The sequence below is a fragment of the Chiloscyllium punctatum genome, chromosome 30, assembly GCF_047496795.1.
Source record: "Chiloscyllium punctatum isolate Juve2018m chromosome 30, sChiPun1.3, whole genome shotgun sequence".
Taxonomy (NCBI): domain Eukaryota; kingdom Metazoa; phylum Chordata; class Chondrichthyes; order Orectolobiformes; family Hemiscylliidae; genus Chiloscyllium; species Chiloscyllium punctatum.
This window is the reverse complement of record NC_092768.1, coordinates 45,328,030-45,398,876: the sequence shown is the minus strand read 5'-3', so window position 1 is coordinate 45,398,876 and position 70,847 is coordinate 45,328,030.

The window sequence follows — 70,847 nt, the reverse complement described above, 5'->3', positions numbered from 1 at the left end:
AGACAGGAAGGCGCTCGGCAGACCAGCCCGTCGACAGAAATGGATCAGGTCCCGGACCAGGTGGACGTTGTCGTGTATCCTCCGGCCCGGGACCGTGTAGGACTGGTCCGGGTGAATCATGTGGGCCAGCACGGAAGCCAGGCGAGAAGACAACACCCTGGCGAAGATTTTGTAGTCCGTGCCGAGGAGGGAGACCGGACGCCAGTTCTTCAGAGAACGAAGGTCCCCCTTCTTCGGCAGCAGGACGATGACCGCCCTGCGCCAAGAAAGGGGCAGCTGTCCGGCATTTAGACACTCCCCCAGGACCCGTGCGTAGTCGTTCCCCAGGACGTCCCAGAACGCCCTGAAGAACTCCACAGTCAGCCCGTCCAGCCCCGGGGTTTTGCCCCTCGAGAGCCGGTCGAGGGCGCCGGTCAGCTCCTCTAAAGTGACGGGAGCGTCGAGCCTTCCGGCGTCCTCCGGGCCGAGCTGCGGCAGGTCCTCCCACAGAACTCTGCGAGCGTCCTCGCTGGACGGATCCGGAGAGAACAGAGCCGTGTAATAGTTTCGGACGTGGGCCCTGACGCCCTCCGGATCCGAGACGAGGGACCCGTCGTCGGCCAGCAGCACAAGGAGCTGCTGACGGGTGCCGCGCCTTTTTTCCAGCGAGTAGAAGAAGGGGGAGCCGCGGTCCAGGTCCCGCAGGAGCTGGATCCGCGACCTCACGTACGCGCCCCGAGCCCCGACGAGCTGCAGGTCCCGGAGCGCGGCCTTCTTCTCTTCGTACACCCCGCGCAGGGCCGGGTCCGCGTCGGGCTGACCGAGGCGTGACTCCAGGTCGAGCATCTCCCTCTCCAACTCCGCGATCCTGGATTTCCGCCTCTTGGTCGACCCCCTCGCGTACTCCTGACAGAAGACGCGGACGTGAGCCTTGCCCACGTCCCACCATAGCCTCAGGGAGGGGAAGCTTCCCCGCTTCCTTCTCCAGCCGGCCCAGAAACGACGAAACGAGTCCCGGAACCGCTCGTCCTCCAGCAGCAGGTTGTTAAAGTGCCAGTACGCGGAGCCGAGCTTGGCGCCGAACGGAAGGAGTTCCGCCCACACCAGGTGATGGTCCGTGCACGACACCTGCCGCGTGGAGGCCTTCGGAAAACAGGAGGCGTACGCCCGCGAAACGTACAGGCGGTCGATTCTGGACGCTCCGACCCCAGGCCTCACGAAGGTGAAGGCGACGGAGTCGGGATGGAGATTCCGCCAGACGTCCACCAGGTCGAAGGACTTGACCAAGTCCCCCAACCTCTTCCCCGACGCGCAGCCAGTGCGGGCACCGCCGTGGTCCCTGCCCTCGAGGACGCAGTTAAAATCTCCCCCGAGGACGACGCACTGGTTCTCGTCGATGGAAGCCAGATGAGCGGACAGTTCTTGAAAGAAGCTCGCTTGCCTCGGCCCGGCCAGGGGAGCGTATACGTTCACCAAGTGAAGCACCGCGCCCCCCAGCCGAACCGTCAGGTGAAGCAAACGGCCTGGCACCGGCTCCCTGACCCCCAAGATCTCGGGCTGAAAATGCGGGGCCAACAGGATAGCCACCCCGCCAGATCTGCGGGTGAGGTGACTCATGTAGACCCCCCCTCGCCACTCCAGGAGCCAAGTGGCTTCGTCTCCCGGGGTAGTGTGGGTTTCTTGCAGGAAGCACACCGCATACCTCCCGTCCCGAAGGACCGAGAGGGTCTGGAATCTGCGCTGTGACTCCCTGCTGCCGTTGATGTTGAGGCTGGCTATAGTAGTCTCCATGTCGGAAGCGTTGTGCTACCACCACCAGTACACAAAAACAAATACAGTTACTGGGAGGACGAGGGAGGGGCACAGGAGTCCCTCGCCCTCACCAGGAGTGCCCCCAGGAAGTTCCTGACTCGCTTTCGCTCGTTGACGCCGAGCCCGGGCGCCTGGTGAGCAGCGTGGGCCGACCAATAAACTTTCTCAAAAGAGCTCCAGCGGTCGAGCGCCAGTTGGGCTCTATCCCGGCGACCTCGAGTTTCCTCGACAAATTCCCGGAGTTCCTCGAGGGGGATGAGGGGGAGACCGGCGGGGGGCACCTGGGACTCAAAAACGTCACTGCAGACGGAGTCCGCGTCGTCCCCGGTGTCCGCCACCGACCCCGAACCCTCCTCCGGGAGGTCGCCCTCGGTCGCCGACCCCTCCCCCACCGAGAGGATGGGGGCTGGTCCGGCGCCGCCAACCGGCCTCGAACCCCCGGCGACCCCACCCCCAGGGTCACCGGCGGTACCTTCCTCGGCGCACCCCGTCCCGGAGCGCCCCGAGTTCGGGTCGTCGGGCGGCGGAGGCTCGGGGCCCCGTTCTCCTCCCGACACCGGGACGCCTGGCTCCTCGGGGAAAAGGTCATCCCCCAGGAAAAGGTCGTCCCCCAGGGCCAAGGCACCCGGAAAAACAGTCTGGGAGGGAGGAGCGGGGATAACACCTACCTCCCCTCCGCCGCTCGGCGACCCAGTAAAGGGACCTTTGTCATCACCCGCACCGCTGCCCTCGTGGTTGTCAAAGTCCCCCCCAGGGGCCAGTGGAGTCGAGGCAGCAGGAAGCCCTGCTGCAGCCCCTGGGGGCTTTGGCAGGTCAGGCCGCGGTGCGGGATCGTCGGAGGGTCCCGTGGGCCCGTCCCCTGGAGAGGGGCAGCGCCGCCGGCGTGCTGCAGGACTGTCTCTCCCCTCCAAGGGCCAGCCCCTCTTCCCCAGAGAGACAGGGGGGGATTTATGGGCCTTTCCCTCCCCGCCCGCCTCGGTGGTCATGGGGCTTGAGGCCCCTCCCCCCAGCCTTTCCCGGAATACGATTGGCTGGGGGAAGGCAGGGGGCGTGGCCAGGGTGGGGAGGGTCAGCCGTGTCACTTCCTGCCCCGCCCCTGGTTTATCAGGTGATGGCGGGCGGGGCAGGGGCCCAGTTCCCTCTCCGGGGCCTGGAGACACGGTGGCTGCGGGAGGTCGAGCAGCGGTGGTCCCCCCGAGGTCAGTGCCAGGGTGTGGCTGGGCGGGGCAGGGCTCGGGCTCGGGCTCGGGGTCCCCGGGGCCAGGTGTTGCAGGGCCTGGGGCAGGCGTCGCAGCCCCAGGGGTTTCTCCGTCGGGGCGGGGGGTAGATGTGGGGTCAGGGTCCGGTACGGGTTCGGGGGATTGGGGGTCAGGGTTCCCGCGCCGGGGCGACGCTGGCACGGCCGCAGGGGCATCGTCGTGCCGGGGCGGGGCAGGTCGTGGGCTGGGTGTCGGGGATGGGGATAGGGTGGTCTCCCCGTGGGCGGGCCTGACGCGTCGCGCCTTCCTGAGCGCCTTCCGGCCGGCTGGACGCTCACCCCCCTCCCTGCCGGAGGCTGGAGGATCAGAAGCCTCCGGCTCAGGCTCCGGTGCCGGGGCCTGCGGTGTTGACTTTGGGGGAGGGGGAGTGGGTGCGGCGGCACCACCATCAGCCGTTGGCGCGGGCTGGGCAGCCTTCTGGGTGGGGCAGTTTCTTCTAATGTGCCCCACCTCGCGGCACAGGTGGCACCGCACGCCGTCCGCCGTCCAGAAGGCGCGGTAGGCCGCGCCCTCGTGGGCGAGGGTAAATGAGCCCTCGGTGACCTCCTCCCGGGCCAGGCAAATGAACACCTGGCGTCGGAAGGAGTAAATGTGCCGGAGGGCGGGGTCCTTCAGACCGAGCAGGAGCGGCTGGATCCCTGACCGGATTTCCCCCAAGGTGGTGAGGTGGGGGAGAAGGAGCTCGCTGGCAATAAAGGGCGGGACGTTGGAGATCACGACCCTCTGGGCCGTAACCTCCAGAGGGTCGACGGGCAAATGTGTCCCGCCCACAGCGAGCCCCCTCTCCACGGCCAGGTGGACCGCCTGCTCGGTCTTTAGGAAAAATACGGCCTTCCCGTACATCCGGGCCGCAGCGACTATGGCCAGTGGGCCGACCACACTAGCCATGGCCTTGCTGCAGGCCTCGATGGTCATATTGGGGTGGGGATAGGCCTTGACCCCCAGGCGTTTCGTCAGGTGCCTGAAGGGGGTGTGGTTTACAGCCGGGGCTGGGCCAGCCGAGCCCAAGGCAGCGGCTACCCCGGCGTAGGTGCGGCTGGGCCCCGCGACCTTCGGGCTCGCCATCCTCTGCCGCCGGGTGGTGGAGGTTGCTGGGGGGGGTCCCAGGCAACGACTGTGGAGACCTGCCTCAGGTGGCAACAGCGGTGGAGGCAGGCCTCAGGCGAGTCCCAGGTAGGCCCTCGGTCGCAGCGGTGTGGGGCAGACCTGTTGGGGAGGGTCCCCAAGGCAAGTCCCAGGCAGCCCCAAAATTGAGTCCCAGGCAGCAGATGTAGAGGGAGGCCTCAGGCAACAGCAGTGGTGGAAAGTAGGCCTCCGGCAAGTCCTGGGCAGGCCCTCGGTCGCAGCAGTTGTGGGGGGCAGGCCTGTTGGGGAGTGTCCCCAAGGCAAGTCCCCGGCAGCGGTGGCGGAAGGCAGGCCTCTGGCAAGTCCCGGGCAGTTCCTCCAGTCACAGCAGTGGTGGGGGCGGCCTGTTGGGGAGGATCCCCAAGGAAAGTCCCAGGCAGCCCCAAAATCGAGCCCAAGGCAGCAGCGGTGGAGGTAGGCCTCAGGCAACAGCAACAGTGGTGGTGGAGGTCCCGGGGAGGGGCCCCAAGGCGAGTCCCAGGCAGCGCTGGTGGAGGTAGGCCTCGGGCAGCAGCAGCAGTGGAGGCAGGCCTCTTCTCAGGCCACAACAGCAGCAGTGGTGGAGGTCCTGGGGAGGGGCCCCCAAGGCAAGTCCCAGGCAGTGATGGTGGAGGTAGGCCTCGGGCAGCAGCAGCAGTGGAGGCAGGCCTCTTCTCAGGCCACAACAGCAGCAGTGGTGGTGGAGGTCCTGGGGAGGGGCCCCAAGGCAAGCCCCAGGCAGCAGCAGGGAGGCAGGCCCCAAGCAGCAACAGGGAGAGTCCTCGTATGTGTTCACACAGAGAGAGTCACAGTCCTACACTGATCTGATATCTCCACACAATGGGGGGAAAACACCCGAGTGGCCAGTGACAAGCACTGCCCTTCAAACCACAGGGCAATGCTGTGTGAGCAAAACAGTGAAGGGGAGGGTAGGGACTAAATCAAAATAGAGTTGGAAAAACTACAGTTTATTTATTTTTTTTTTTTACTTTTTTGTTCTAAAAACAAACAAACAAAGGAAGGCAATGTCTCCAGTTAAGCGAACTTCTCCCCACAGCACACTGACTGTGACCAGCCAGCTTGGAGTCAGTGCACTTGACCTGAGGAGATTAAAAGTCTCTTAGTAGTTTTTTTTTCTTTCTTTTTTTTAAGGAAACACTCAAGTGGCAAAAAACTACAGTGTTTTTTTTTTTTTTTTTTTTTTTTTTTTTTTAAACTAAGGAGACTCTGAATCTCCTGTTTATATTTTTTTTTTTTTCTTTTTCTTTTTTTTTTTTCTTTTTTTTTTTTTTTTTTTTTATTAACCCCCACACTACCGCCTAAGTGCGGTAGTGCTTATTTTTTTCCCCAGCACCCATGGTGTGTGTGTGCAGGTGTGAGACACAGTGAAAGACACAAAGTGCACAAATCTTTATTCAATTTCCACCACCAGGAAGATATGAAAAACACCTGCGTGGCCAGTGACAAGCACTGCCCTTCAAACCACAGGGCAATGCTGTGTGATCAAAACAGTGAAGGGGAGGGTAAGGACTAAATCAAAATAGAGTTGGAGGGAGAAATGATGCACTCCACTCCCTGCGGCGCCCACCTCTCCCTGAACGACTCCAGGGTGTCGGTGGACACCGCGTGCTCCTTCTCCAAGGACACCCGGGCTCTAACGTAACCCCGGAAGAGGGGCAGGCAGTCGGCCCTAACGACCCCCTCCACGGCCCGCTGCCTGGACCTGTTGATGGCCAGTTTGGCCAGGCCCAGGAGCAGACCCACGAGGAGGTCCTCGGACCTGCCCTCCCTCCTCCGTACCGGGTGCCCGAAGATCAGGAGCGTGGGACTGAAGTGCAGCCAGAAACAGAGGAGAAGGTTTTTCAGAAAATCAAAAAGGGAGTGCAAACGCCCACACCCAACATATACATGGTCCACGGACTCCACAGCGCCACAGAACAAGCAGTTGGGCTGGGAGTCCGTGAACCACCGCAATCTGCGGTTGCAGGGGACTGCTGCGTGCAGCACCCTCCACCCCAGATCCCCGAGAGAAAGGGGGAGGACTCCCGCGTAGAGAGCCCTCCACTGGGGATCTCCACCGCCCGGAGGCAAATGGGCACGCCAAGGCGTGTCCGGACGGTGGATGAGGGAGAAGAGGTGGACGGTGTGCAGCAGCAGTCGATACAGGGCCCTCCTTTTTATGTCCCTGAAAGAAACAAAATTAAAATTCCGGAGGCGGCTCAGGTTGTGGGGCACGGGCTCCCGCGGGAAGTACGGGACCTTGGGGCCAATGTGAAATTCCGTCCGGGCCGGGGTGAGCGCGGACGGGATCCCACCGCACACCTGAGCGTCCTCCAACCGGTGCACTACGTCGGGTCCGAGCACCGCCGTTTTAAGGCGTCGGATGGCGGTGGCCACGTACCGGACGTCTACCGCTGCCCTGCTCGCTATGTCCTGCGGCAGCGTCCAGCCCAGGCCCCCGGCACCCAGCACGTCCCCGACCCTGGTCGCCCTCGCCGCCACGGCCCTCCCCTCCGACAGCCACTCGAACCCGCGAGTACGGAGGTGCGGATTCCTGAGCAACGGCTCCCTGACGACAGCCGCTACTCCAGCCGGAGGGTAGGCGCGACGCGATTCGACCATGTTCCAGACAGTGATCAGGTCCTGGTAAAAGACAGGCAGCACCTTGAGGGCGACCTCCAAACCGTCGCGGTCGACGAACAGGAGCTGCGTGTCGTAGTTGAGGTTACGCACCTGGCGGAAAAAATACGTCGCCAGGGCGCACCACCTAGGAGGAGGCTCGACGTAAAGGTATCGCCGCAAGGTCTGAAGGCGGAACGTCGCGACCTGGGTGCGGACGCACACCAGCGACTGACCGCCCTCCTCGATAGGGAGACTCAGAACCTGCGCGGCGACCCAGTGCATCTTTTTGTCCCAGAAGAAGTCGACCAACGTTCTCTGGATGTCAGCGACAAAGCCAGGAGGAGGGACCAAAGTGACCAGCCGGTACCACAGCATGGCGGCCACCAGCTGGTTTATGACCAGCACTCGACTCCTGTAAGATAGCACTCGGAGCAGTCCTGTCCAGCGGCCCAGGCGAGCCGAGACTTTGGCCTCCAGCTCCTGCCAGTTGGCCGGCCAGGATTCCTCAGCCGGGCTGAGGTAGACCCCCAGGTAGAGGAGATGGGTGGTACTCCAGCTGAACCCCCGTAACTCCTCCGGCAGAGAGTCCACCCGCCACGGGCCGACCAGTAGTCCGGAACACTTGGCCCAGTTGATCCTGGCGGAAGACGCCGCAGAGTACACGGCCTGGCACTCGCGCATCCTCCCCAGGTCAGCCGGGTCGGTGAAAGTGAGGAGCACGTCGTCGGCGTAGGCCGAGAGGGCCACCCCCGTGCCCGCGCCGCGCAGAACCAGCCCCGACAACCTCCTCCGCAAGAGGCGCAGGAAAGGCTCCACGCACAGGGAATACAGCTGGCCGGACAGGGGGCAGCCTTGACGCACTCCTCTCCCGAAGCGAAGGGGCGCCGTCAGGGACCCGTTAACTTTAACCAGACACTCTGCGGCGGCGTACAAAAGTCGGATCCGGGCGACGAACCGCGTCCCGAACCCGAACGCCCGCAGAGTCCCGAGCAGGTACTCGTGATCGACCCTGTCGAACGCCTTCTCCTGGTCGAGAGACAGGAAGGCGCTCGGCAGACCAGCCCGTCGACAGAAATGGATCAGGTCCCGGACCAGGTGGACGTTGTCGTGTATCCTCCGGCCCGGGACCGTGTAGGACTGGTCCGGGTGAATCAAGTGGGCCAGCACGGAAGCCAGGCGAGAAGACAACACCCTGGCGAAGATTTGTAGTCCGTGCCGAGGAGGGAGACCGGACGCCAGTTCTTCAAAGAACGAAGGTCCCCCTTCTTCGGCAGCAGGACGATGACCGCCCTGCGCCAAGAAAGGGGCAGCTGTCCGGCATTTAGACACTCCCCCAGGACCTGTGCGTAGTCGTTCCCCAGGACGTCCCAGAACGCCCTGAAGAACTCCACAGTCAGCCCGTCCAGCCCCGGGGTTTTGCCCCTCGAGAGCCGGTCGAGGGCGCCGGTCAGCTCCTCTAAAGTGACGGGAGCGTCGAGCCTTCCGGCGTCCTCCGGGCCGAGCTGCGGCAGGTCCTCCCACAGAACTCTGCGAGCGTCCTCGCTGGACGGATCCGGAGAGAACAGAGCCGTGTAATAGTTTCGGACGTGGGCCCTGACGCCCTCCGGATCCGAGACGAGGGACCCGTCGTCGGCCAGCAGCACAAGGAGCTGCTGACGGGTGCCGCGCCTTTTTTCCAGCGAGTAGAAGAAGGGGGAGCCGCGGTCCAGGTCCTGCAGGAGCTGGATCCGCGACCTCACGTACGCGCCCCGAGCCCCGACGAGCTGCAGGTCCCGGAGCGCGGCCTTCTTCTCTTCGTACACCCCGCGCAGGGCCGGGTCCGCGTCGGGCTGACCGAGGCGTGACTCCAGGTCGAGCATCTCCCTCTCCAACTCCGCGATCCTGGATTTCCGCCTCTTGGTCGACCCCCTCGCGTACTCCTGACAGAAGACGCGGACGTGAGCCTTGCCCACGTCCCACCATAGCCTCAGGGAGGGGAAGCTTCCCCGCTTCCTTCTCCAGCCGGCCCAGAAACGACGAAACGAGTCCCGGAACCGCTCGTCCTCCAGCAGCAGGTTGTTAAAGTGCCAGTACGCGGAGCCGAGCCTGGCGCCGAACGGAAGGAGTTCCGCCCACACCAGGTGATGGTCCGTGCACGACACCTGCCGCGTGGAGGCCTTCGGAAAACAGGAGGCGTACGCCCGCGAAACGTACAGGCGGTCGATTCTGGACGCTCCGACCCCAGGCCTCACGAAGGTGAAGGCGACGGAGTCGGGATGGAGAGTCCGCCAGACGTCCACCAGGTCGAAGGACTTGACCAAGTCCCCCAACCTCTTCCCCGACGCGCAGCCAGTGCGGGCACCGCCGTGGTCCCTGCCCTCGAGGACGCAGTTAAAATCTCCCCCGAGGACGACGCACTGGTTCTCGTCGATGGAAGCCAGATGAGCGGACAGTTCTTGAAAGAAGCTCGCTTGCCTCGGCCCGGCCAGGGGAGCGTATACGTTCACCAAGTGAAGCACCGCGCCCCCCAGCCGAACCGTCAGGTGAAGCAAACGGCCTGGCACCGGCTCCCTGACCCCCAAGATCTCGGGCTGAAAATGCGGGGCCAACAGGATAGCCACCCCGCCAGATCTGCGGGTGAGGTGACTCATGTAGACCCCCCCTCGCCACTCCAGGAGCCAGGTGGCTTCGTCTCCCGGGGCAGTGTGGGTTTCTTGCAGGAAGCACACCGCATACCTCCCGTCCCGAAGGACCGAGAGGGTCTGGAATCTGCGCTGTGACTCCCTGCTGCCGTTGATGTTGAGGCTGGCTATAGTAGTCTCCATGTCGGAAGCGTTGTGCTACCACCACCAGTACACAAAAACAAATACAGTTACTGGGAGGACGAGGGAGGGGCACAGGAGTCCCTCGCCCCCACCAGGAGTGCCCCCAGGAAGTTCCTGACTCGCTTTCGCTCGTTGACGCCGAGCCCAGGCGCCTGGTGAGCAGCGTGGGCCGACCAATAAACTTTCTCAAAAGAGCTCCAGCGGTCGAGCGCCAGTTGGGCTCTATCCCGGCGACCTCGAGTTTCCTCGACAAATTCCCGGAGTTCCCCGAGGGGGATGAGGGGGAGACCGGCGGGGGGCACCTGGGACTCAAAAACGTCACTGCAGACGGAGTCCGCGTCGTCCCCGGTGTCCGCCACCGACCCCGAACCCTCCTCCGGGAGGTCGCCCTCGGTCGCCGACCCCTCCCCCACCGAGAGGATGGGGGCTGGTCCGGCGCCGCCAACCGGCCTCGAACCCCCGGCGACCCCACCCCCAGGGTCACCGGCGGTACCTTCCTCGGCGCACCCCGTCCCGGAGCGCCCCGAGTTCGGGTCGTCGGGCGGCGGAGGCTCGGGGCCCCGCTCTCCTCCCGACACCGGGACGCCTGGCTCCTCGGGGAAAAGGTCATCCCCCAGGAAAAGGTCGTCCCCCAGGGCCAAGGCACCCGGAAAAACAGTCTGGGAGGGAGGAGCGGGGATAACACCTACCTCCCCTCCGCCGCTCGGTGACCCAGTAAAGGGTCCATTGTCATCACCCGCACCGCGGCCCTCGTGGTTGTCAAAGTCCCCCCCAGGGGCCAGTGGAGTCGAGGCAGCAGGAAGCCCTGCTGCAGCCCCTGGGGGCTTCGGCAGGCCAGGCCGCGGTGCGGGATCGTTGGAGGGTCCCGTGGGCCCGTCCCCTGGAGAGGGGCAGCGCCGCCGGCGTGCTGCAGGACTGTCTCTCCCCTCCAAGGGCCAGCCCCTCTTCCCCAGAGAGACAGGGGGGGATTTATGGGCCTTTCCCTCCCCGCCCGCCTCGGTGGTCATGGGGCTTGAGGCCCCTCCCCCCAGCCTTTCCCGGAATACGATTGGCTGGGGGAAGGCAGGGGGCGTGGCCAGGGCGGGGAGGGTCAGCCGTGTCACTTCCTGCCCCGCCCCTGGTTTATCAGGTGATGGCGGGCGGGGCAGGGGCCCAGTTCCCTCTCCGGGGCCTGGAGACACGGTGGCTGCGGGAGGTCGAGCAGCGGTGGTCCCCCCGAGGTCAGTGCCAGGGTGTGGCTGGGCGGGGCAGGGCTCGGGCTCGGGCTCGGGGTCCCCGGGGCCAGGTGTTGCAGGGCCTGGGGCAGGCGTCGCAGCCCCAGGGGTTTCTCCGTCGGGGCGGGGGGTAGATGTGGGGTCAGGGTCCGGTACGGGTTCGGGGGATTGGGGGTCAGGGTTCCCGCGCCGGGGCGACGCTGGCACGGCCGCAGGGGCATCGTCGTGCCGGGGCGGGGCAGGTCGTGGGCTGGGTGTCGGGGATGGGGATAGGGTGGTCTCCCCGTGGGCGGGCCTGACGCGTCGCGCCTTCCTGAGCGCCTTCCGGCCGGCTGGACGCTCACCCCCCTCCCTGCCGGAGGCTGGAGGATCAGAAGCCTCCGGCTCAGGCTCCGGTGCCGGGGCCTGCGGTGTTGACTTTGGGGGAGGGGGAGTGGGTGCGGCGGCACCACCATCAGCCGTTGGCGCGGGCTGGGCAGCCTTCTGGGTGGGGCAGTTTCTTCTAATGTGCCCCACCTCGCGGCACAGGTGGCACCGCACGCCGTCCGCCGTCCAGAAGGCGCGGTAGGCCGCGCCCTCGTGGGCGAGGGTAAATGAGCCCTCGGTGACCTCCTCCCGGGCCAGGCAAATGAACACCTGGCGTCGGAAGGAGTAAATGTGCCGGAGGGCGGGGTCCTTCAGACCGAGCAGGAGCGGCTGGATCCCTGACCGGATTTCCCCCAAGGTGGTGAGGTGGGGGAGAAGGAGCTCGCTGGCAATAAAGGGCGGGACGTTGGAGATCACGACCCTCTGGGCCGTAACCTCCAGAGGGTCGACGGGCAAATGTGTCCCGCCCACAGCGAGCCCCCTCTCCACGGCCAGGTGGACCGCCTGCTCGGTCTTTAGGAAAAATACGGCCTTCCCGTACATCCGGGCCGCAGCGACTATGGCCAGTGGGCCGACCACACTAGCCATGGCCTTGCTGCAGGCCTCGATGGTCATATTGGGGTGGGGATAGGCCTTGACCCCCAGGCGTTTCGTCAGGTGCCTGAAGGGGGTGTGGTTTACAGCCGGGGCTGGGCCAGCCGAGCCCAAGGCAGCGGCTACCCCGGCGTAGGTGCGGCTGGGCCCCGCGACCTTCGGGCTCGCCATCCTCTGCCGCCGGGTGGTGGAGGTTGCTGGGGGGGGTCCCAGGCAACGACTGTGGAGACCTGCCTCAGGTGGCAACAGCGGTGGAGGCAGGCCTCAGGCGAGTCCCAGGTAGGCCCTCGGTCGCAGCGGTGTGGGGCAGACCTGTTGGGGAGGGTCCCCAAGGCAAGTCCCAGGCAGCCCCAAAATTGAGTCCCAGGCAGCAGATGTAGAGGGAGGCCTCAGGCAACAGCAGTGGTGGAAAGTAGGCCTCCGGCAAGTCCTGGGCAGGCCCTCGGTCGCAGCAGTTGTGGGGGGCAGGCCTGTTGGGGAGTGTCCCCAAGGCAAGTCCCCGGCAGCGGTGGCGGAAGGCAGGCCTCTGGCAAGTCCCGGGCAGTTCCTCCAGTCACAGCAGTGGTGGGGGCGGCCTGTTGGGGAGGATCCCCAAGGAAAGTCCCAGGCAGCCCCAAAATCGAGCCCAAGGCAGCAGCGGTGGAGGTAGGCCTCAGGCAACAGCAACAGTGGTGGTGGAGGTCCCGGGGAGGGGCCCCAAGGCGAGTCCCAGGCAGCGCTGGTGGAGGTAGGCCTCGGGCAGCAGCAGCAGTGGAGGCAGGCCTCTTCTCAGGCCACAACAGCAGCAGTGGTGGTGGAGGTCCTGGGGAGGGGCCCCAAGGCAAGCCCCAGGCAGCAGCAGGGAGGCAGGCCCCAAGCAGCAACAGGGAGAGTCCTCGTATGTGTTCACACAGAGAGAGTCACAGTCCTACACTGATCTGATATCTCCACACAATGGGGGGAAAACACCCGAGTGGCCAGTGACAAGCACTGCCCTTCAAACCACAGGGCAATGCTGTGTGAGCAAAACAGTGAAGGGGAGGGTAGGGACTAAATCAAAATAGAGTTGGAAAAACTACAGTTTATTTATTTTTTTTTTTTACTTTTTTGTTCTAAAAACAAACAAACAAAGGAAGGCAATGTCTCCAGTTAAGCGAACTTCTCCCCACAGCACACTGACTGTGACCAGCCAGCTTGGAGTCAGTGCACTTGACCTGAGGAGATTAAAAGTCTCTTAGTAGTTTTTTTTTCTTTCTTTTTTTTAAGGAAACACTCAAGTGGCAAAAAACTACAGTTTATTTTTTTTTTTTTTTTTTTTTTTTTTTTTTTTTTTCTTTCCAGTATTAACAGGAGACTTAGAGTCTGTTTAGCTGACTGGCTGGTTTATTTTTTTTTTTTTTTTTTTTTTTTTTTTTAAATTAACCCCCACACTACCGCCTAAGTGCGGTAGTGCTTATTTTTTTCCCCAGCACCCATGGTGTGTGTGTGCAGGTGTGAGACACAGTGAAAAGACACAAAGTGCACGAATCTTTATTCAATTTCCACCACCAGGAAGATATGAAAACACCCGAGTGGCCAGTGACAAGCACTGCCCTTCAAACCACAGGGCAATGTTGTGTGAGCAAAACAGTGAAGGGGAGGGTAGGGACTAAATCAAAATAGAGTTGGAGGGAGAAATGATGCACTCCACTCCCTGCGGCGCCCACCTCTCCCTGAACGACTCCAGGGTGTCGGTGGACACCGCGTGCTCCTTCTCCAAGGACACCCGGGCTCTAACGTAACCCCGGAAGAGGGGCAGGCAGTCGGCCCTAACGACCCCCTCCACGGCCCGCTGCCTGGACCTGTTGATGGCCAGTTTGGCCAGGCCCAGGAGCAGACCCACGAGGAGGTCCTCGGACCTGCCCTCCCTCCTCCGTACCGGGTGCCCGAAGATCAGGAGCGTGGGACTGAAGTGCAGCCAGAAACAGAGGAGAAGGTTTTTGAGGAAATCAAAAAGGGAGTGCAAACGCCCACACCCAATATATACATGGTCCACGGACTCCACAGCGCCACAGAACAAGCAGTTGGGCTGGGAGTCCGTGAACCACCGCAATCTGCGGTTGCAGGGGACTGCTGCGTGCAGCACCCTCCACCCCAGATCCCCGAGAGAAAGGGGGAGGACTCCCGCGTAGAGAGCCCTCCACTGGGGATCCCCACCGCCCGGTGGCAAATGGGCACGCCAAGGCGTGTCCGGACGGTGGATGAGGGAGAAGAGGTGGACGGTGTGCAGCAGCAGTCGATACAGGGCCCTCCTTTTTATGTCCCTGAAAGAAACAAAATTAAAATTCCGGAGGCGGCTCAGGTTGTGGGGCACAGGCTCCCGCGGGAAGTACGGGACCCTGGGGCCAATGTGAAATTCCGTCCGGGCCGGGGTGAGCGCGGACGGGATCCCACCGCACACCTGAGCGTCCTCCAACAGGTGCACTACGTCGGGTCCGAGCACCGCCGTTTTAAGGCGTCGGATGGCGGTGGCCACGTACCGGACGTCTACCGCTGCCCTGCTCGCTATGTCCTGCGGCAGCGTCCAGCCCAGGCCCCCGGCACCCAGCACGTCCCCGACCCTGGTCGCCCTCGCCGCCACGGCCCTCCCCTCCGACAGCCACTCGAACCCGCGAGTACGGAGGTGCGGATTCCTGAGCAACGGCTCCCTGACGACAGCCGCTACTCCAGCCGGAGGGTAGGCGCGACGCGATTCGACCATGTTCCAGACAGTGATCAGGTCCTGGTAAAAGACAGGCAGCACCTTGAGGGCGACCTCCAAACCGTCGCGGTCGACGAACAGGAGCTGCGTGTCGTAGTTGAGGTTACGCACCTGGCGGAAAAAATACGTCGCCAGGGCGCACCACCTAGGAGGAGGCTCGACGTAAAGGTATCGCCGCAAGGTCTGAAGGCGGAACGTCGCGACCTGGGTGCGGACGCACACCAGCGACTGACCGCCCTCCTCGATAGGGAGACTCAGAACCTGCGCGGCGACCCAGTGCATCTTTTTGTCCCAGAAGAAGTCGACCAACGTTCTCTGGATGTCAGCGACAAAGCCAGGAGGAGGGACCAAAGTGACCAGCCGGTACCACAGCATGGCGGCCACCAGCTGGTTTATGACCAGCACTCGACTCCTGTAAGATAGCACTCGGAGCAGTCCTGTCCAGCGGCCTAGGCGAGCCGAGACTTTGGCCTCCAGCTCCTGCCAGTTGGCCGGCCAGGATTCCTCAGCCGGGCTGAGGTAGACCCCCAGGTAGAGGAGATGGGTGGTACTCCAGCTGAACCCCCGTAACTCCTCCGGCAGAGAGTCCACCCGCCACGGACCGACCAGTAGTCCGGAACACTTGGCCCAGTTGATCCTGGCGGAAGACGCCGCCGAGTACACGGCCTGGCACTCGCGCATCCTCCCCAGGTCAGCCGGGTCGGTGAAAGTGAGGAGCACGTCGTCGGCGTAGGCCGAGAGGGCCACCCCCGTGCCCGCGCCGCGCGGAACCAGCCCCGACAACCTCCTCCGCAAGAGGCGCAGGAAAGGCTCCACGCACAGGGAATACAGCTGGCCGGACAGGGGGCAGCCTTGACGCACTCCTCTCCCGAAGCGAAGGGGCGCCGTCAGGGACCCGTTAACTTTAACCAGACACTCTGCGGCGGCGTACAAAAGTCGGATCCGGGCGACGAACCGCGTCCCGAACCCGAACGCCCGCAGAGTCCCGAGCAGGTACTCGTGATCGACCCTGTCGAACGCCTTCTCCTGGTCGAGAGACAGGAAGGCGCTCGGCAGACCAGCCCGTCGACAGAAATGGATCAGGTCCCGGACCAGGTGGACGTTGTCGTGTATCCTCCGGCCCGGGACCGTGTAGGACTGGTCCGGGTGAATCATGTGGGCCAGCACGGAAGCCAGGCGAGAAGACAACACCCTGGCGAAAATTTTGTAGTCCGTGCCGAGGAGGGAGACCGGACGCCAGTTCTTCAGAGAACGAAGGTCCCCCTTCTTCGGCAGCAGGACGATGACCGCCCTGCGCCAAGAAAGGGGCAGCTGTCCGGCATTTAGACACTCCCCCAGGACCCGTGCGTAGTCGTTCCCCAGGACGTCCCAGAACGCCCTGAAGAACTCCACAGTCAGCCCGTCCAGCCCCGGGGTTTTGCCCCTCGAGAGCCGGTCGAGGGCGCCGGTCAGCTCCTCTAAAGTGACGGGAGCGTCGAGCCTTCCGGCGTCCTCCGGGCCGAGCTGCGGCAGGTCCTCCCACAGAACTCTGCGAGCGTCCTCGCTGGACGGATCCGGAGAGAACAGAGCCGTGTAATAGTTTCGGACGTGGGCCCTGACGCCCTCCGGATCCGAGACGAGGGACCCGTCGTCGGCCAGCAGCACAAGGAGCTGCTGACGGGTGCCGCGCCTTTTTTCCAGCGAGTAGAAGAAGGGGGAGCCGCGGTCCAGGTCCCGCAGGAGCTGGATCCGCGACCTCACGTACGCGCCCCGAGCCCCGACGAGCTGCAGGTCCCGGAGCGCGGCCTTCTTCTCTTCGTACACCCCGCGCAGGGCCGGGTCCGCGTCGGGCTGACCGAGGCGTGACTCCAGGTCGAGCATCTCCCTCTCCAACTCCGCGATCCTGGATTTCCGCCTCTTGGTCGACCCCCTCGCGTACTCCTGACAGAAGACGCGGACGTGAGCCTTGCCCACGTCCCACCATAGCCTCAGGGAGGGGAAGCTTCCCCGCTTCCTTCTCCAGCCGGCCCAGAAACGACGAAACGAGTCCCGGAACCGCTCGTCCTCCAGCAGCAGGTTGTTAAAGTGCCAGTACGCGGAGCCGAGCTTGGCGCCGAACGGAAGGAGTTCCGCCCACACCAGGTGATGGTCCGTGCACGACACCTGCCGCGTGGAGGCCTTCGGAAAACAGGAGGCGTACGCCCGCGAAACGTACAGGCGGTCGATTCTGGACGCTCCGACCCCAGGCCTCACGAAGGTGAAGGCGACGGAGTCGGGATGGAGATTCCGCCAGACGTCCACCAGGTCGAAGGACTTGACCAAGTCCCCCAACCTCTTCCCCGACGCGCAGCCAGTGCGGGCACCGCCGTGGTCCCTGCCCTCGAGGACGCAGTTAAAATCTCCCCCGAGGACGACGCACTGGTTCTCGTCGATGGAAGCCAGATGAGCGGACAGTTCTTGAAAGAAGCTCGCTTGCCTCGGCCCGGCCAGGGGAGCGTATACGTTCACCAAGTGAAGCACCGCGCCCCCCAGCCGAACCGTCAGGTGAAGCAAACGGCCTGGCACCGGCTCCCTGACCCCCAAGATCTCGGGCTGAAAATGCGGGGCCAACAGGATAGCCACCCCGCCAGATCTGCGGGTGAGGTGACTCATATAGACCCCCCCTCGCCACTCCAGGAGCCAAGTGGCTTCGTCTCCCGGGGTAGTGTGGGTTTCTTGCAGGAAGCACACCGCATACCTCCCGTCCCGAAGGACCGAGAGGGTCTGGAATCTGCGCTGTGACTCCCTGCTGCCGTTGATGTTGAGGCTGGCTATAGTAGTCTCCATGTCGGAAGCGTTGTGCTACCACCACCAGTACACAAAAACAAATACAGTTACTGGGAGGACGAGGGAGGGGCACAGGAGTCCCTCGCCCTCACCAGGAGTGCCCCCAGGAAGTTCCTGACTCGCTTTCGCTCGTTGACGCCGAGCCCGGGCGCCTGGTGAGCAGCGTGGGCCGACCAATAAACTTTCTCAAAAGAGCTCCAGCGGTCGAGCGCCAGTTGGGCTCTATCCCGGCGACCTCGAGTTTCCTCGACAAATTCCCGGAGTTCCTCGAGGGGGATGAGGGGGAGACCGGCGGGGGGCACCTGGGACTCAAAAACGTCACTGCAGACGGAGTCCGCGTCGTCCCCGGTGTCCGCCACCGACCCCGAACCCTCCTCCGGGAGGTCGCCCTCGGTCGCCGACCCCTCCCCCACCGAGAGGATGGGGGCTGGTCCGGCGCCGCCAACCGGCCTCGAACCCCCGGCGACCCCACCCCCAGGGTCACCGGCGGTACCTTCCTCGGCGCACCCCGTCCCGGAGCGCCCCGAGTTCGGGTCGTCGGGCGGCGGAGGCTCGGGGCCCCGTTCTCCTCCCGACACCGGGACGCCTGGCTCCTCGGGGAAAAGGTCATCCCCCAGGAAAAGGTCGTCCCCCAGGGCCAAGGCACCCGGAAAAACAGTCTGGGAGGGAGGAGCGGGGATAACACCTACCTCCCCTCCGCCGCTCGGCGACCCAGTAAAGGGACCTTTGTCATCACCCGCACCGCTGCCCTCGTGGTTGTCAAAGTCCCCCCCAGGGGCCAGTGGAGTCGAGGCAGCAGGAAGCCCTGCTGCAGCCCCTGGGGGCTTTGGCAGGTCAGGCCGCGGTGCGGGATCGTCGGAGGGTCCCGTGGGCCCGTCCCCTGGAGAGGGGCAGCGCCGCCGGCGTGCTGCAGGACTGTCTCTCCCCTCCAAGGGCCAGCCCCTCTTCCCCAGAGAGACAGGGGGGGATTTATGGGCCTTTCCCTCCCCGCCCGCCTCGGTGGTCATGGGGCTTGAGGCCCCTCCCCCCAGCCTTTCCCGGAATACGATTGGCTGGGGGAAGGCAGGGGGCGTGGCCAGGGTGGGGAGGGTCAGCCGTGTCACTTCCTGCCCCGCCCCTGGTTTATCAGGTGATGGCGGGCGGGGCAGGGGCCCAGTTCCCTCTCCGGGGCCTGGAGACACGGTGGCTGCGGGAGGTCGAGCAGCGGTGGTCCCCCCGAGGTCAGTGCCAGGGTGTGGCTGGGCGGGGCAGGGCTCGGGCTCGGGCTCGGGGTCCCCGGGGCCAGGTGTTGCAGGGCCTGGGGCAGGCGTCGCAGCCCCAGGGGTTTCTCCGTCGGGGCGGGGGGTAGATGTGGGGTCAGGGTCCGGTACGGGTTCGGGGGATTGGGGGTCAGGGTTCCCGCGCCGGGGCGACGCTGGCACGGCCGCAGGGGCATCGTCGTGCCGGGGCGGGGCAGGTCGTGGGCTGGGTGTCGGGGATGGGGATAGGGTGGTCTCCCCGTGGGCGGGCCTGACGCGTCGCGCCTTCCTGAGCGCCTTCCGGCCGGCTGGACGCTCACCCCCCTCCCTGCCGGAGGCTGGAGGATCAGAAGCCTCCGGCTCAGGCTCCGGTGCCGGGGCCTGCGGTGTTGACTTTGGGGGAGGGGGAGTGGGTGCGGCGGCACCACCATCAGCCGTTGGCGCGGGCTGGGCAGCCTTCTGGGTGGGGCAGTTTCTTCTAATGTGCCCCACCTCGCGGCACAGGTGGCACCGCACGCCGTCCGCCGTCCAGAAGGCGCGGTAGGCCGCGCCCTCGTGGGCGAGGGTAAATGAGCCCTCGGTGACCTCCTCCCGGGCCAGGCAAATGAACACCTGGCGTCGGAAGGAGTAAATGTGCCGGAGGGCGGGGTCCTTCAGACCGAGCAGGAGCGGCTGGATCCCTGACCGGATTTCCCCCAAGGTGGTGAGGTGGGGGAGAAGGAGCTCGCTGGCAATAAAGGGCGGGACGTTGGAGATCACGACCCTCTGGGCCGTAACCTCCAGAGGGTCGACGGGCAAATGTGTCCCGCCCACAGCGAGCCCCCTCTCCACGGCCAGGTGGACCGCCTGCTCGGTCTTTAGGAAAAATACGGCCTTCCCGTACATCCGGGCCGCAGCGACTATGGCCAGTGGGCCGACCACACTAGCCATGGCCTTGCTGCAGGCCTCGATGGTCATATTGGGGTGGGGATAGGCCTTGACCCCCAGGCGTTTCGTCAGGTGCCTGAAGGGGGTGTGGTTTACAGCCGGGGCTGGGCCAGCCGAGCCCAAGGCAGCGGCTACCCCGGCGTAGGTGCGGCTGGGCCCCGCGACCTTCGGGCTCGCCATCCTCTGCCGCCGGGTGGTGGAGGTTGCTGGGGGGGGTCCCAGGCAACGACTGTGGAGACCTGCCTCAGGTGGCAACAGCGGTGGAGGCAGGCCTCAGGCGAGTCCCAGGTAGGCCCTCGGTCGCAGCGGTGTGGGGCAGACCTGTTGGGGAGGGTCCCCAAGGCAAGTCCCAGGCAGCCCCAAAATTGAGTCCCAGGCAGCAGATGTAGAGGGAGGCCTCAGGCAACAGCAGTGGTGGAAAGTAGGCCTCCGGCAAGTCCTGGGCAGGCCCTCGGTCGCAGCAGTTGTGGGGGGCAGGCCTGTTGGGGAGTGTCCCCAAGGCAAGTCCCCGGCAGCGGTGGCGGAAGGCAGGCCTCTGGCAAGTCCCGGGCAGTTCCTCCAGTCACAGCAGTGGTGGGGGCGGCCTGTTGGGGAGGATCCCCAAGGAAAGTCCCAGGCAGCCCCAAAATCGAGCCCAAGGCAGCAGCGGTGGAGGTAGGCCTCAGGCAACAGCAACAGTGGTGGTGGAGGTCCCGGGGAGGGGCCCCAAGGCGAGTCCCAGGCAGCGCTGGTGGAGGTAGGCCTCGGGCAGCAGCAGCAGTGGAGGCAGGCCTCTTCTCAGGCCACAACAGCAGCAGTGGTGGAGGTCCTGGGGAGGGGCCCCCAAGGCAAGTCCCAGGCAGTGATGGTGGAGGTAGGCCTCGGGCAGCAGCAGCAGTGGAGGCAGGCCTCTTCTCAGGCCACAACAGCAGCAGTGGTGGTGGAGGTCCTGGGGAGGGGCCCCAAGGCAAGCCCCAGGCAGCAGCAGGGAGGCAGGCCCCAAGCAGCAACAGGGAGAGTCCTCGTATGTGTTCACACAGAGAGAGTCACAGTCCTACACTGATCTGATATCTCCACACAATGGGGGGAAAACACCCGAGTGGCCAGTGACAAGCACTGCCCTTCAAACCACAGGGCAATGCTGTGTGAGCAAAACAGTGAAGGGGAGGGTAGGGACTAAATCAAAATAGAGTTGGAAAAACTACAGTTTATTTATTTTTTTTTTTTACTTTTTTGTTCTAAAAACAAACAAACAAAGGAAGGCAATGTCTCCAGTTAAGCGAACTTCTCCCCACAGCACACTGACTGTGACCAGCCAGCTTGGAGTCAGTGCACTTGACCTGAGGAGATTAAAAGTCTCTTAGTAGTTTTTTTTTCTTTCTTTTTTTTAAGGAAACACTCAAGTGGCAAAAAACTACAGTGTTTTTTTTTTTTTTTTTTTTTTTTTTTTAAACTAAGGAGACTCTGAATCTCCTGTTTATATTTTTTTTTTTTTCTTTTTCTTTTTTCTTTTTTTTTTTTTTTTTTTTTATTAACCCCCACACTACCGCCTAAGTGCGGTAGTGCTTATTTTTTTCCCCAGCACCCATGGTGTGTGTGTGCAGGTGTGAGACACAGTGAAAGACACAAAGTGCACAAATCTTTATTCAATTTCCACCACCAGGAAGATATGAAAAACACCTGCGTGGCCAGTGACAAGCACTGCCCTTCAAACCACAGGGCAATGCTGTGTGATCAAAACAGTGAAGGGGAGGGTAAGGACTAAATCAAAATAGAGTTGGAGGGAGAAATGATGCACTCCACTCCCTGCGGCGCCCACCTCTCCCTGAACGACTCCAGGGTGTCGGTGGACACCGCGTGCTCCTTCTCCAAGGACACCCGGGCTCTAACGTAACCCCGGAAGAGGGGCAGGCAGTCGGCCCTAACGACCCCCTCCACGGCCCGCTGCCTGGACCTGTTGATGGCCAGTTTGGCCAGGCCCAGGAGCAGACCCACGAGGAGGTCCTCGGACCTGCCCTCCCTCCTCCGTACCGGGTGCCCGAAGATCAGGAGCGTGGGACTGAAGTGCAGCCAGAAACAGAGGAGAAGGTTTTTCAGAAAATCAAAAAGGGAGTGCAAACGCCCACACCCAACATATACATGGTCCACGGACTCCACAGCGCCACAGAACAAGCAGTTGGGCTGGGAGTCCGTGAACCACCGCAATCTGCGGTTGCAGGGGACTGCTGCGTGCAGCACCCTCCACCCCAGATCCCCGAGAGAAAGGGGGAGGACTCCCGCGTAGAGAGCCCTCCACTGGGGATCTCCACCGCCCGGAGGCAAATGGGCACGCCAAGGCGTGTCCGGACGGTGGATGAGGGAGAAGAGGTGGACGGTGTGCAGCAGCAGTCGATACAGGGCCCTCCTTTTTATGTCCCTGAAAGAAACAAAATTAAAATTCCGGAGGCGGCTCAGGTTGTGGGGCACGGGCTCCCGCGGGAAGTACGGGACCTTGGGGCCAATGTGAAATTCCGTCCGGGCCGGGGTGAGCGCGGACGGGATCCCACCGCACACCTGAGCGTCCTCCAACCGGTGCACTACGTCGGGTCCGAGCACCGCCGTTTTAAGGCGTCGGATGGCGGTGGCCACGTACCGGACGTCTACCGCTGCCCTGCTCGCTATGTCCTGCGGCAGCGTCCAGCCCAGGCCCCCGGCACCCAGCACGTCCCCGACCCTGGTCGCCCTCGCCGCCACGGCCCTCCCCTCCGACAGCCACTCGAACCCGCGAGTACGGAGGTGCGGATTCCTGAGCAACGGCTCCCTGACGACAGCCGCTACTCCAGCCGGAGGGTAGGCGCGACGCGATTCGACCATGTTCCAGACAGTGATCAGGTCCTGGTAAAAGACAGGCAGCACCTTGAGGGCGACCTCCAAACCGTCGCGGTCGACGAACAGGAGCTGCGTGTCGTAGTTGAGGTTACGCACCTGGCGGAAAAAATACGTCGCCAGGGCGCACCACCTAGGAGGAGGCTCGACGTAAAGGTATCGCCGCAAGGTCTGAAGGCGGAACGTCGCGACCTGGGTGCGGACGCACACCAGCGACTGACCGCCCTCCTCGATAGGGAGACTCAGAACCTGCGCGGCGACCCAGTGCATCTTTTTGTCCCAGAAGAAGTCGACCAACGTTCTCTGGATGTCAGCGACAAAGCCAGGAGGAGGGACCAAAGTGACCAGCCGGTACCACAGCATGGCGGCCACCAGCTGGTTTATGACCAGCACTCGACTCCTGTAAGATAGCACTCGGAGCAGTCCTGTCCAGCGGCCCAGGCGAGCCGAGACTTTGGCCTCCAGCTCCTGCCAGTTGGCCGGCCAGGATTCCTCAGCCGGGCTGAGGTAGACCCCCAGGTAGAGGAGATGGGTGGTACTCCAGCTGAACCCCCGTAACTCCTCCGGCAGAGAGTCCACCCGCCACGGGCCGACCAGTAGTCCGGAACACTTGGCCCAGTTGATCCTGGCGGAAGACGCCGCAGAGTACACGGCCTGGCACTCGCGCATCCTCCCCAGGTCAGCCGGGTCGGTGAAAGTGAGGAGCACGTCGTCGGCGTAGGCCGAGAGGGCCACCCCCGTGCCCGCGCCGCGCAGAACCAGCCCCGACAACCTCCTCCGCAAGAGGCGCAGGAAAGGCTCCACGCACAGGGAATACAGCTGGCCGGACAGGGGGCAGCCTTGACGCACTCCTCTCCCGAAGCGAAGGGGCGCCGTCAGGGACCCGTTAACTTTAACCAGACACTCTGCGGCGGCGTACAAAAGTCGGATCCGGGCGACGAACCGCGTCCCGAACCCGAACGCCCGCAGAGTCCCGAGCAGGTACTCGTGATCGACCCTGTCGAACGCCTTCTCCTGGTCGAGAGACAGGAAGGCGCTCGGCAGACCAGCCCGTCGACAGAAATGGATCAGGTCCCGGACCAGGTGGACGTTGTCGTGTATCCTCCGGCCCGGGACCGTGTAGGACTGGTCCGGGTGAATCAAGTGGGCCAGCACGGAAGCCAGGCGAGAAGACAACACCCTGGCGAAGATTTGTAGTCCGTGCCGAGGAGGGAGACCGGACGCCAGTTCTTCAAAGAACGAAGGTCCCCCTTCTTCGGCAGCAGGACGATGACCGCCCTGCGCCAAGAAAGGGGCAGCTGTCCGGCATTTAGACACTCCCCCAGGACCTGTGCGTAGTCGTTCCCCAGGACGTCCCAGAACGCCCTGAAGAACTCCACAGTCAGCCCGTCCAGCCCCGGGGTTTTGCCCCTCGAGAGCCGGTCGAGGGCGCCGGTCAGCTCCTCTAAAGTGACGGGAGCGTCGAGCCTTCCGGCGTCCTCCGGGCCGAGCTGCGGCAGGTCCTCCCACAGAACTCTGCGAGCGTCCTCGCTGGACGGATCCGGAGAGAACAGAGCCGTGTAATAGTTTCGGACGTGGGCCCTGACGCCCTCCGGATCCGAGACGAGGGACCCGTCGTCGGCCAGCAGCACAAGGAGCTGCTGACGGGTGCCGCGCCTTTTTTCCAGCGAGTAGAAGAAGGGGGAGCCGCGGTCCAGGTCCTGCAGGAGCTGGATCCGCGACCTCACGTACGCGCCCCGAGCCCCGACGAGCTGCAGGTCCCGGAGCGCGGCCTTCTTCTCTTCGTACACCCCGCGCAGGGCCGGGTCCGCGTCGGGCTGACCGAGGCGTGACTCCAGGTCGAGCATCTCCCTCTCCAACTCCGCGATCCTGGATTTCCGCCTCTTGGTCGACCCCCTCGCGTACTCCTGACAGAAGACGCGGACGTGAGCCTTGCCCACGTCCCACCATAGCCTCAGGGAGGGGAAGCTTCCCCGCTTCCTTCTCCAGCCGGCCCAGAAACGACGAAACGAGTCCCGGAACCGCTCGTCCTCCAGCAGCAGGTTGTTAAAGTGCCAGTACGCGGAGCCGAGCCTGGCGCCGAACGGAAGGAGTTCCGCCCACACCAGGTGATGGTCCGTGCACGACACCTGCCGCGTGGAGGCCTTCGGAAAACAGGAGGCGTACGCCCGCGAAACGTACAGGCGGTCGATTCTGGACGCTCCGACCCCAGGCCTCACGAAGGTGAAGGCGACGGAGTCGGGATGGAGAGTCCGCCAGACGTCCACCAGGTCGAAGGACTTGACCAAGTCCCCCAACCTCTTCCCCGACGCGCAGCCAGTGCGGGCACCGCCGTGGTCCCTGCCCTCGAGGACGCAGTTAAAATCTCCCCCGAGGACGACGCACTGGTTCTCGTCGATGGAAGCCAGATGAGCGGACAGTTCTTGAAAGAAGCTCGCTTGCCTCGGCCCGGCCAGGGGAGCGTATACGTTCACCAAGTGAAGCACCGCGCCCCCCAGCCGAACCGTCAGGTGAAGCAAACGGCCTGGCACCGGCTCCCTGACCCCCAAGATCTCGGGCTGAAAATGCGGGGCCAACAGGATAGCCACCCCGCCAGATCTGCGGGTGAGGTGACTCATGTAGACCCCCCCTCGCCACTCCAGGAGCCAGGTGGCTTCGTCTCCCGGGGCAGTGTGGGTTTCTTGCAGGAAGCACACCGCATACCTCCCGTCCCGAAGGACCGAGAGGGTCTGGAATCTGCGCTGTGACTCCCTGCTGCCGTTGATGTTGAGGCTGGCTATAGTAGTCTCCATGTCGGAAGCGTTGTGCTACCACCACCAGTACACAAAAACAAATACAGTTACTGGGAGGACGAGGGAGGGGCACAGGAGTCCCTCGCCCCCACCAGGAGTGCCCCCAGGAAGTTCCTGACTCGCTTTCGCTCGTTGACGCCGAGCCCAGGCGCCTGGTGAGCAGCGTGGGCCGACCAATAAACTTTCTCAAAAGAGCTCCAGCGGTCGAGCGCCAGTTGGGCTCTATCCCGGCGACCTCGAGTTTCCTCGACAAATTCCCGGAGTTCCCCGAGGGGGATGAGGGGGAGACCGGCGGGGGGCACCTGGGACTCAAAAACGTCACTGCAGACGGAGTCCGCGTCGTCCCCGGTGTCCGCCACCGACCCCGAACCCTCCTCCGGGAGGTCGCCCTCGGTCGCCGACCCCTCCCCCACCGAGAGGATGGGGGCTGGTCCGGCGCCGCCAACCGGCCTCGAACCCCCGGCGACCCCACCCCCAGGGTCACCGGCGGTACCTTCCTCGGCGCACCCCGTCCCGGAGCGCCCCGAGTTCGGGTCGTCGGGCGGCGGAGGCTCGGGGCCCCGCTCTCCTCCCGACACCGGGACGCCTGGCTCCTCGGGGAAAAGGTCATCCCCCAGGAAAAGGTCGTCCCCCAGGGCCAAGGCACCCGGAAAAACAGTCTGGGAGGGAGGAGCGGGGATAACACCTACCTCCCCTCCGCCGCTCGGTGACCCAGTAAAGGGTCCATTGTCATCACCCGCACCGCGGCCCTCGTGGTTGTCAAAGTCCCCCCCAGGGGCCAGTGGAGTCGAGGCAGCAGGAAGCCCTGCTGCAGCCCCTGGGGGCTTCGGCAGGCCAGGCCGCGGTGCGGGATCGTTGGAGGGTCCCGTGGGCCCGTCCCCTGGAGAGGGGCAGCGCCGCCGGCGTGCTGCAGGACTGTCTCTCCCCTCCAAGGGCCAGCCCCTCTTCCCCAGAGAGACAGGGGGGGATTTATGGGCCTTTCCCTCCCCGCCCGCCTCGGTGGTCATGGGGCTTGAGGCCCCTCCCCCCAGCCTTTCCCGGAATACGATTGGCTGGGGGAAGGCAGGGGGCGTGGCCAGGGCGGGGAGGGTCAGCCGTGTCACTTCCTGCCCCGCCCCTGGTTTATCAGGTGATGGCGGGCGGGGCAGGGGCCCAGTTCCCTCTCCGGGGCCTGGAGACACGGTGGCTGCGGGAGGTCGAGCAGCGGTGGTCCCCCCGAGGTCAGTGCCAGGGTGTGGCTGGGCGGGGCAGGGCTCGGGCTCGGGCTCGGGGTCCCCGGGGCCAGGTGTTGCAGGGCCTGGGGCAGGCGTCGCAGCCCCAGGGGTTTCTCCGTCGGGGCGGGGGGTAGATGTGGGGTCAGGGTCCGGTACGGGTTCGGGGGATTGGGGGTCAGGGTTCCCGCGCCGGGGCGACGCTGGCACGGCCGCAGGGGCATCGTCGTGCCGGGGCGGGGCAGGTCGTGGGCTGGGTGTCGGGGATGGGGATAGGGTGGTCTCCCCGTGGGCGGGCCTGACGCGTCGCGCCTTCCTGAGCGCCTTCCGGCCGGCTGGACGCTCACCCCCCTCCCTGCCGGAGGCTGGAGGATCAGAAGCCTCCGGCTCAGGCTCCGGTGCCGGGGCCTGCGGTGTTGACTTTGGGGGAGGGGGAGTGGGTGCGGCGGCACCACCATCAGCCGTTGGCGCGGGCTGGGCAGCCTTCTGGGTGGGGCAGTTTCTTCTAATGTGCCCCACCTCGCGGCACAGGTGGCACCGCACGCCGTCCGCCGTCCAGAAGGCGCGGTAGGCCGCGCCCTCGTGGGCGAGGGTAAATGAGCCCTCGGTGACCTCCTCCCGGGCCAGGCAAATGAACACCTGGCGTCGGAAGGAGTAAATGTGCCGGAGGGCGGGGTCCTTCAGACCGAGCAGGAGCGGCTGGATCCCTGACCGGATTTCCCCCAAGGTGGTGAGGTGGGGGAGAAGGAGCTCGCTGGCAATAAAGGGCGGGACGTTGGAGATCACGACCCTCTGGGCCGTAACCTCCAGAGGGTCGACGGGCAAATGTGTCCCGCCCACAGCGAGCCCCCTCTCCACGGCCAGGTGGACCGCCTGCTCGGTCTTTAGGAAAAATACGGCCTTCCCGTACATCCGGGCCGCAGCGACTATGGCCAGTGGGCCGACCACACTAGCCATGGCCTTGCTGCAGGCCTCGATGGTCATATTGGGGTGGGGATAGGCCTTGACCCCCAGGCGTTTCGTCAGGTGCCTGAAGGGGGTGTGGTTTACAGCCGGGGCTGGGCCAGCCGAGCCCAAGGCAGCGGCTACCCCGGCGTAGGTGCGGCTGGGCCCCGCGACCTTCGGGCTCGCCATCCTCTGCCGCCGGGTGGTGGAGGTTGCTGGGGGGGGTCCCAGGCAACGACTGTGGAGACCTGCCTCAGGTGGCAACAGCGGTGGAGGCAGGCCTCAGGCGAGTCCCAGGTAGGCCCTCGGTCGCAGCGGTGTGGGGCAGACCTGTTGGGGAGGGTCCCCAAGGCAAGTCCCAGGCAGCCCCAAAATTGAGTCCCAGGCAGCAGATGTAGAGGGAGGCCTCAGGCAACAGCAGTGGTGGAAAGTAGGCCTCCGGCAAGTCCTGGGCAGGCCCTCGGTCGCAGCAGTTGTGGGGGGCAGGCCTGTTGGGGAGTGTCCCCAAGGCAAGTCCCCGGCAGCGGTGGCGGAAGGCAGGCCTCTGGCAAGTCCCGGGCAGTTCCTCCAGTCACAGCAGTGGTGGGGGCGGCCTGTTGGGGAGGATCCCCAAGGAAAGTCCCAGGCAGCCCCAAAATCGAGCCCAAGGCAGCAGCGGTGGAGGTAGGCCTCAGGCAACAGCAACAGTGGTGGTGGAGGTCCCGGGGAGGGGCCCCAAGGCGAGTCCCAGGCAGCGCTGGTGGAGGTAGGCCTCGGGCAGCAGCAGCAGTGGAGGCAGGCCTCTTCTCAGGCCACAACAGCAGCAGTGGTGGTGGAGGTCCTGGGGAGGGGCCCCAAGGCAAGCCCCAGGCAGCAGCAGGGAGGCAGGCCCCAAGCAGCAACAGGGAGAGTCCTCGTATGTGTTCACACAGAGAGAGTCACAGTCCTACACTGATCTGATATCTCCACACAATGGGGGGAAAACACCCGAGTGGCCAGTGACAAGCACTGCCCTTCAAACCACAGGGCAATGCTGTGTGAGCAAAACAGTGAAGGGGAGGGTAGGGACTAAATCAAAATAGAGTTGGAAAAACTACAGTTTATTTATTTTTTTTTTTTACTTTTTTGTTCTAAAAACAAACAAACAAAGGAAGGCAATGTCTCCAGTTAAGCGAACTTCTCCCCACAGCACACTGACTGTGACCAGCCAGCTTGGAGTCAGTGCACTTGACCTGAGGAGATTAAAAGTCTCTTAGTAGTTTTTTTTTCTTTCTTTTTTTTAAGGAAACACTCAAGTGGCAAAAAACTACAGTTTATTTTTTTTTTTTTTTTTTTTTTTTTCTTTTTTGTTTTCCCTCACACCAACAGTAACATACTGACTGTAGCGTCAGCCATCTGAACAGAAAAATTCTTATCGCCAGATTATATTTTTTTTTTTTTTTTTTTTTTTTCTTTTTTCTTTTTTTTTTTTTTTTTTTTTTTTTTTTTCTTTTTTTTTTATTAAAATTAAACCCCCACACTACCGCCTAAGTGCGGTAGTGCTTATTTTTTCCCCCAGCACCCATGGTGTGTGTGTGCAGGTGTGAGACACAGTGAAAGACACAAAGTGCACAAATCTTTATTCAATTTCCACCACCAGGAAGATAGGAAAAACACCCGGGTGGCCAGTGACAAGCACTGCCCTTCAAACCACAGGGCAATGCTGTGTGAGCAAAACAGTGAAGGGGAGGGTAGGGACTAAATCAAAATAGAGTTGGAGGGAGAAATGATGCACTCCACTCCCTGCGGCGCCCACCTCTCCCTGAACGACTCCAGGGTGTCGGTGGACACCGCGTGCTCCTTCTCCAAGGACACCCGGGCTCTAACGTAACCCCGGAAGAGGGGCAGGCAGTCGGCCCTAACGACCCCCTCCACGGCCCGCTGCCTGGACCTGTTGATGGCCAGTTTGGCCAGGCCCAGGAGCAGACCCACGAGGAGGTCCTCGGACCTGCCCTCCCTCCTCCGTACCGGGTGCCCGAAGATCAGGAGCGTGGGACTGAAGTGCAGCCAGAAACAGAGGAGAAGGTTTTTCAGAAAATCAAAAAGGGAGTGCAAACGCCCACACCCAATATATACATGGTCCACGGACTCCACAGCGCCACAGAACAAGCAGTTGGGCTGGGAGTCCGTGAACCACCGCAATCTGCGGTTGCAGGGGACTGCTGCGTGCAGCACCCTCCACCCCAGATCCCCGAGAGAAAGGGGGAGGACTCCCGCGTAGAGAGCCCTCCACTGGGGATCCCCACCGCCCGGTGGCAAATGGGCACGCCAAGGCGTGTCCGGACGGTGGATGAGGGAGAAGAGGTGGACGGTGTGCAGCAGCAGTCGATACAGGGCCCTCCTTTTTATGTCCCTGAAAGAAACAAAATTAAAATTCCGGAGGCGGCTCAGGTTGTGGGGCACAGGCTCCCGCGGGAAGTACGGGACCTTGGGGCCAATGTGAAATTCCGTCCGGGCCGGGGTGAGCGCGGACGGGATCCCACCGCACACCTGAGCGTCCTCCAACCGGTGCACTACGTCGGGTCCGAGCACCGCCGTTTTAAGGCGTCGGATGGCGGTGGCCACGTACCGGACGTCTACCGCTGCCCTGCTCGCTATGTCCTGCGGCAGCGTCCAGCCCAGGCCCCCGGCACCCAGCACGTCCCCGACCCTGGTCGCCCTCGCCGCCACGGCCCTCCCCTCCGACAGCCACTCGAACCCGCGAGTACGGAGGTGCGGATTCCTGAGCAACGGCTCCCTGACGACAGCCGCTACTCCAGCCGGAGGGTAGGCGCGACGCGATTCGACCATGTTCCAGACAGTGATCAGGTCCTGGTAAAAGACAGGCAGCACCTTGAGGGCGACCTCCAAACCGTCGCGGTCGACGAACAGGAGCTGCGTGTCGTAGTTGAGGTTACGCACCTGGCGGAAAAAATACGTCGCCAGGGCGCACCACCTAGGAGGAGGCTCGACGTAAAGGTATCGCCGCAAGGTCTGAAGGCGGAACGTCGCGACCTGGGTGCGGACGCACACCAGCGACTGACCGCCCTCCTCGATAGGGAGACTCAGAACCTGCGCGGCGACCCAGTGCATCTTTTTGTCCCAGAAGAAGTCGACCAACGTTCTCTGGATGTCAGCGACAAAGCCAGGAGGAGGGACCAAAGTGACCAGCCGGTACCACAGCATGGCGGCCACCAGCTGGTTTATGACCAGCACTCGACTCCTGTAAGATAGCACTCGGAGCAGTCCTGTCCAGCGGCCTAGGCGAGCCGAGACTTTGGCCTCCAGCTCCTGCCAGTTGGCCGGCCAGGATTCCTCAGCCGGGCTGAGGTAGACCCCCAGGTAGAGGAGATGGGTGGTACTCCAGCTGAACCCCCGTAACTCCTCCGGCAGAGAGTCCACCCGCCACGGACCGACCAGTAGTCCGGAACACTTGGCCCAGTTGATCCTGGCGGAAGACGCCGCCGAGTACACGGCCTGGCACTCGCGCATCCTCCCCAGGTCAGCCGGGTCGGTGAAAGTGAGGAGCACGTCGTCGGCGTAGGCCGAGAGGACCACCCCCGTGCCCGCGCCGCGCAGAACCAGCCCCGACAACCTCCTCCGCAAGAGGCGCAGGAAAGGCTCCACGCACAGGGAATACAGCTGGCCGGACAGGGGGCAGCCTTGACGCACTCCTCTCCCGAAGCGAAGGGGCGCCGTCAGGGACCCGTTAACTTTAACCAGACACTCTGCGGCGGCGTACAAAAGTCGGATCCGGGCGACGAACTGCGTCCCGAACCCGAACGCCCGCAGAGTCCCGAGCAGGTACTCGTGATCGACCCTGTCGAACGCCTTCTCCTGGTCGAGAGACAGGAAGGCGCTCGGCAGACCAGCCCGTCGACAGAAATGGATCAGGTCCCGGACCAGGTGGACGTTGTCGTGTATCCTCCGGCCCGGGACCGTGTAGGACTGGTCCGGGTGAATCATGTGGGCCAGCACGGAAGCCAGGCGGGAAGACAACAACCTGGCGAAGATTTTGTAGTCCGTGCTGAGGAGGGAGACCGGACGCCAGTTCTTCAGAGAACGAAGGTCCCCCTTCTTCGGCAGCAGGACGATGACCGCCCTGCGCCAAGAAAGGGGCAGCTGTCCGGCATTTAGGCACTCCCCCAGGACCTGTGCGTAGTCGTTCCCCAGGACGTCCCAGAACGCCCTGAAGAACTCCACAGTCAGCCCGTCCAGCCCCGGGGTTTTGCCCCTCGAGAGCCGGTCGAGGGCGCCGGTCAGTTCCCCTAAAGTGACGGGAGCGTCGAGCCTTCCGGCGTCCTCCGGGCCGAGCTGCGGCAGGTCCTCCCACAGAACTCTGCGAGCGTCCTCGCTGGACGGATCCGGAGAGAACAGAGCCGTGTAATAGTTTCGGACGTGGGCCCTGACGCCCTCCGGATCCGAGACGAGGGACCCGTCGTCGGCCAGCAGCACAAGGAGCTGCTGACGGGTGCCGCGCCTTTTTTCCAGCGAGTAGAAGAAGGGGGAGCCGCGGTCCAGGTCCTGCAGGAGCTGGATCCGCGACCTCACGTACGCGCCCCGAGCCCCGACGAGCTGCAGGTCCCGGAGCGCGGCCTTCTTCTCTTCGTACACCCCGCGCAGGGCCGGGTCCGCGTCGGGCTGACCGAGGCGTGACTCCAGGTCGAGCATCTCCCTCTCCAACTCCGCGATCCTGGATTTCCGCCTCTTGGTCGACCCCCTCGCGTACTCCTGACAGAAGACGCGGACGTGAGCCTTGCCCACGTCCCACCATAGCCTCAGGGAGGGGAAGCTTCCCCGCTTCCTTCTCCAGCCGGCCCAGAAACGACGAAACGAGTCCCGGAACCGCTCGTCCTCCAGCAGCAGGTTGTTAAAGTGCCAGTACGCGGAGCCGAGCCTGGCGCCGAACGGAAGGAGTTCCGCCCACACCAGGTGATGGTCCGTGCACGACACCTGCCGCGTGGAGGCCTTCGGAAAACAGGAGGCGTACGCCCGCGAAACGTACAGGCGGTCGATTCTGGACGCTCCGACCCCAGGCCTCACGAAGGTGAAGGCGATGGAGTCGGGATGGAGAGTCCGCCAGACGTCCACCAGGTCGAAGGACTTGACCAAGTCCCCCAACCTCTTCCCCGACGCCCAGCCAGTGCGGGCACCGCCGTGGTCCCTGCCCTCGAGGACGCAGTTAAAATCTCCCCCGAGGACGATGCACTGGTTCTCGTCGATGGAAGCCAGATGAGCGGGCAGTTCTTGAAAGAAGCTCGCTTGCCTCGGCCCGGCCAGGGGAGCGTATACGTTCACCAAGTGAAGCACCGCGCCCCCCAGCCGAACCGTCAGGTGAAGCAAACGGCCTGGCACCGGCTCCCTGACCCCCAAGATCTCGGGCTGAAAATGCGGGGCCAACAGGATAGCCACCCCGCCAGATCTGCGGGTGAGGTGACTCATGTAGACCCCCCCTCGCCACTCCAGGAGCCAGGTGGCTTCGTCTCCCGGGGCAGTGTGGGTTTCTTGCAGGAAGCACACCGCATACCTCCCGTCCCGAAGGACCGAGAGGGTCTGGAATCTGCGCTGTGACTCCCTGCTGCCGTTGATGTTGAGGCTGGCTATAGTAGTCTCCATGTCGGAAGCGTTGTGCTACCACCACCAGTACACAAAAACAAATACAGTTACTGGGAGGACGAGGGAGGGGCACAGGAGTCCCTCGCCCTCACCAGGAGTGCCCCCAGGAAGTTCCTGACTCGCTTTCGCTCGTTGACGCCGAGCCCAGGCGCCTGGTGAGCAGCGTGGGCCGACCAATAAACTTTCTCAAAAGAGCTCCAGCGGTCGAGCGCCAGTTGGGCTCTATCCCGGCGACCTCGAGTTTCCTCGACAAATTCCCGGAGTTCCTCGAGGGGGATGAGGGGGAGACCGGCGGGGGGCACCTGGGACTCAAAAACGTCACTGCAGACGGAGTCCGCGTCGTCCCCGGTGTCCGCCACCGACCCCGAACCCTCCTCCGGGAGGTCGCCCTCGGTCGCCGACCCCTCCCCCACAGAGAGGATGGGGGCTGGTCCGGCGCCGCCAACCGGCCTCGAACCCCCGGCGACCCCACCCCCAGGGTCACCGGCGGTACCTTCCTCGGCGCACCCCGTCCCGGAGCGCCCCGAGTTCGGGTCGTCGGGCGGCGGAGGCTCGGGGCCCCGCTCTCCTCCCGACACCGGGACGCCTGGCTCCTCGGGGAAAAGGTCATCCCCCAGGAAAAGGTCGTCCCCCAGGGCCAAGGCACCCGGAAAAACAGTCTGGGAGGGAGGAGCGGGGATAACACCTACCTCCCCTCCGCCGCTCGGTGACCCAGTAAAGGGTCCATTGTCATCACCCGCACCGCGGCCCTCGTGGTTGTCAAAGTCCCCCCCAGGGGCCAGTGGAGTCGAGGCAGCAGGAAGCCCTGCTGCAGCCCCTGGGGGCTTCGGCAGGTCAGGCCGCGGTGCGGGATCGTCGGAGGGTCCCGTGGGCCCGTCCCCTGGAGAGGGGCAGCGCCGCCGGCGTGCTGCAGGACTGTCTCTCCCCTCCAAGGGCCAGCCCCTCTTCCCCAGAGAGACAGGGGGGGATTTATGGGCCTTTCCCTCCCCGCCCGCCTCGGTGGTCATGGGGCTTGAGGCCCCTCCCCCCAGCCTTTCCCGGAATACGATTGGCTGGGGGAAGGCAGGGGGCGTGGCCAGGGCGGGGAGGGTCAGCCGTGTCACTTCCTGCCCCGCCCCTGGTTTATCAGGTGATGGCGGGCGGGGGCGGGGCAGGGGCCCAGTTCCCTCCCCGGGGCCTGGAGACACGGTGGCTGCGGGAGGTCGAGCAGCGGTGGTCCCCCCGAGGTTAGTGCCAGGGTGTGGCTGGGCGGGGCAGGGCTCGGGCTCGGGCTCCCCGGGGCCAGGTGTTGCAGTGCCCGGGGCGGGCGTCGCAGCCCCAGGGGTATCTCCATCGGGGCGGGGGGTAGATGTGGGGTCAGGGTCGGGTACGGGTTCGGGGGTTTGGGGGTCAGGGTTCCCGCGCCGGGGCGACGCTGGCACGGCCGCAGGGGCATTGTCGTGCCGAGGCGGGGCAGGTCGTGGGCTGGGTGTCGGGGATGGGGATAGGGTGGTCTCCCCGTGGGCGGGCCTGACGCGACGCGTCTTCCCGAGCGCCTTCCGGCCGGCTGGACGCTCACCCCCCTCCCTGCCGGAGGCTGGAGGATCAGAAGCCTCCGGCTCAGGCTCCGGTGCCGGGGCCTGTGGTGTTGACTTTGGGGGAGGGGGAGTGGGTGCGGCGGCACCACCGTCAGCCGTTGGCGAGGGCTGGGCGGCCTTCTGGGTGGGGCAGTTTCTCCTGATGTGCCCCACCTCGCGGCACAGGTGGCACCGCACGCCGTCCGCCGCCCAGAAGGCGCGGTAGGCCGCGCCCTCGTGGAGGAGGGTAAAGGAGCCCTCCGTGACCTCCTCCCGGGCCAGGCAAATAAACACCTGGCGTCGGAAGGAGTAGATGTGCCGAAGGGCGGGGTCCTTCAGACCGAGCAGGAGCGGCTGGATCCCTGACCGGATTTCCCCCAAGGTGGTGAGGTGGGGGAGAAGGAGCTCGCTGGCAATAAAGGGCGGGACGTTGGAGATCACGACCCTCTGGGCCGTAACCTCCAGAGGGTCGACGGGCAAATGTGTCCCGCCCACAGTGAGCCCCCTCTCCACGGCCAGGTGGACCGCCTGCTCGGTCTTCAGGAAAAATACGGCCTTCCCGTACATCCGGGCCGCAGCGACGATGGCCAGTGGGCCGACCACACTAGCCATGGCCTTGCTGCAGGCCTCGATGGTCATATTGGGGTGGGGATAGGCCTTGACCCCCAGGCGTTTCGTCAGGTGCCTGAAGGGGGTGTGGTTTGCAGCCGGGGCTGGGCCAGCCGAGCCTAAGGCAGCGGCTACCCCGGCGTAGGTGCGGCTGGGCCCCGCGACCTTCGGGCTCGCCATCCTCTGCCGCCGGGTGGTGGAGGTTGCTGGGGGGGTCCCAGGCAACGACTGTGGAGACCTGCCTCAGGTGGCAACAGCGGTGGAGGCAGGCCTCAGGCGAGTCCCAGGTAGGCCCTCGGTCGCAGCGGTGTGGGGCAGACCTGTTGGGGAAGGTCCCCAAGGCAAGTCCCAGGCAGCCCCAAAATTGAGTCCCAGGCAGCAGACGTAGAGGCAGGCCTCAGGCAACAGGAGTGGTGGAAAGCAGGCCTCCGGCAAGTCCTGGGCAGGCCCTCGGTCGCAGCAGTTGTAGGGGGCAGGCCTGTCGGGGAGGGTCCCCAAGGCAAGTCCCCGGCAGCGGTGGCGGAAGGCAGGCCTCTGGCAAGTCCCGGGCAGTTCCTCCAGTCACAGCAGTGGTGGGGGGGGGGGGGCAGCCTGTTGGGGAGGATCCCCAAGGAAAGTCCCAGGCAGCCCCAAAATCGAGCCCAAGGCAGCAGCGGTGGAGGTAGGCCTCAGGCAACAGCAACAGTGGTGGTGGAGGTCCCGGGGAGGGGCCCCCAAGGCGAGTCCCAGGCAGCGCTGGTGGAGGCAGGCCTCGGGCAGCAGCAGCAGTGGAGGCGGGCCTCTTCTCAGGCCACAACAGCAGCAGTGGTGGAGGTCCTGGGGAGGGGCCCCCAAGGCGAGTCCCAGGCAGTGATGGTGGAGGTAGGCCTCGGGCAGCAGCAGCAGTGGAGGCAGGCCTCTTCTCAGGCCACAACAGCAGCAGTGGTGGTGGAGGTCCTGGGGAGGGGCCCCAAGGCAAGCCCCAGGCAGCAGCAGGGAGGCAGGCCCCAAGCAGCAACAGGGAGAGTCCTCGTATGTGTTCACACAGAGAGAGTCACAGTCCTACACTGATCTGATATCTCCACACAATGGGGGGAAAACACCCGAGTGGCCAGTGACAAGCACTGCCCTTCAAACCACAGGGCAATGCTGTGTGAGCAAAACAGTGAAGGGGAGGGTAGGGACTAAATCAAAATAGAGTTGGAAAAACTACAGTTTATTTATTTTTTTTTTTTACTTTTTTGTTCTAAAAACAAACAAACAAAGGAAGGCAATGTCTCCAGTTAAGCGAACTTCTCCCCACAGCACACTGACTGTGACCAGCCAGCTTGGAGTCAGTGCACTTGACCTGAGGAGATTAAAAGTCTCTTAGTAGTTTTTTTTTCTTTCTTTTTTTTAAGGAAACACTCAAGTGGCAAAAAACTACAGTTTATTTTTTTTTTTTTTTTTTTTTTTTTTTTTTTTTTTTTTTTTTTTTTTTTTTTTTTTTTTTTTTTTTTTTTTTTTTTTTTTTTTTCCAGGGTGTCGGTGGACACCCGCGTGCTCCTTCTCCAAGAACACCCGGGCATGGACGTATCCCCTATTTATATATTTTTTTTTTTTTTTTTTTTTTTTTTTTTCTTTTTTCTTTTTTTTTTTTTTTTTTGTTTTTTTTCCTTTAACCCCCACACTACCACCTAAGTGCGGTAGTGCTTATTTTTATCCCCTGCACCCATGGTGTGTGTGTGCAGGTGTGAGACACAGTGAAAGACACAAAGTGCACAAATCTTTATTCAATTTCCACCACCAGGAAGATAGGAAAAACACCCGAGTGGCCAGTGACAAGCACTGCCCTTCAAACCACAGGGCAATGTTGTGTGAGCAAAACAGTGAAGGGGAGGGTAGGGACTAAATCAAAATAGAGTTGGAGGGAGAAATGATGCACTCCACTCCCTGCGGCGCCCACCTCTCCCTGAACGACTCCAGGGTGTCGGTGGACACCGCGTGCTCCTTCTCCAAGGACACCCGGGCTCTAACGTAACCCCGGAAGAGGGGCAGGCAGTCGGCCCTAACGACCCCCTCCACGGCCCGCTGCCTGGACCTGTTGATGGCCAGTTTGGCCAGGCCCAGGAGCAGACCCACGAGGAGGTCCTCGGACCTGCCCTCCCTCCTCCGTACCGGGTGCCCGAAGATCAGGAGCGTGGGACTGAAGTGCAGCCAGAAACAGAGGAGAAGGTTTTTCAGAAAATCAAAAAGGGAGTGCAAACGCCCACACCCAATATATACATGGTCCACGGACTCCACAGCGCCACAGAACAAGCAGTTGGGCTGGGAGTCCGTGAACCACCGCAATCTGCGGTTGCAGGGGACTGCTGCGTGCAGCACCCTCCACCCCAGATCCCCGAGAGAAAGGGGGAGGACTCCCGCGTAGAGAGCCCTCCACTGGGGATCCCCGCCGCCCGGTGGCAAATGGGCACGCCAAGGCGTGTCCGGACGGTGGATGAGGGAGAAGAGGTGGACGGTGTGCAGCAGCAGTCGATACAGGGCCCTCCTTTTTATGTCCCTGAAAGAAACAAAATTAAAATTCCGGAGGCGGCTCAGGTTGTGGGGCACAGGCTCCCGCGGGAAGTACGGGACCCTGGGGCCAATGTGAAATTCCGTCCGGGCCGGGGTGAGCGCGGACGGGATCCCACCGCACACCTGAGCGTCCTCCAACAGGTGCACTACGTCGGGTCCGAGCACCGCCGTTTTAAGGCGTCGGATGGCGGTGGCCACGTACCGGACGTCTACCGCTGCCCTGCTAGCTATGTCCTGCGGCAGCGTCCAGCCCAGGCCCCCGGCACCCAGCACGTCCCCGACCCTGGTCGCCCTCGCCGCCACGGCCCTCCCCTCCGACAGCCACTCGAACCCGCGAGTACGGAGGTGCGGATTCCTGAGCAACGGCTCCCTGACGACAGCCGCTACTCCAGCCGGAGGGTAGGCGCGACGCGATTCGACCATGTTCCAGACAGTGATCAGGTCCTGGTAAAAGACAGGCAGCACCTTGAGGGCGACCTCCAAACCGTCGCGGTCGACGAACAGGAGCTGCGTGTCGTAGTTGAGGTTACGCACCTGGCGGAAAAAATACGTCGCCAGGGCGCACCACCTAGGAGGAGGCTCGACGTAAAGGTATCGCCGCAAGGTCTGAAGGCGGAACGTCGCGACCTGGGTGCGGACGCACACCAGCGACTGACCGCCCTCCTCGATAGGGAGACTCAGAACCTGCGCGGCGACCCAGTGCATCTTTTTGTCCCAGAAGAAGTCGACCAACGTTCTCTGGATGTCAGCGACAAAGCCAGGAGGAGGGACCAAAGTGACCAGCCGGTACCACAGCATGGCGGCCACCAGCTGGTTTATGACCAGCACTCGACTCCTGTAAGATAGCACTCGGAGCAGTCCTGTCCAGCGGCCTAGGCGAGCCGAGACTTTGGCCTCCAGCTCCTGCCAGTTGGCCGGCCAGGATTCCTCAGCCGGGCTGAGGTAGACCCCCAGGTAGAGGAGATGGGTGGTACTCCAGCTGAACCCCCGTAACTCCTCCGGCAGAGAGTCCACCCGCCACGGACCGACCAGTAGTCCGGAACACTTGGCCCAGTTGATCCTGGCGGAAGACGCCGCCGAGTACACGGCCTGGCACTCGCGCATCCTCCCCAGGTCAGCCGGGTCGGTGAAAGTGAGGAGCACGTCGTCGGCGTAGGCCGAGAGGACCACCCCCGTGCCCGCGCCGCGCAGAACCAGCCCCGACAACCTCCTCCGCAAGAGGCGCAGGAAAGGCTCCACGCACAGGGAATACAGCTGGCCGGACAGGGGGCAGCCTTGACGCACTCCTCTCCCGAAGCGAAGGGGCGCCGTCAGGGACCCGTTAACTTTAACCAGACACTCTGCGGCGGCGTACAAAAGTCGGATCCGGGCGACGAACTGCGTCCCGAACCCGAACGCCCGCAGAGTCCCGAGCAGGTACTCGTGATCGACCCTGTCGAACGCCTTCTCCTGGTCGAGAGACAGGAAGGCGCTCGGCAGACCAGCCCGTCGACAGAAATGGATCAGGTCCCGGACCAGGTGGACGTTGTCGTGTATCCTCCGGCCCGGGACCGTGTAGGACTGGTCCGGGTGAATCATGTGGGCCAGCACGGAAGCCAGGCGGGAAGACAACAACCTGGCGAAGATTTTGTAGTCCGTGCTGAGGAGGGAGACCGGACGCCAGTTCTTCAGAGAACGAAGGTCCCCCTTCTTCGGCAGCAGGACGATGACCGCCCTGCGCCAAGAAAGGGGCAGCTGTCCGGCATTTAGGCACTCCCCCAGGACCTGTGCGTAGTCGTTCCCCAGGACGTCCCAGAACGCCCTGAAGAACTCCACAGTCAGCCCGTCCAGCCCCGGGGTTTTGCCCCTCGAGAGCCGGTCGAGGGCGCCGGTCAGTTCCCCTAAAGTGACGGGAGCGTCGAGCCTTCCGGCGTCCTCCGGGCCGAGCTGCGGCAGGTCCTCCCACAGAACTCTGCGAGCGTCCTCGCTGGACGGATCCGGAGAGAACAGAGCCGTGTAATAGTTTCGGACGTGGGCCCTGACGCCCTCCGGATCCGAGACGAGGGACCCGTCGTCGGCCAGCAGCACAAGGAGCTGCTGACGGGTGCCGCGCCTTTTTTCCAGCGAGTAGAAGAAGGGGGAGCCGCGGTCCAGGTCCTGCAGGAGCTGGATCCGCGACCTCACGTACGCGCCCCGAGCCCCGACGAGCTGCAGGTCCCGGAGCGCGGCCTTCTTCTCTTCGTACACCCCGCGCAGGGCCGGGTCCGCGTCGGGCTGACCGAGGCGTGACTCCAGGTCGAGCATCTCCCTCTCCAACTCCGCGATCCTGGATTTCCGCCTCTTGGTCGACCCCCTCGCGTACTCCTGACAGAAGACGCGGACGTGAGCCTTGCCCACGTCCCACCATAGCCTCAGGGAGGGGAAGCTTCCCCGCTTCCTTCTCCAGCCGGCCCAGAAACGACGAAACGAGTCCCGGAACCGCTCGTCCTCCAGCAGCAGGTTGTTAAAGTGCCAGTACGCGGAGCCGAGCCTGGCGCCGAACGGAAGGAGTTCCGCCCACACCAGGTGATGGTCCGTGCACGACACCTGCCGCGTGGAGGCCTTCGGAAAACAGGAGGCGTACGCCCGCGAAACGTACAGGCGGTCGATTCTGGACGCTCCGACCCCAGGCCTCACGAAGGTGAAGGCGATGGAGTCGGGATGGAGAGTCCGCCAGACGTCCACCAGGTCGAAGGACTTGACCAAGTCCCCCAACCTCTTCCCCGACGCCCAGCCAGTGCGGGCACCGCCGTGGTCCCTGCCCTCGAGGACGCAGTTAAAATCTCCCCCGAGGACGATGCACTGGTTCTCGTCGATGGAAGCCAGATGAGCGGGCAGTTCTTGAAAGAAGCTCGCTTGCCTCGGCCCGGCCAGGGGAGCGTATACGTTCACCAAGTGAAGCACCGCGCCCCCCAGCCGAACCGTCAGGTGAAGCAAACGGCCTGGCACCGGCTCCCTGACCCCCAAGATCTCGGGCTGAAAATGCGGGGCCAACAGGATAGCCACCCCGCCAGATCTGCGGGTGAGGTGACTCATGTAGACCCCCCCTCGCCACTCCAGGAGCCAGGTGGCTTCGTCTCCCGGGGCAGTGTGGGTTTCTTGCAGGAAGCACACCGCATACCTCCCGTCCCGAAGGACCGAGAGGGTCTGGAATCTGCGCTGTGACTCCCTGCTGCCGTTGATGTTGAGGCTGGCTATAGTAGTCTCCATGTCGGAAGCGTTGTGCTACCACCACCAGTACACAAAAACAAATACAGTTACTGGGAGGACGAGGGAGGGGCACAGGAGTCCCTCGCCCTCACCAGGAGTGCCCCCAGGAAGTTCCTGACTCGCTTTCGCTCGTTGACGCCGAGCCCAGGCGCCTGGTGAGCAGCGTGGGCCGACCAATAAACTTTCTCAAAAGAGCTCCAGCGGTCGAGCGCCAGTTGGGCTCTATCCCGGCGACCTCGAGTTTCCTCGACAAATTCCCGGAGTTCCTCGAGGGGGATGAGGGGGAGACCGGCGGGGGGCACCTGGGACTCAAAAACGTCACTGCAGACGGAGTCCGCGTCGTCCCCGGTGTCCGCCACCGACCCCGAACCCTCCTCCGGGAGGTCGCCCTCGGTCGCCGACCCCTCCCCCACAGAGAGGATGGGGGCTGGTCCGGCGCCGCCAACCGGCCTCGAACCCCCGGCGACCCCACCCCCAGGGTCACCGGCGGTACCTTCCTCGGCGCACCCCGTCCCGGAGCGCCCCGAGTTCGGGTCGTCGGGCGGCGGAGGCTCGGGGCCCCGCTCTCCTCCCGACACCGGGACGCCTGGCTCCTCGGGGAAAAGGTCATCCCCCAGGAAAAGGTCGTCCCCCAGGGCCAAGGCACCCGGAAAAACAGTCTGGGAGGGAGGAGCGGGGATAACACCTACCTCCCCTCCGCCGCTCGGTGACCCAGTAAAGGGTCCATTGTCATCACCCGCACCGCGGCCCTCGTGGTTGTCAAAGTCCCCCCCAGGGGCCAGTGGAGTCGAGGCAGCAGGAAGCCCTGCTGCAGCCCCTGGGGGCTTCGGCAGGTCAGGCCGCGGTGCGGGATCGTCGGAGGGTCCCGTGGGCCCGTCCCCTGGAGAGGGGCAGCGCCGCCGGCGTGCTGCAGGACTGTCTCTCCCCTCCAAGGGCCAGCCCCTCTTCCCCAGAGAGACAGGGGGGGATTTATGGGCCTTTCCCTCCCCGCCCGCCTCGGTGGTCATGGGGCTTGAGGCCCCTCCCCCCAGCCTTTCCCGGAATACGATTGGCTGGGGGAAGGCAGGGGGCGTGGCCAGGGCGGGGAGGGTCAGCCGTGTCACTTCCTGCCCCGCCCCTGGTTTATCAGGTGATGGCGGGCGGGGGCGGGGCAGGGGCCCAGTTCCCTCCCCGGGGCCTGGAGACACGGTGGCTGCGGGAGGTCGAGCAGCGGTGGTCCCCCCGAGGTTAGTGCCAGGGTGTGGCTGGGCGGGGCAGGGCTCGGGCTCGGGCTCCCCGGGGCCAGGTGTTGCAGTGCCCGGGGCGGGCGTCGCAGCCCCAGGGGTATCTCCATCGGGGCGGGGGGTAGATGTGGGGTCAGGGTCGGGTACGGGTTCGGGGGTTTGGGGGTCAGGGTTCCCGCGCCGGGGCGACGCTGGCACGGCCGCAGGGGCATTGTCGTGCCGAGGCGGGGCAGGTCGTGGGCTGGGTGTCGGGGATGGGGATAGGGTGGTCTCCCCGTGGGCGGGCCTGACGCGACGCGTCTTCCCGAGCGCCTTCCGGCCGGCTGGACGCTCACCCCCCTCCCTGCCGGAGGCTGGAGGATCAGAAGCCTCCGGCTCAGGCTCCGGTGCCGGGGCCTGTGGTGTTGACTTTGGGGGAGGGGGAGTGGGTGCGGCGGCACCACCGTCAGCCGTTGGCGAGGGCTGGGCGGCCTTCTGGGTGGGGCAGTTTCTCCTGATGTGCCCCACCTCGCGGCACAGGTGGCACCGCACGCCGTCCGCCGCCCAGAAGGCGCGGTAGGCCGCGCCCTCGTGGAGGAGGGTAAAGGAGCCCTCCGTGACCTCCTCCCGGGCCAGGCAAATAAACACCTGGCGTCGGAAGGAGTAGATGTGCCGAAGGGCGGGGTCCTTCAGACCGAGCAGGAGCGGCTGGATCCCTGACCGGATTTCCCCCAAGGTGGTGAGGTGGGGGAGAAGGAGCTCGCTGGCAATAAAGGGCGGGACGTTGGAGATCACGACCCTCTGGGCCGTAACCTCCAGAGGGTCGACGGGCAAATGTGTCCCGCCCACAGTGAGCCCCCTCTCCACGGCCAGGTGGACCGCCTGCTCGGTCTTCAGGAAAAATACGGCCTTCCCGTACATCCGGGCCGCAGCGACGATGGCCAGTGGGCCGACCACACTAGCCATGGCCTTGCTGCAGGCCTCGATGGTCATATTGGGGTGGGGATAGGCCTTGACCCCCAGGCGTTTCGTCAGGTGCCTGAAGGGGGTGTGGTTTGCAGCCGGGGCTGGGCCAGCCGAGCCTAAGGCAGCGGCTACCCCGGCGTAGGTGCGGCTGGGCCCCGCGACCTTCGGGCTCGCCATCCTCTGCCGCCGGGTGGTGGAGGTTGCTGGGGGGGTCCCAGGCAACGACTGTGGAGACCTGCCTCAGGTGGCAACAGCGGTGGAGGCAGGCCTCAGGCGAGTCCCAGGTAGGCCCTCGGTCGCAGCGGTGTGGGGCAGACCTGTTGGGGAAGGTCCCCAAGGCAAGTCCCAGGCAGCCCCAAAATTGAGTCCCAGGCAGCAGACGTAGAGGCAGGCCTCAGGCAACAGGAGTGGTGGAAAGCAGGCCTCCGGCAAGTCCTGGGCAGGCCCTCGGTCGCAGCAGTTGTAGGGGGCAGGCCTGTCGGGGAGGGTCCCCAAGGCAAGTCCCCGGCAGCGGTGGCGGAAGGCAGGCCTCTGGCAAGTCCCGGGCAGTTCCTCCAGTCACAGCAGTGGTGGGGGGGGGGGGGCAGCCTGTTGGGGAGGATCCCCAAGGAAAGTCCCAGGCAGCCCCAAAATCGAGCCCAAGGCAGCAGCGGTGGAGGTAGGCCTCAGGCAACAGCAACAGTGGTGGTGGAGGTCCCGGGGAGGGGCCCCCAAGGCGAGTCCCAGGCAGCGCTGGTGGAGGCAGGCCTCGGGCAGCAGCAGCAGTGGAGGCGGGCCTCTTCTCAGGCCACAACAGCAGCAGTGGTGGAGGTCCTGGGGAGGGGCCCCCAAGGCGAGTCCCAGGCAGTGATGGTGGAGGTAGGCCTCGGGCAGCAGCAGCAGTGGAGGCAGGCCTCTTCTCAGGCCACAACAGCAGCAGTGGTGGTGGAGGTCCTGGGGAGGGGCCCCAAGGCAAGCCCCAGGCAGCAGCAGGGAGGCAGGCCCCAAGCAGCAACAGGGAGAGTCCTCGTATGTGTTCACACAGAGAGAGTCACAGTCCTACACTGATCTGATATCTCCACACAATGGGGGGAAAACACCCGAGTGGCCAGTGACAAGCACTGCCCTTCAAACCACAGGGCAATGCTGTGTGAGCAAAACAGTGAAGGGGAGGGTAGGGACTAAATCAAAATAGAGTTGGAAAAACTACAGTTTATTTATTTTTTTTTTTTACTTTTTTGTTCTAAAAACAAACAAACAAAGGAAGGCAATGTCTCCAGTTAAGCGAACTTCTCCCCACAGCACACTGACTGTGACCAGCCAGCTTGGAGTCAGTGCACTTGACCTGAGGAGATTAAAAGTCTCTTAGTAGTTTTTTTTTCTTTCTTTTTTTTAAGGAAACACTCAAGTGGCAAAAAACTACAGTTTATATCTGTCAGCTAGGGTTCCCTGATTGGACTAGATTAACAACCTCAATCCAGATCCTATGAGGTCCACCTGACTGACCTCGTTACAATCACTGCACCTCCCACATTCTCACCTACATCTTTCATGAATATCAAAACCATAAGGGACCAAGCACTGATCCCTGTCGTACACCACTGCACACCAGGCACAGTCACATAAACAGCCTTCTACCGATGTCCTCGGTCTCCTGCCATGATTTAATTTGGATCTAACTTACCAAGCTCCCAGGATCCCATGAGCTTTGGCCTTCTCTATCAGTTGCCAATGTGGGACCTTGTCAAAGGCCTTGCTGAAATCTAAGTAAAGTACATCTAGATACTTTATTAACTCCATGGAAATTTCCAGCAGATTTGTTCACTTTTTTTCCAGCAGTTTTCCGACTACTGATTTTTGACTCACTGGTCTATAGTTTCCTGGTCTATGTCTACCACTCTTCCTGTAAAGTGGAACCACATTAGTTGTCCTTCAGTCCTCTGGCACCTTCCTTGTGGTACAGTGATGATTTAGAAATCTGGGTCAAGGCCCCTGTAATTTCCTCCCTTGTGTCTTTCAGCATGGAATACAACTCCTCTGGAGCTCAGGATTTGTCCACTTTTAAGTACTCCAAAGTAATAACTTCTCAATCACTACATCAAACTGCTGAAGAACATCGCAGACCATCTTCCTGAATTCTGTACTTAGATCCTCTTTGTCTCATGCAAAGACAGAAGTGAAGTATGTTTGTTTGACATTCTAAAATCTGCCTTCCCAATTCAAATACCATCTTTTATGCAGATGATATTTCTCCTTTTCCATAATAAGCTTACAGTGTTGTGGTCACTATCACTAAAATGCTTTCCCAATATTGAGCACCTGTCCAGCTTCATTCCCCAGAATTCAGTTCAGCACTGCACCATCCCTTGTTGGACCATCTACAGTTTGATTTAAAAAGCTCTCCTGAAAACCTTTCTGGTATGTATGTGTCCATTTACATGTATAAATCCTGAAATCAAAATTTGGATGATTCAAAACTTCAACAGTGAGGAGAAGACTGCAGAAATCATAAAATCTCTGCAATGTGGAAGCAGGTCATTTGGAGTCCACATTGACCTTCTGCAGGCCATCCCACCCAGATCCAGACATATTCCATAAACTCTCATTTCTCACGGCTAATCCACCTAGCCTGCACATCTCTGGATACTATGGAAAATTTAGCATGGCCAATACAACTAACCTTCACATCTTTGGACTGTGGGAGGAAACCCATGGGGAGAATGTGCAAACTCCACACTTGAATCAAACCTAGGTCCCTAGCCCTGTGAGGCAGCAGTGCTAACCACTGAGCCACCATGCCTCCCTAATAGGAAAATTAAATTGGCAGATGAAATTCAATGTGAAATGATGCATTTGGTTGGAAGATAGTGTAGGGGGACGAGTTGAGAATAGTTCACACGTCGGCGCAACATCGAGGGCCAAAGGGCCTGTTCTGCGCTGTATTGTTCTAAGAGTGAACACAAATTAAATTATCTAAAGTGGATTCATGAATAGAAAGACTTGGGTGTGTTTACAAACAAATTTTTGAAGTCAGCAGAAGAATCTGAGCTTGGTCAAATTTGGTACAATGGATGAAGGTATTTTATTACGTGGAGAGATTGGCTTGATGTGTTTAGAGAGGAAAAGGTTAAATGGAGCATTGATGGATGTGTTCAAAACCAGGAAGAATCTTGATCAACTGAATAAGGAGAAGCTGGTTCCAGTGATAGGAGAGTCAGTAACAAGAGAAGACAGGTTTAGAATAATTGACAAATGAACCAAATGTGCAATGAGGAGAATTTAAATTAGGCAGGGAGTTGTTGTGATGTCTGAAAATCCAAAAGATAATACATAAATGCTTGAAATTTTGCAGAGTTATAGGGAAAGAGAAAAACTAGATGGCATTTCTAAGAGTTGACACGGGCTCGATGGACTGAATAGCCTCTTCCTCTGCTGTGTCATTCTATGATGTTAAGGTAAACCCTCCGTATTTTCCTGACCTAAGATACAAAATGTGAAGTTTGATTGGAATAAAGCAGGGACTGTTAACAAAATCCCAATGACAGGTTGAGATATGATTACCTGATATTAAATCTCGATCCATCTAACCAGAGAGGTTCTAAAAATTGGAGAATCTGAGGGAAAGACTGTGCCTACTCGTACTCTACAAAGATCCAGAATCAACCCTTCACCAGCATAATCTACCTAGTGACTGATGACTCCTCTTTCTGATTGGCTGTGTGGTTATAAGGGAGGCTGTGTGGTTGTCACCATAATGTTCATATCCTATGCTGGTATCGATCAGACAGTACCATGTGGATAAAAGGTAAAAACAATGACCGCAGATGCTCGAAACCAGATTCTGGATTAGTGGTGCTGGAAGAGCACAGCAGTTCAGGCAGCATCCGAGGAGCAGCGAAATCGACGTTTCAAACGTCGATTTTACTGCTCCTCTGATGCTGCCTGAACTGCTGTGCTCTTCCAGCACCACTAATCCAGTACTATGTGGAATCAGTTTCACCTTCAGACAGACGGGGACTTTCCAAATGTGCGCGCCACACACACCTGCTCGACGAGACACTAAATAAACCTAAAGAGTCGGTGTCAACACTCAATCCAGTCTCAGGAACAGGGACTTTCCACCAAAACCGGGAATTACCAGCGACGCATAACTTCCCTCCCCCAACACGAAACAAACCATATTTACCTGCTGTCACCAAAGAAAGTCAATGACATTTCTCATTCTATTCCAAGGAGAGGGAATTCCCACGCATGTTCTTGGGACGGGGCATTTTTGGAAATGTCAGCATTTCTTGTCTATCCACAATTGCCCTTGAGTTATTGAATAGTATAGAGCAAATAAGGTCATTTGACCCATCAAGATTGTGTCAACTCATTCAAAGAGCAATCCATTTATTCCCAATCACCTCTTTCCCTAAATCCCTACAATACTTTTGGCTATCTCTAATTGTCCAATTGCTGTTTGAGGGGTTTTGTTGAATCTGGATCCACCATCTTACCAGACAAGTGTATTCTAAAACCTAAGCATACATTGTAACAAAAATGTTTTTTTTGTTGTGAGCATGAATCCAACCATTCTAGTAAATCTATTCTCCACTATCTCCAAACCTCCTCATCCTTCCTAAAATTTGACCCCAAACATTTCACTCAATATTCCAGCTGCGGATGTGATGATGAACTTGTACCATTGCAGTCAGTCTAGTGAAAATCCATCTCAGATATTTTTGAAACATATTGATTTTGACATGTGGGCAACTCGGAGGTAATGTGCTCACAGCCTTTGTCTTTGTAGAGGTAGAGGTTAAGGTTTTGGATAGTACTGTTTAAAGAATCTTGTATTCTAACAGATGAAAGGCTTAACAGACAATCAATTTTTCAATGTATAATTTCAGTTACATCACACTGTAAATTTTTGCTATAAATTCTGTGTTACGATCAAGCCCTCCACTATAACCTGGTGTTGTGTGATTTTTAACTTTGTACACCCGAGTCCAACACCGGCATCTCCAAATCATAAGGAATCTTGGTGTGTTAGTTTTGCATCCTGTCGATGGTAACAATGCTGACATTTAATCTCCATTGTAGCAAGAGTGGAAACTTTACAAACAAAAATTGTATTAATGTAACATCTTTCATACCTTCAGGACACTGCAAAGTACTTAGCAGACAATTAAGTATTTTGGAAATGTAATTGCTGTTATTATGTAGGAAATGCAGCAGCCAGTTTGGGTGCAATTTGTTCCCCAAGACAACAGTGAGTCTCCTATTTTTGTGATGTTGGCTGAGGGATAAATATTGGCCAGCAACACAGACGTAACCCCTATTAATAAGATGTAGCACCAGAGAGAGCAGACAGACCCTTGGTTTAATATCTCTTCTGAACTATGATTTGGAGATACCAGTGTTGGACTGGGGTGTACAAAGTTAAAAATCACACAACACCAGGTTATAGTCCAACAGGTTTAATTGGAAGCACACTAGCTTTCAGAGCAACGCTCCTTCATCAGGTGATAGTGGAGGGCTCAATCGTAACACAGGATTTATAGCAAAAATTTACAGTGTGATGTAACTGAAATTATACAATGAAAAATTGATTGTTAAGTCTTTCATCTGTTAGAATACAGTGATGGTTTCACTTCTTTCATGTGTAAATCACAAAACCTTTTTTAAAAGTTGCATTCTCGGGTTAGCTGTTAACAATGGTGATAGCTAGACAATATGTTGAAGGTGTTAGCCCCCTGTGTTCTCTGTCTATGACCTGATGTTTAGATTGATTCTAATCTGAAAAGTGAAATAACTGAGTTTTACATAAATTCATGTAGTTTTTGAGCTCAGAGTTCTACATGAGTGCATGCAGTTTTTGAGCAAAGTACAATGTAACTCTGCAAGTACAAATTCACCCCACAAGATATATGTGTGCATGTGGGTCTTTGTCTCTCTGTGTCTGTCTGTGTGTCTGTCTGGGGTGGGGGTTGTGAGTGTGAGAAAATGTGTGTGTGTGTGTGTGTGTGTGTGTAGTGAGTGCAGAGTGCCTTAAGTCTGTGAGGGGGTGCATGTGTGAGTGTGGGAGTATGTGTGTCTATAAGGGTGTGTGGGTGTCTGTGTGTATCTGTGTCCATGTGCATGTGAGAGTATGTGTGTGTAGGAGTATCTGTGTGTATGTATAGTGCAATGGTGATCACCTGTAATGTGACATGAACCCAATGGTCCCAGTTGAGGCCCTCCCTATGGGTACCGAACTTAGCTATCAGCCTCTGCTCGGCCACTTTTCTCTGCTGCCTGTCCTGAAGTCCACCTTGGAAGATGGTCACCTGAAGGTCCAAGGCTGAATGTCCTGGACCACTGAAGTGTTCCCCAACTGGGAGGGAACCCTCCTGTCTGTTGATTGTTGTGCGGTGCCCATTCATCCGTTGTCGTAGCCTTTGCTCGGTTTCCCCAATGTACCATGCCTCCGGGCATCCTTGCCTGCAACGTATAAATAGACAATGTTGGCTGAGTCACATGAATACCTGCCATGTACAAGGTGGGAGGTGTCCCCACGCATAATGGTGGTATCTATGTCCACACTCTGACATGTCTTGCAGCGTTGTATGGAGGGGTTGTATGGAGTTGTCCTGAGAGCCGGGCAGTTTGCTACGAACAATGATCTGTTTGAGGTTTGGCGGTTGTTTAAAGGCAAGTAGTGGAGGTGTGGGGAAGGTCTTGGTGAGGTGCTCATCCTCATTGATAATGTGTTGCAGGTCGCAAAGAACATGGCGTAATTTTTCAGCCCCTGGGAAGTACTGAACAACGAATGGTACCCTGTCAGTTGCAGCACGTGTCTGTCTCCTGAGGAGGTCATTATGGTTCCTTCCTAGGTGTTTTATATGTGTTTAATATAAAGGAGTAAAGGGGTAACTAGGGAAAGCGTAGGTCCACTTAGGGACAAAGGAGGGAATTGATGCGTAGAGCAGAAGGAAGTGGGTGATTTCTTAATGAATACTTTGCATGGGGCAGGACATGGTGGATGGTGAGTCTTGGGAGGAGGAATATTGATATTCTGGAGCATGTCAATATGAAAAAAGGAAGAGGTATTGTGTGTTTCAAAATGAATTAAGGCGGACAAGTCCCCAGGACCTGATGGGAACAGTCCCAGAATGCTGAGGGAGGAAATTGAGGAAATTGCTGGGACCTTGTGTGAAATCTCTGTATCTTCTTTAATCACAGGAGAGGTCCCAGAGGACTAGAAATTGGCTAATGTTGTTCCTTTGTTTAAGAAGGACAAAAAGGATAATCAAAGAAATTACAGAGCCAGTGAGGCTGACATCAATGCAGGGAAATTATTAGAGAAGATTTTTAATAATAGGATTTACTCATATTTGGAAAAATATGGACTTACTAGCGACTGGCAACATTGCTTTGTGCAGGCAAGGTCATTTTTGAGAAGTGACAAACATAATAAATGAGGGCAGAGAAGTGGATGTTGTCCATATGGACTTCACAAGGCTTTTGACAAGGCCCCTCATGGCAAGCTGTTACAGAACGTAAAATCAAATGGTATCTGTGGTTAGCTGGTAAGATGATACAGAACTAGCTTATAGAAGACAGAGAGTAGCGATGGAAGGATGACTGGAGATCTGTGACCAGCGGTGTTCCTCAGGGATCAATGCTGGGACCCCTGTTGTAGTATATTTTGATGATTAGGATAAGAATGTATGTGGTCTGATTAGTAAATTTGCTGACAATAGAAAGTTTGGGGGAGCTGAGGATGCGGCAGTATACAGATGGGCTGGAGACTAAGGCTGGAGAAATGGTAGATAGAATTTAATTATGCAAGTTTATACATTTTGGAAGATCTAATGCAGGAGGAAGCATACAGTAACAGTAGCATCAACATAGTGAAGGATCTAGGCATACAGGTCGACAGTTCCCTGAAAGTGGCAAAAGGTGGTCAAGAAGACACATAGTATGCTTGCTTTCTTTGGTCAGGGCATAGAGCATAAATATTGGCAAGTTATATTGTAGATGTAGAGAACTTTAGTAAGGCCATATCTGGAATATTGTGTACAGTTTTGTTTGCCATAGTACAATAATGATGTGGAGGCTTTGGAGAGGATACAGAAACAGTTTACCTGAATGTTGCCTGATTGGAGGATATTAGCTATATGGAGAGATTTGACAAACTTGGTTTGCTTTCACATGAATGCCGAAGGATGAGGTAAAACCTGATAAAATTTACAAAATTTTATATGGATAGAATGCATAATCAGAGTCTTTTTTTCCAGGATAGAAATGTCAATTACTAGGGGACATAAGTTTAAGTGAAAAGGCGGTTAGTGCAAAGGAGAGGTGAAAAGCACATTTGTTTTACACAGAGGGCGGTAAGTGCCTGAATGCGTTGCCAGTACAGGCGGATATAATAGCAAAGTTTAACAGATATATGAATAGGAAGGGAATAAAGGGACACAGACTATGTAGAGGCAAAAACTGTATATCTAAGAAAGGCATCATGTATTGGCGCAATCTTGGTGGGCTGAAGGATCTGTTGTGTACTGTTCTTTATCCTTTGAAAAACAGCATCCCTAACAGTGCTGCACTTCCACAGTATAACTCCTCTTCAAGTGCAATACTCCCTTCGTCCAGACATTCTGACAATGTAGCTTTGAATTTGCCAGGCCTCCTTAGACAGTGCATTTCAAAGCAATGACCACTTCCATCATGAAGACATGGATAGTTTGTGCATAGGAATACCATCACCACCTGAAAGATCTCCTCCAAGCCACTCACAATACTGACTTTGAAATATATTGCTGTTTCTTCAGTCTTGCTGGGTCAAAATCCTGAATTCCCTCTTGAACGGAATTGTAGATGTACCTACAGCACATGGACTGCAGTGGTTCAATAAGGCTGCAAGGCCAATTTCTCATGAGTGAAAAGATATTCCCTCAGTACTGACTCTCTGACAGTGCAGCACCTCCGCAGTACTGACCCTCTGACAGTGTGGTACTCCCTCAGTACTGACCCTCTGACAGTGTGGCACTCCCTCAGTACTGACTGACACTGTAGCAATCCATCAGTATTGAGTCTCTGACAGTGAAGCACTCCCTCAGTACTGATTCTCTGACATACAGCACTTCTTCAATACTGTATGGCTGTGTCAGTCTGGATCATTTTTCTCTGGAATTGGACGTGAACCTGGCACCTTCTGATTTCATTTAAATCTGTCTTAATATGTACATCTTTGACATCTTATCTGGTTCAGAGCCATATTTGCTTTTTTTAAATTCTCCTGTTTCATGCCTTCATAAGATCATAAGAATTTGGTGCAGGACTAGGCCTTTTAGCCCATTGAGCCTGTTATGCCATCCAACAAGATCATGGCTGATCTGATTTTGTCCCTACCTTCACTTTGCTGCCTGCACACTCCACAGCACCACCATAGCCCTCGACCCCTTATTGATCAAGAATCTGTCAGACTCAGCTTTGAATACATTCAATATTCACTGCTCTCTGTGGAAGAAAATTCCAAAGACAAAAGATCCTGAGATGATTTGTTATATTAAATACAATATATAAATTACTGGTGGAATTTTGGAAGTGTGAGTGTCACTAGTGATCTAGATTAGTTGCGGCAGATATTGAAGAAAGCAAATGCAAATTTAGTGATTGGGTGCTGAAAAAATAATAGGGACATCAGAAGGCACACTGAGCCTATTTGATGTTCAACTTTCAAGAAGGAGCACAGGGCTGATCATTCTGGGCATTACTTTCACACCAACCTTCCCCAGCAACTGATGACACCCATTGGAAACTGTCAGTTCATTAGTCAGTCCCAGTTAAATATTACTTCATATCCAATTTGATTAAACTCCATTTCTGATTCAGTTCAAACCTCTGTTCAATGTTCATGTGGATCAGTAACAATGAATGGGAGCCAGGGACTTTCACATTAAACTTCCCCAACATCAGAAAGCTATTCTAAGCTCCTACCTGTCCATCACTAAACTTCTGGATCTCACAGCAAGTACTCACTAAATGAAAAAATTAGACTGCAGTTATTGTATCTAACACCAGTTATGACAGATATTAGTCTCAGGTGGCATGCACAGTTCTTTAACTGACAAACTCAAATGCTTCATTATTTCTAACAGTGTAATGAACCTCAGTCATTGCAGAACTGTTTCAACCTGGGCAATCTAAATGAAATGTTATAACATGAACTCAAGTCAAAAAGAATACCACTAAAATGTAAAGGCCAAACAAGTGTATAGACACCAATCCTTTTCTAACTATTAAAGATAAAGCTACCATACTACAGGGCTACTGAGATAACTGGTGGTAGTTTAATCTGAGTATCCCTATGCCTCAGTTGAGGGGTGCTGTTGAGAAGGAGAATTGAACCCATGCTCTTGGTGTAACTGTGCACAGCATATTAGCTGTCCAACCAGCTGAGCTAACTGTCTCACCAGCACCAACCCTGCCCCCCTTAGAATTACTATCCAATCAATTAAACAGCAAAGGAGAATATCACCAAACAAACAAAAACAGAAAATGCTGATGTTCTGAAGAAATCTTATGGGCAGATTTAGTAAAGTCTTTGACAATGTTCCAATGGACTAATTAATAATGTTAGATCACACGGGATTAAGGGTGAGCTGCCAAATGGATACAACATTGTATCAGCTAAAATTAGCTAAATGACAGGAGACAGACAGTGGTGGTGGATAGTTGTTTTTCGGTCTGGAAGCTTGTTATCAGTGGTGTTCCACAGTGATCGGTGCTGGGTCCACTTTTGTTTGTCATCTATATAAATGATTTAGATAAGAATATAGAAAGCATGGTTAGTATGTTTGCGGATAAAACCAATATTGGTGATATAGTGGACAGTAATCTAAGATTACATATGGCTTTTGATCAACTGAGTCAATGGGCTGAAGAATGGCAAATGAGTTTAATTTGGATAAATATGAGGTATTGCTTTTTGATAAAACAAACAAAGACAAGACTATATGATTAAACCTCCTACAAAGAGTGTTGTGCAGTGTTATAGAACAGAGAGATATAAGGGTTCACAATGCTTTGAAGTTTGCATCACATATGGATGGGGTGGTTGAAAAGGTGTTTGCATGCTTGACTTCATAGCTCAAGATCTTTGACTACAGGAGTTCAGACATTATGTTGAGGTTCAACAGGACATTAGTGAAGCCTCTTCTGAAGTAATATGCTCATTCTGGTCGCCCTGTTATAGGAAGAATATGATTAAGCTGGAGAGGATTCAGAAGACATTTACTAGAATGTTGCTAGGTTTTGGTTATAAGGAGACGTGAGATAGGTTGGGACTTCTTTCATGTGACTGTAGGAGGTTGAGAGGTGACCTTATGAAGGTTTATAAAATCATGAGAGGTATAAATAAGGTGAATGGAAGGTGTCTTTTCCTTAGGGGATTTCAAGACTAGGAGGCATTTTTTTAAGGTGAGGAGAAAGATTTTAAAAATACATGAGGGCCAGCTTATTTTACACAGAGTGGTTCATGTGTGGAATGAACTTAGTCATAGAGTTGTGCAGAATGGAAACAGATCTTTCGGTCCAACTTATTCATGCCAACCAAATATCCTAAGTTAATCTTATCCCATTTGCCAGCATTTGGCCCATATCCCTCCAAACCCTTCCTATTCGTGTACCCATCCAATGCCATTTAAATGTTGTAATTGTACCAGCCTCCACCACTTCCTGTGGCGCTCATTCCATGCATACACCACTCTCTATGTGAAAGCATTGCCCCTTAGGTCCCTTTTAAATCTTTCCCCTCTCACCCTAAACCTAGTCCCTGTAGTTCTGACACCCCCACCCCAGGAAAAGACCTTGTGTATTTACCCTACATGATTTTATAAACCTACATAAGGTCACCCTTTAGCTTCCAATCCTCCAGGGAAAATAACCCCAGCCTATTCAGCCTCTCCCTGTAGTTCAAACCCTCCAACCCTGGAAACATCCCCATTTCTCCCTTGGTGGAATTGTTCCCTATCCAGTCTGTCCCCCTTGTGGAGATGTTTCGATATTGGCCTGTGATGGGATAGCCCACTTGTACCTGGAGTTATTGCCCATCTCCATGCAAATGTGTTTCACTGAAGTGTTCCACTTGAGCTAAGCTCAGAGAACTGTATCAGTAACTCATCCTACGGAAATTCATGTAGATACTTCTTCATAAACATCATTGTGAAAATATGAATTCATTGAGAGTTCTCTTAGCAACATATGTGTTCTGCTGATCCTGTTGGTTGATGGTGTAGCTGACTGAGCTCATCTCCAATGCGATTGGTCAGGTGCACAAACAGAAGTATTTGTGTTACCTTTGTCTGGTTTAACACACAGTTAGCATGTACTGGATCAGTGGTGCTGGAAGAGCACAGCAGTTCAGGCAGCATCCAACGAGCAGCGAAATCGACATTTCGGGCAAAAGCCCTTCAACAGGAATAAAGGCAGTGAGCCTGAAGCATGGAGAGATAAGCTAGAGGAGGGTGGGGGTGGGGAGAGAGTAGCATAGAGTCTTGTAGAGAGAGGAGGAAAACTTCTTCAAGGCAGGCACTTGTAGAGAGAGGACCCCACCCTCCTCTAGCTTATCTCTCCATGCTTCAGGCTCACTGCCTTTATTCCTGATGAAGGGCTTTTGCCCGAAACATCGATTTCGCTGCTCGTTGGATGCTGCCTGAACTGCTGTGCTCTTCCAGCACCACTAATCCAGTATTTGCTTTCCAGCATCTGCAGTCATTGTTTTTACCACACATGGACTGTCTACCAATGCTGACACATACAACACATAAATTCTTATTTTTGATTCAGTTTTGATTCAAACAATATTGAAATATTTTTCTTTTTCACCCATTGAACTCACTTGTTAGTGGTGGTAAAGACACAAGATGGAGTCCAGATGATACCTTGAGCCAGAATTATTTATTTTTGTAAAGGCAAACTGATATGTGACAGGTTACAGCATGTTACACAGTGAACGAGCCAACGTTTTGAGTGCTCCCTTCATCAGGTATGAGGCTTGTGGGCCAAGGGGGCTGAGAGATAGATGGGAGGGGGTGGGGCTGGGGGAAAGGTAGCTGGGAATGTGATAGGTAAATGCAGGTGAGGATGAAAGTGATAGATCAGAGAGAAGGGCGAAGCAGATAGATGGGAAGGAAGATTGACAGAATCGTTCAAGAGGGCAGTGCCGAGTTGGAAGGTTGGGACTGGAATAAGGTCGGGCGGGGGTAGGAAATATGAAGAAACGGGTGAAATCCACATTGATCCTGTGCGGTTGCAGGGCCCCAAGGCGGATGATGAGGTGTTCTTCCTGCAGGCGTCAGGTGGTTAGGGTCTGGTGATGGAGGAAGCCCAGGACCTGCATGTCCTTGGTGGAGTGGGAGTGGGAGTTGAAGTGTCAGTGGGGTTGGTTATTGCAGGTATCCCAGAGATGTTATCTGAAACAATCCACAAGTTGGCATCCTGTCTGCCCAATGTAGCAGACCTTATCTTCAGCATCTGCAGTCCTCACTTTCTCCTAGTTGATTATAACCTTACTGCGAAGGCTCTTCCAAGGATGCCTACCTTGAAGAAGTTTTCCTCCTCCCTCTCCAAGGACAACTTCATAGTCCAGTAACCCCGCACTGCCTGATTCTACGTCCTACCCAAAACTCATTGCCTGACTACCCCGGATGACTCACTGTCTCAGCCTGCTCCTGCCCCACAGAACTTATCTCTACATACCTTGACACCATCCTGCCTCCTTAGTCCAGGAACTCCCCACCTACATTCAGGATACCACTCACACCCTCCACCTCCTTCATGCCTTTTGTTTCCCTAGCTCCCAATGCTTTATCTTCACCATGGACATCCAGTCCCTGTACGTATCAGTCTACCATGATGAAGGCCTCCATTTCTTCCTTTCATGCTGACCGAACCAGTAAAAATTCATTCATTGGATGGAAATGCTGGCTAGGACATCAACACAGTGCTGTTAGGGAGTTCCTGTTCAGGTCCATTTAATAAGTGTGATTTTATTCACAAAGAGTATGTTATTCTTAATGATGAATTATAATTCATGTTCATTGGGTCCATTATTTAGCAGGACTGCATAGCCCTGCTCAAAAGCAAGTTATGAGAAAGGTTTGTTGCACATGTAGAAGCAATGACCTGATTGGTGATAAATATGATGGAATTCATGCTCATATGTCATATCCATATCCATACGTGTTTGGGCTTCCTAAGAAATGCAGATGTCCTTTTATGTTCAATCTTCTCTCTGACTGGTTCTGCATGCATTGGCCAAATGGTTAAGCAAGTTACTTCAACTAGTTCTGAGCAAGTCTTCTACATATCTAGTGAAGGAGTTCTTCATCTTCATGGCCAAAGACCACACAGGGCTTGCATATCAAAGACAATGCCACGTGACCATGTTGAACATTGCCAATCTATTCATTAATGTACTATTCAAGAAAGCAGAGAACATTTGCACTAGGACACTATTTAATGGTAGTCCAGTTGTGCCATCATTTAATGAATCAGTTATCATGGAGTTTATGAACTCAGAAACCTGCACAGTTGAGTTCAGCATTAGTGGCACGATCCACACCCAAATAGACAGTGCTATCATGGTATTCCCTCTAAGCCCACTAAGATTTTTATCACTTTGCATGAAAGTGTCTTCTGTGGAATGACTCCTAAACTGCTTTTTTTTATTTCAAAAATATACTTTATTCATAAAATGATTCGATGGTCTGTACATTTGGTCATAACATACATATGTCAACATTCACATACACAGATCAGAATTTATCATTGCTATATACAGGTTTGTGCATTTCTCAATCTTATGCACATATATTTGGCTGAGGCATCAGCAGAGCCCAAAAAACGTCAGCATGGGCCCCCTGTTCTTCTTTAGGCAGGCCGACGTTACACGGTGGTCTTTCCCCACCGCGCCTTGGCGGCAGCTGCCCCAAGCTTCAGCGCGTCCTTCAACACGTAGTCTTGGACCTTGGAATGTGCCAGTCTGCAACACTCAGTCGGGGTCAACTCCTTCAGCTGGAAGATCAACAGGTTTCGGACCGCCCAGAGAGCGTCCTTCACCGAGTTGATGATCCTCCAGGCGCAGTTAATGTTCGTCTCGGTGTGAGTCCCGGGGAACAGGCCGTAGAGCACGGAGTCCCGCATCACGGCGCTGCTCGGGACGAACCTCGACAAGCACCACTGCATTCCTCTCCAGACTTCCTCTGCATAGGCACATTCCAGAAGGAGGTGTGTGACAGTCTCGTCCCCACCGCAGCCACTTCGAGGGCAGCGTGCGGTGCGGCAGAGAGTCCGGGCGTGCATGAAGGATCTCACAGGCAGAGCCCTTCTCACCACCAGCCAAGCCACGTCTTGGTGCTTGTTGGAAAGGTCTGGCGATGAGGCATTCTGCCAAATGGCTTTGGCAGTCTGCTCAGGAAACAGCTCGACAGGATCCGCCCTCTCCTTTTCCCGAAGGGTCTCAAGGACACTACGTGCTGACCACTTCCTGATGGACTTGTGGTCAAAGGTGTTTTTCCTCATAAATTTCTCCACGAATGACAGGTGATACGGAACGGTCCAACTACTCAGAGCGTTCCGCGGCAGCGAGGCCAGGCCCATCCTTCGCAACACCGGGGACAGGTAGAACCTCAGTACGTAGTGACACTTGGTGTTTGCGTACCGGGGATCCACGCACAGCTTGATGCAGCCACACACAAAGGTGGCCATCAGGGTGAGGGTGGCATTGGGCGTGTTTTTTCGCCCATTGCACCGGTCTTTGTACATTGTGTCTCTTCGGACCCGGTCCATCTTTGATCTCCACATGAAGTGGAAGATGGCCCGGGTGACTGTGGCGGCACAGGTCCTGGGGATAGGCCAGACCTGTGCCACATATAGCAATACTGAGAGTACCTCACACCTGATGACCAGGTTTTTTCCCGCGATGGAGAGCGACCGTTGCCCCCATCTGCCTAGTTTCTGTCTCATCTTCCTGATCCGCTCCGCCCAGGTCTTGGCGCATGCCCCAGCCCCCCCGAACCAAATACCCAGCACCTTCAGGTGGTCAGTCCTGACGGTGAAGGGGATAGAGGATTGGTCGGCCCAGTTCCCGAAGAGCATGGCCTCGCTCTTGCCTCGGTTTACCTTGGCCCCCGAGGCCCGTTCGAACTGGTCACAGATGCACATGAGTCTGTGCACAGACAGCGGATCCGAGCAGAAGACAGTGACGTCATCCATGTACAGGGAGGCCTTAACCTGTAGGCCCCTGCTGCCAGGAATAGTCACCCCTCTCAGGCTCGCATCCTTCCTGATGGATTCGGCAAATGGCTCTATGCAACACACAAACAAGGCGGGTGAGAGGGGGCATCCCTGCCTGACTCCAGATCTTACAGGGAAGCTATCTGATTCCCACCCATTGATTGAGACTGCACTGACAATGTTGGTGTAGAGCAGTCTGATCCAATTTCCGATTCCCTCCCCAAAGCCCATTTTGGAGAGGACATCCCTCATATATGTGTGCGATATCCTGTCAAAGGCTTTCTCCTGGTCCAGGCTGATGAGGCAGGTGTCCACCCCCCTGTCCTGCACGAAGATGATCGTATCCCTGAGGAGTGCGAGACTCTCAGAGATCTTCCTGCCCGGTACAGCACAGGTTTGGTCCGGGTGGATCACCGATCCGAAAGCAGACCTGACCCGGTTGGCGATGACCTTTGACAAGATTTTGTAGTCTGTATTTAACAGTGAGATCGGTCTCCAATTTCTAATTTCCTCCCTCTCCCCCTTCCGCTTGTCGATGAGGGTGATGATGCCTTTCCTCATGGATTCACTCATGGTACCTGCCCGAAGCATACTGACATACACCTCCAGCAGGTCCTGGCCGATCAAGTCCCAAAGAGCGGAATAAATCTCGACCAGTAAGCCGTCGCTTCCGGGAGTTTTATTCTTTTCGAAGGACTCGAGGGCCTGGGTCAGCTCGTCCAGAGATAGCGGCTGGTCCAGCCTCTCTCGTGTTCCGTCATCTAGGACCTCCGTGATAGAGGACAGGAACGACTGGGAGGCCGCGCTGTCGGTCGGCTTCGAGTCATACAGGCTGGCGTAGAAGGATTTGCTGATCCTCATGACGTCAGCCTGAGATGACGTTACTGAGCCATCTTCTTTCTTCAGGCTGCTGAGCACGGAGCTCTCTTTGTGCACCTTCTGGAAGAAGAAATGTGAGCACGTCTCGTCCTGCTCCACCGAGCGGACCCTGGACCGGAAGATTATCCTGGAGGCCTCCGAGGCAAAGAGCGAGGCTTGCTGGCCCGTCACCTCCTGGAGGTCCTCCGTGACATTGACCTCCATCGTCTGCAGCAGGAGCAGGTTCTGCATACTTTCCTGGAGCTGGGACAGTTTTCCCCACCTCTCTCTCGCCTCCTGGACACCTTTGAGGATAAAGAACCTCTTGATGTTCCCTTTTACCGTTTCCCACCAGTCTCCTGGAAACTCAAAGAGGGGCTTCACGGTTCTCCAACCTGCGTAATCCCTGCGTAATTCCACGGTTCTCCAACCAGTGGAATGACTCCTAAACTGCTACTTCTTGTGTATTTCTGACATTTAAACAATATGTTCGTATTATTTGAATTTGTAGCTGGAATTAAGCATTACCTTACACACCTTTAATGGATTTTATCCTGCATTCACATTTTTCTTTGAAATGAAGCAGTTAAATGATTCCTTTGATGTACTAGGTGAGAAATACACTCATGTTCTCTGTTGCAAGTCTATCTTCACTGGCCAATATACACGTTGGGACTTCCCCATACCTAATATAATTGGACCTATCAGCAACTTCATGAATAGGGTTCAAGCCACTTGCTCACACTGCAAGCTTAATGCCGAAATCAGGCCACATCAGAGCTATCCTGCGGATTATTGATTACCCTGATCACATAAATGTGCATTGTATGTCATGCATACTCAGGCAATGGCCTAAGGCTGCTGCTGTTGGTCCTGAAGGTACCCTGTCTACCTCAGATTTGAGTAACAGGTGAAATAGCAACATTAACAGACTGGTGCTGTCGAGCCAAAGAGCTATTCTGAATCATTGATATATTGTATCAAACAGCATGTCTCTTCAGCTTTTCACAACAGGCTGAGTACAGATTGTTCCCGAACAGCCCATCCTTGGAAACCTCTGAACATTTTTTCCAATATTAGATGATTCTGCAGCCGGGTAGCACTTACTCAACAATCCCAACTATGCTAAGAATTACACTAACAGCCAATTAAATATTATCAATAAGTCAACAGAAGTTACGTGCACAATGCATGGTTCTTCGCAAACAGAACGAAAGTGATGATGTGGAGGAGCCGGTGTTGTACTGGGTTGGACAAAGTTAAAAAAATCACATAACACCAGGTTATAGTCCAGCAGGTTAATTTGGAAACGTGTCCATGCATTACAGCTTTTCAACTAAATAAAAGCTTGGTAGTTCGCTCTTCCTTGGTGCATTCCCTGTGGTAACGTTCCTACCTATTACAGGCCACTTGCCAACCAATCATCAGTTTTTCTCATACAGCATCAATTGTTGTTCTCTTTACATTTTGCATTCTTGAGATTTTTGATGAATGCAAAATGAAAGTAGACAGGCAGGTAGTTGGAAGAACACAGCAAGCCAGGCAGCATCAGGAGGTGGAGAAGTCAATGTTTTGGGTGTAACCCTTCTTCAGGACTAGGGGTGGGTGTTGGGGGAGCTGCAGGTAAAGGGGGAGGCAGGGGCAGGGTGGTGAAGTGCGGATAGGTGAAGACAGGTAGAGGGTAGGACCTGGATGGTAAAAGGGAGGAATGAGTCTGGTTGGTGGCAGGGAGCAGTGCAAGGGAGGGGAGGGACTGGGAAGTGAGTTGGAGGATGGGAAGGGACGTTATTTGAAATTGGAGAACTCAATTTTGAACCCTCTGTGTTGTAGGCTGCCCAGGTGGCAGATAAGGTGTTGTTCCTCCAATTTGTGATTTGGTTCGTTGTAGCAATGGTGGAGGCCAACGATGGTCATATCAGAAAGGGAGTGGGAAGGGGAATTAAAATGGATGATGACTGGGAGGTCCGGTCAGCTCCTGTGGGCCAGGCTGAGATGTTCGGCGAAATGTTCCCTAAGTTTGCATTTGGTCTTGCAATGATGATACTGTAGCATCCACCTGGTTGCTAAAACACAGATCAATTGCTAACATGGCCAAACAGCAAAGGTATATTGGCCAGGTAAAACTCTTAAGTCACAAAATCTAGACATAAGACACAGTACAACGCAGCAGCCAGGTGCTAATGACATTAGCATGGTGGTAAAAGGCAACAGTTATCCTCGACAGAGGGGTCCCTCAAATCTTATCCATCAAGCAAAGGAAGGCCCAGACAGATAGGCACCAGGCCCTGCTAAGCAACAAAAAAAAGTGCAGCAAAAAATCCGAATAATTGACACTGTTTCAAACGATTAAGCAAGTCTCCCTGATAGGGCATAACTATAGAAACTTCCAGAAACCAAGGAAAATTCTTCCTCCCTTTTGGATCTTCTGAAGAGGAATAGTAGAGTAGCTTTATTTGTCGTTTCTATTATATACAGTTGGTACAATAAAAATGAGACAGCATTCCCTCAGGACCTAGGTGCTATATGAACACACAGACTACATGAGTGTACAGTTATACACAGGGCAGTATAAAGTGCCTAGAAAAGTGCAAAGCATGCAAGACAGCACAGTAATTCCTGACAAGAATAGACGATAGGCACAGTGGTGGACAAATTACAATGAATGTAACAATGAATGATGATTAATAAAACATTGTTTTAGCAGCAATTCAAAAAGTTGTCCAAAAATTGCAAATGGAATAGAGTGTGATCATAAAGTGTTAAGAGCCTGATGGCTTAGGGTAAGAAACTTTTGCACAGTCTGGCCGTTAGAGACCGAATGCTCCGGTATCTTGTGCAAAATGGCAGAAGGGAGAAGAATTTGAATGAGGGATGTTTGTGGTCAACCACAATGCTGTCAACCTTGCGGATGCAGCGTGTGGTGTAAATGTCCATAATGGAGGGAAGAGAGACCCCGATGATCTTCTCAACTGTCCTCACTATTTGTTATAGGGTGTTATGATCCAAGATGGTGCAATTCCTGAACCAGGCAGTGATGCAGTAGCTCGAGGTACTCTCAATGAACATAGCAAAAGTCAGAAACCTGCTGACCACCTGAAGAAAGAGAAAGAGAGAGAGAGAGAGAGGAGAAGAGAAAAAGCAGCTTCGCAGTCCCAACTCTTAAGGGGCCAAATAGGATTAGAGACAGTATTCTTTTGGATAAAAGTTATTGCAATTATTTTGCTAATAAAGTTGGGACTGTTTTGCATTGGTACCAGTTTGAGTTTGTACTGATTTGATTGCTTTGGTGGGACACCTGGGCAAAGAGAGTCATTGCATTCTGCTTGGAGTTGTCTAACTTCACAACAGAGACTATGCAACAACACAACTCTTGCAAGGTTTGTAGCTCAGGTTGAGATTTGGGGTGTAGGTTTGCTCGCTGAGCTGTAGGTTTGATATCCAGACGTTTCATTACCTGGCTAGGTAACATCATCAGTGGCGACTTCCAAGTGAAACAAAGCTGTTGTCTCCTGCTTTCTATTTATATCTTTCTCCTGCATGGGGTTCCTGGGGTTTGTGGTGATGTCATTTCCTGTTCATTTTCTGAGGGGTTGATAGATGGCATCTAGATCTATGTGTTTGTTTATGGCATTGTGGTTGGAGTGCCAGGCCTCTAGGAATTCTCTGGCATGTCTTTGCTTAGCCTGTCCCAGGATAGATGTGTTGTCCCAGTCGAAATGGTGGCTTTTTTCACCCGTGTGTAGGGCTACGAGGGAGAGAGGATTGTGTCTTTTTGTGGCTGGCTGGTGTTCGTGTATCCTGGTGGCTAACTTTCTTCCTGTTTGTCCTATGTCGTGTTTGTAGCAGTCCTTGCATGGAATTTTGTAGATGACCATGGGATGTACTGGGTCTTTTAAGTTTGCTAGTTTTTGTTTGAGAGTGTTGGTGGGTTTGTGTGCTACTAGGATTCCGAGGGGTCTTAGTAGTCTGGCTGTCATTTCTGAAACTTCTTTGATGTAGGTTAAGGTGGTTAGGGTATCTGGCTGTGTTTGGTCTGCTTTTCGTGGTTTGTTCTTGAGGAATCTGCGCACTGTATTTTTTGAGTATCCGTTCTTCTTGAATACGATGTATAGTGGTTTTTCTTTGTTTTGCATAGTTCGTCTGTGCTGCAGTGTGTGGTGGCTTGTTGGAATAGTGTTCTGATACAGCTTCGTTTGTGTTGGGATGGTTGCTGGTGTATTTGGTCAGTTTTTACAGCAACACTTAATTTTTAATATAGCTGCATGTCTACATTTACAAATATTCATTGCCTTTTGCACAGATTTGCTGGGCTCCCATCATTGAGGATGGAGATATTTGTAGATCCCCCTCCTCCAGTGAATTGTTCATAGACTTATAAAGTCATCAACCCTTCGGTCCAACTCCTCCATGCTGACCAGATATCCTTTATAAATCTAGTCCAATTTGCCAGCTTTTGGCCTATATCCCTCTAAACACTCCCTCTAGCCATCGCGATGCCTTTTAAATGTTTAAATGCTGTAATCATACCAGCCTCCACTACTACATCTGGCAGCTGATTCAATACACACACCACCCTCTGCATGAAAAAGATTGCCCTTAGCACCCTTTTAAATCTTTCATCTCGCGCCTTAAAATAATGCCTTCTATTTTTGGACTCCCCCACCCCAGGGAAAATACCTTGCCTTTTTACCCTATCCTCTCAGCCTCAGATATGCAAGGAAAATAGCTCCAGTCTATTCAACCTCTCCCTATAGCTTAAACCCTCCAACCCTGGCAATGTCCTCCTAAATCTTTTCTGAACCCTTTCGCGTTTTGTAACCTCGTTCCTATTGCAAGGACACCAGAATTGCACGCAATACTCCAAAAGTGGCTTAACCAATGTCCTGTATAGCCGCAAATGACCTCCCAACTCCTATACTCAGTGCTCTAACTAATAAAGGAAAGCATACCAAACACCTTCTTCACCGTCCTATCTATCTAAGACTCCACTTTCAAGGAACTGTGAACCTGCACTCCAAAGTGTCTTTGTTCAGCAACACTCCCATGGACCTTACCATTAAGTGTATAAGTCTTGCCCTGATTTGCCTTTCCAAAATGCAGCACCTCACATTTATCTGAATTAAACTCAGTTTGCGACTCCTCGACCCATTGGCCCCTCTGATCAAGATCCCATTGTAATCCGAGGTAACCTTCTTTGTTGTCCACTACAACTACAATTTTAGTCTCAGCAGCAAGTTTGCTAACCATAACTCCTATGTTCACATCCAAATCATTTACATAACAGACGAAAAATAGTGGACCCAGCACTGATCCTTGTGGAACACCACCGGTCACAGGCCTACTGTCTGAAAAGCAACCTCCCCTAGCCACCTCTGTCTTCTACCTTTGAGCCATTTCAGTATCCAAATGGCTAGTTCTCCCTGTATTCCATTTGATCTAACTTTGCCAACCAGTCTACCATGGGGAACCTTGTTGAATGCCTTACTGAAGTCCATATAGATCACATCCACCGCTCTGCCCTTACGATTCCTCTTTATTACTTCTTCAAAAAAACTCAATCAAATTCATGAGACATTATTTCCCACACACAAAATCATGGTGACTATTGCTAATCTGTCCTAGCCTTTCCAAATACATACAAATCCTGTCCCTCAGGATTCCCTCCAACAACTTGCCCACCACTGATGTCAGGTTCACTGGTCTATAGCTCCCTGGCTTGTCTTTACCACCCTTCTTAAATAATGATACTCTCTAAGTCTTCGAGCACCTCGCCTGTGACTATTGATTACAGAAGTATCTCAGCAAGGCGCCCAACAATTATTTCCCTCACCATCCACCGAGTTCTCGGGTACATCTGACCAGATCCTGGGGATTTATCGACCTTTATGCATTTTAAGACATCCAGCAGCTCCTCCTCTTTAATCTGACATTTTTCAAGATGTTGCTTTTTATTTCCCCACATTCTCTATCTTCCATGTCCTTTTCCACATAAAATACTGATGCAAAATTCTCATTTAGTATCTCCCCCATTTCCTGCGGTTCCACCATTGGCCGCCTCGCTGATCTTTAAGGGGCCCTGTTCTCTCCCTAGTTACCCTTTTGTCCTTAATGTATTTATAGAATCCCTTTGGATTCTCCTTAACCCTATTTGCAAAATCTCTCTCTTTTGCTCTCCTGATTTCCCTCTTAAGTATACTCCTACTGCCTTTATATTCTTCTTAGGATTCACTCGATTTCTGCTGTTTATACCTGACATATGCTTCCTTCTTTTTCTTGACCAAAACCTCAACTTCTCTAGTCATCCAGCATTCCCTATACCTACTAGCCTTGCCCTTCACCCTAATAGGAGCATACTGTCACTGGACTCTCATTACTTCATTTTTGAAGGCTTCCTATTTTCCAGCTGTCCCTTTACCTGTGAATATCCACCACCAATCAACTTTTGAAAGTTCTTGCCTAATACCATCAAAATTGGCCTTTCTCCAATTTAGAACTTTAACTTTTAGATCCAGTCTACTATTTTCCATCATTATTATAAAACTAATAGAGTTATGGTTGTTGGCCCCAAAGTGCTCCCCCACTGACACCTCAGTCAGCTGCCCTGCCTTATTTCCCAAGAGTAGGTCAGGTTTTGCACCTTCTCTAGTAGGTATGTCCACATACTGAATCAGAAAATTGTCTTGTACACACTTAAGAAATTCCTCTCTATCTAAACCTTTAACGCTATGGCAGTCTCAGTCGATGTTTGGAAAGTTAAAATCCCCTACCGTAACCACCCTATTATTCTTACAGATAACTGAGATCTCCTTACAAATTTGTTTCCCAATTTCCCTGTGACTATGAGGGGGGGGGGGGGGGGTCTATAATACAATCCCAATAAAGATGATCATCCCTTGCTTATTTCTCAGTTCCACCCAAATAACTTCCCTGGATGTATTCCTAGGCATAGCCTCCTTAATCAAAAATGTTACACCGCCCTCTCTCTTGCCCACCTTTCTATTCTTCCTGTAGCATCTATACTCTGGAACATTCAGCTGCCAGCCCTGTCTATTCCTCAGCTACATCTCTCTAATTGCTATGATATCCCAGTTCCATGTTCCTAACCATGCCCAGAGTTCATCTGTCTTACCTGTTAGTGTTCTTGCATGAAATAAATGCAATTTAACAGATCAGTCTTACTGTGTTCTCTGCATTGTTTCTGCCTCCCCTGACTAGACATTAGACAACAGATGCAGGAGTAGGCCATTCTGCTCTTCGAGCCTGCACCACCATTCAATATGATCGTGGCTGATCATCCTTAATCAGTATCCTGTTTGACTTAGCTGAAAATGTATTGCTGGAAAAGTGCAGCAGGTCAGGCAGCATCCGAGGAACAGGAGAATTGACGTTCGGGCATAAGCCCTTCTTCAGGAATTCCTGTTCCTTGGATGCTGCCTGACCTCCTGCGCTTTTCCAGCAACACATTTTCAGCTCTGATCTCCCGCATCTGCAGTCCTCACTTTCTCCTGTTTGACTTACTCCTTTTCCCAACTGTATCAGTCTCAGACTGCTCTCTCCTCACTTACTCTTTGGGACCCTCCCACCCTCAACTTGTTTAAAGCCTCCCGAACAGCTCTAGAAAATTTAGAGTCAGTATATTAGTCCCCTTCCAATTCAAGTGCAATCGTCTTCTTGTATAAGTCACTTCTACCACAGAAGAGATTCCAATGATCCAAAAATATGAATCCTTCTCCACTGCACCAGCTCCTTAGCCACACATTCATCTGCTCTGTCCTCCTATCCCTCTTCTCACAAACTCGCAGCACTGGGAGTAATCCAGATATTACTACCCTCAAGGACCTCCTTTTTAAATTCTTGCCTAACTTCCTATATCCTCTCCTCAGAATCTTGCCCTTTTCCCTTCCTATATCATCAGTTCCAATGTGTTTAACAATCTCCTGCAGGTCTTGTAATGGGATTAGATTATTTACAGTGCGGAAACAGGCCCTTGGGCCCAACAAGTCCACACCAACCCTTCGAAGAGCAACCCACCCAGACCCATTCCCCTATATTTACCCTTTCACCTAACACTACAAACAATTTAGCATGGCCAATTCACCTGACCTGCACATTATTGGACTGTGGGAGGAAACCAGAGCACCCAGAGGAAACCCACGCAGACACGGGAGAATGTGCAAACTCCACACAGATAGTTGCCTGAGGTAGGAATTGAACCCGGGTCTCTGGCACTGTGAGGCAGCAGTGCTAACCACTGTATCACCGTGCAGGCACGGTCCTCTCCCCTTTGAGAGAATTCTGCACCCTCTCCGAGATATCCTTGATCCTGGCACAAGAAAGGCAACACATCATTCTGATACCTCACTGTCAGGTTCATGACTTGGTGTGACAGGACTTCAGAGCTTAGATCTGATCCATTGTTTGTGTAATTGCTTAGCTCTGCTCATTACATTACGTTTCCACTGTTTAGCATGTTGTCCTGCAGTGTACATCCACCTAGGTTATTATTTTATTTCTAGGGATACCTGGTGCTGCTCCTAGCATGCCCTCCTGCAGTCTCACTTGATCGTAATGTTAGATTAGGGGCAATGCTGGGTCATGAGATTACAAATTGTGATGAAGTATAATGTATTGCTGCTGATGGCCCCAGCACTGCATAGATGTCCTTCTTGAGTTGCTAGGTCTGCTCTGAATCTATTCCATTTATCACAGTGATAATAACATAGAACATGATGGTAGGTGTCCACAATGTGAAGGCAGAACATTGTTTCCAAAGGAGTGGCTTCCTACTGATACTGTCATGAATGAATGTATCTGCAAAAGGCAAATTGGTGAGGAAGAAAATAAATAGTGTTAGAGTATTAGAAATTGTTTGAAAGCAATTACAAGAATAAAGTGGCAATTACATGCCAAAGTTGAAAAGTGTGGCGCTGGAGAAAAGTATAGCAGATCCGGCAGCATCTGAGGAACAGGAGAGTCGATGTTTTGGGCACAAGCCCTTTAGTATTCCTTTCTCTTATTCCAGCTAGCTCAAAGCCAAAGTCAGAGTGAGCAGAACTCCTAACATTCCTGTTTATATCTCTCAGCCAGGACTCCATGATTGGACCAGATTAATAGCCTCAAATCAGGGAACTCATATTCTATGAGGTCCACCTGGTTGACCTTGTTACAATCCCTACAGAATTGAAAGAAAATTTGCACAGATTTATGCTGATAATGAAATCCTCTAAGTAGATTGAAGCCTTCAGTAACAGCATTCGACCCGGCAATAGATGACATTGTTAGTTTCTGTGATTTTATTGACTGGAACATGCATGATTGACAGTTTGCAATGAATCTGTTTATTTGCAGTTTGTAGTTGGGGATTTTACACTCAAACACCACCCTCCCCCACAACACACACAAAATTTAATCCAAGCGGAACTGTCTGGGCATGTTCAATGTTTCTCAATTTAGTTTAAGCATACCAGGATCTTAATGGTTGAGAAGCCAGAACCCTCCTCCACCTGGTCAAATCTGTTCTCACAATGAACCACTTCTCTTTTAATTCCACTCTTTTCCTCAAAATAAAACATATCTTTTTAAAATTTGTTCAAGAGATCTGAACAACCCTGGAAAAGCCAGCATTTATTGCCCATCTGGAAATGTCTTGAAACTGAGTGCCTGATTCAATCATTTCAGAGCTCAGTTCCTTCAAACACATTGCTGTGGATCTGGAGTCATGTGTCGGTTAGACCAGGTAAAGACAGCAGATCTCCTTCCCTAAAATCCTAGATGAGCTTTACAACAATTGACAATGGCATAATCCTCATTAATCTAACTTTGAACTCCAGATTTTAGTGGTTAAATTTTATCTTCTACCATGATAACCTGGATTACAGGGCACTGCTGCCTCCTTCATCTACGAGTCCCAGAAGCAACTACCTTTTTGTGGGGTATGTAGGTCATGAATTGACCAATTTTACTCATTTACCTTTAGCTCTGCACAACCTTTTTATCTGGTACATTGAATATTCTACTGGTGCCATTTCCTGCTCTCACGCTAAAGCGGAAATTTTAATCAACTTCTTTTCTTCACCATTTTGTAATCCACTTCTGATATTACCCTTCCCTTCCTCAACTTCTTCGTTTCTGTTTTGGAGATCATCTATTAATAATTAGCAGGCTCCCACAGCTAAACTTCCTCACAAACAAACCCAAAGAACTGTGAATGCCAGAAATCACAATCAAAAACAGAAACTGTTGGGAAAACTCAGCAGGTCTGGCAGCATCTGCGGAGATAAAGCAGAATTAACATTTCAGGTCCAGTAACCTTCTTCAGAACAGATTCTAGGTAGGAAAAGGTTGGTTTATATGCTGAATATAGGATGGGGTGGGAGGGAGAAGGGAAAGAGTAAATTAGATGGGGATAGAACCCAGAGAGAGAGCGAGGAACAGCTGGGCAGGCAAAGGAACGGGCAAATGTCAGCCTGGGGAGTCAGTAGCTCCTAATGGAGACCATCAGTGGCTGACAATAGATTGTTTCTGATAACCGCCATGTGATGACAAGGCTGGGTGTGTGGGCATTGGAATAAGGACATGGGAAAAGGTTCTCAAGCCCTAAAATTGTTGAACTTGATGTTGAATCCAGAAGGCTATAGGGTCCCCAAGAAAAAAAATGACGTGTTATTCCAGCTTGTGCTGGGCTCCACTGGAGCACTGAAGTAAGCCCGAGACAGAGATGTTGGCCAAGAAATATGGTGGTGTGTCGAAGTGGCAGGCAACCAGAAGCCTCAGGGTCATTTTGCAGACAGAACGTAG